The sequence below is a fragment of the Phascolarctos cinereus genome, unplaced genomic scaffold, assembly GCF_003287225.1.
Source record: "Phascolarctos cinereus isolate Bilbo 61053 unplaced genomic scaffold, phaCin_HiC Scaffold_4;HRSCAF=312, whole genome shotgun sequence".
NCBI classification, from domain to species: Eukaryota; Metazoa; Chordata; class Mammalia; order Diprotodontia; family Phascolarctidae; genus Phascolarctos; species Phascolarctos cinereus.
The window spans coordinates 587,253,827-587,325,915 of record NW_027555847.1 but is presented as its reverse complement, the minus strand read 5'-3'; positions in this window follow the sequence as shown (position 1 = coordinate 587,325,915).

Sequence of the window (72,089 nt, the reverse complement as noted above, 5' to 3'; positions counted from 1 at the left end):
GCTTGCTAGATAGAGGGGAAAGGAAGAATATATTCAAAAATTGGGTTGATATTTAAAATAAAGAACAGTATCTTTTTATTTTAAAAGATAGCAAAAAAAAAAGTAAGCAACCAAGCCTCCAAAAGAAAGCTCTTCCTCCTTGAAAAGAATCAAAGAATTTTGTGATTCAGATAAATCTTCATCTCAATATACCAAATGGGAATTCCCCAGCTCCCCTTGGATACCACTTAAATTTCTATTAATGAGAATGCTCTCAAAATAGCTTTTTTCCTTACTTCCTGGGATACCTATATTTATCGTAATTACCCTGGTCTAGAAAATACCTACCCCTAACGATCCATCCTCGTGGTTCTAGCAATGAGGCACCTGCATTTCAAGAGCAACCTTCGAACAAAACTGCAATGCTTAACCCAGGGGAGGAAAGGTACTCCCTTATTTCTCTTCTTCTATCAGCAAAACAATAAGCACCACATCAGTCAGCACTGCCCATGCACAAAGAACAGCCTGTCTGAAAGGAAGCCAGATGATGTGATTTCTGCTGGTAGTTTCCTATCCTCTGTCAATTCAGGGAGAGCACTTGTACGCTATGGAGAGAAGCAAATCACATCCAGGCACACACCTAGGAAAAGGTCCAATCTCCCCCACACACACACACCATTGGCAAGGTTACAACAGCTGGCTTTGCCCACTCTAACAGCCAGCACACTATGGACAGAACAGCTTGGCTGGGCTGTCCTTCTCAGGTTACAGCTATAGGACGTCCTACAGGGGCCCACCATTAGCACAAGGAGACCAGCCTCCTGCCATCCATCTTTCTCCAACCTCCTCGAGGGTTTTTAACTGGGGGTGTTAGATTCCTTTCCTTTCAGGTTAAAAATGTGACCTAATTTCCAAAAGGACGAAGCGTAGAAAACTCTCCACACAACCATGCACGCTGGGGTTTCATGGAACTGGTAATATCATATCCCTGCCAGTGGGTGATGCTGGAGTCTGACATCAGAGAATGCTACAGGCATGAGATAGTGAGTGGGACACATTCCAAGAAAACGTCCCTTTTTTCCATGTTAGACCCCCAGAGCAGTTTCGCGGAGAGCTCTGTATCCTTTGTGAAAGGCTTTCAAGCAAAGCCAAAAGAGGTCTCATTTGCTTGCCTCAGAAGACAGAATAGAGAGAATAGAAGCTTTTTCTGTTCCCCTCTTAATGTTACTCAGAGCCTTCTTTCTGAAATTATCTCTAATTTATCACGTGTGTATCTTATTACATTATATAGTTGTTTTTATGTTGTCTCTCCCATTAGACTGGGAGCTCCTTGAGGGCAGAGACTGTTTTTTCCCTTTCTTTGTATCCCCAGGACTTCAAAGGGAGGGACAGTGCCTGGCATACAGTAGACACTTTTTTGTTGTTCAGTCATTTCAGCCACTCTCCATGACCTCATTTGGGGGTTTCTTGGCAGCTTCTAGAGCAGTTTGCCATTTCCTTCTCCAGCTCATTTTACAGATAAGGAAACTGAGGCAAACAGGGTGAAGCGACTTGCGCAGGGTCACACAGCTAGTAACTGTCTGAGGCCAGATTTGAACTCATGAACACAAGTCTTCCGGATTTCAGGCCCAGCACTCTATTCACCACACCACCTAGCTGCCTGGCATATAGTAGATACTTAATAAATGTTTGCTGATTTGACTTGACAATATAGTAGTGCCGAATGTCAGGATTCAGAGGAGAAGGGATCCTTGTACCTTTAGTGTGGCCAGTGGGGATATTTAGTGTTTGTTTTCCAGTTTTACAGGGTACCACCTCCCCTGTGGATATTTGTGTGGTGAAACTGGACAAAACACAATACAAGCCCGATATTGGTCTTTTTTTTTTTTTGCTACTAACAGATAATATGTAATAATAAAAGCAGGAATATAGGTCAGGAGAGTGAAAGACAATGACCTTGCTTCCATCACTTAGGATCACAGCAGGGGCGTGCTAACTTGGACTGGGGGAAAATTATATATTTGTGTTCACTAATATCTAACTAAAATTTAGTATTTCCTTTAATTATAAATGTAAGCAACAACTCATAATAATGTTACCATTACCTCTGACTTTGTCCCCAGTAGAAATCACAGATATTTTCATATCACATTATAGTCATTGCAGATAACTAAAAATATTATTTTTACTTTAAAATAAAAACAGTTATAATATTCAGTGACATATACAGTTACATATAGTTAACTGATCACTAGAGATATTACAATATCACAAATTGTTTTTTTATATTTTGGAAACTGTTTCAATATAATTAGTTTCCTTTGCAATCCTATGAATTTTATTTTAGCCATTTAAAAACATTTTAAGAAAGGGTCCATCATGCTAAATAGTCCATAATACAGAAAAAAAGTTAGGAACCCCTAATTTAGAGCTTGAAGGGATGCCTCCAAACCCACCCCTCTTCTGAACTTCACTGCTAATGTTGGAGGCACCACCATCCTTCCAGGCACGCATGTTCACAACCTCAAGGTCATCGTTCACTCCTCACTCTCACTCAGCCCACATATCCAATCTGTGCTTTCTTTCTCTACAATGATTCTCAGATATATCCCTTTTCTCCCCTCATATCACCCTATTTAAGTCCTAATGACCTCTCACCTGGACACCTTGTAATAGCTTTCTACTTGGTCTCTTTGCCTCAAGACTCTCTCCCTTTGATTCTACTCTCCAGTGATTTTTCTCAAGTGATGGTCTGTACTTACTCAATAAACTTCAGTGGCTCCCTATTGTCTCTAGATCAAATAGAAATTCCTCTGATATTTAGAGCTCTTCACAACCTGGACCCTTCCTGGCTTTCCAGTCTTCTTATATATCAGCCTCTTCAGTGTACTCCACAATCCAGCCATACTCTCCTATTGGCTGTTCCTTACACATGACACACCATCTTCCAGGCTGAGTACTTGTAGGCTGGTTGTCCCCCTTACCTGGAATACTCTTAACCTTACCCTCCACCTCTCAAAATCCCTGCTTCCCTTCAAGACCCAGGGTTACCTTCTACAGATCTTTCTCAATTTCCACCGGCCACTTGTGCCTTCGCCTCAGAGACTGTCTTGTATCCATTTTGTATGTATCTTGTATATGCCAACTTACATAGGTAGCAACTGGGCTGCACCTATGTGTCATCTCCCCATTAGTATGTAAATTCCTTGAAGACAGAGACGACTTATTTTTTTCTCTGTATCCCCAGTGCTTAGCATAATGATTTTCAAGGTAAGCATTTCTTAGGATAAATACTTCTTGGTTGATTGACTAACACATAAATGTTTGTTGACTGATTGACTAATCAAACCACTTTATTTTATGGACGAAGAATCTAAGACTCAGAGAGGATAAATTATGTGCCCATGGGGCAACAGTGAGCAAATATTAAAAGCAGGGTTTGAATCTCCTGCCCTTCTCTCCATCTCCAAACCCAAAGAAGGTAGGCTTTGTAATCCCAGCCTTCATATAGCTCCTGCGGGATTTCTTTGGACAAAGCACACTGAAATGGGGGAGGGGAGGGGAGAGGAAGGTAAGCAAGGCACAGAATCATCATAAGCATTTTAAAAAGAGATATAAGGAATTTCTAAACTTAAGTCAGATAGTTGTACAGGACAATAGACTTTAATTCAGCCCCAGACACAGAAAGTCCAAGAGAATAATGAACTTTAGATTGAAGTCTTCTTTGGTTTTGCATTCCTGCCTCGGAGGGTTGTGGTACACAGACTTGGCATACTTTTATCAGGGTCCAGCCAGTGCATTTTAACAGACAGGAGCCAAGATGGCCAGCAGGTAGTTCTGAGGAGATGAAGCCCAAAAGCTGGTAGCAGGAGAAGCTCATTGGCATTGAAAAGAGTGGAGACACCCAAAAAACAATGTCCACCAATGCAGATCAGATCTCCTCTGTACCTTAGTAGACCGTCTTCATGAGTAGCTGTGCCTGAAAAATTGATCATTTGTGACTGGCACTCTGTTGGCAAGGTACTTGGTGACTTGCCAGTGGAGTTTCCAGGGTCACCTCTATGCCATGACAAGGCATCTGAGGAGGGCCTTATAATGGGGGGACTATATATCTCTTAAATACTCCTAGGAGTTGAGATTTTATCAGTGCAGGTACTTCCCCCCACTGATGACATTGCAACCTATTTACACTTAGTAAGTGGTCTACTTGAGTTTCTGTATCCGAAAAATTCATCCCCTCTATGGCCAGCTTGGTGATAAGCCTCTTGGCTGGGCGGGCCTCCAGACAACAGACATCCAATCCACTGAGGGGTCCATTTAAGAAGTATTTCCAGCACATTAGAACCTGCCAAAGCTTATCTTTTTTTTTGGTACAATCTTGAAGAACTCAGGTTCACTACCATGCCACAAGTAGGCATAGTAGAAGGGCTTCCAAGTATATGTATATGTAAAGAAAGAATGCATTCATCAGAACTGATGCTTTCATGAGAGAATCCTGTACATTCACTTCTCAATTCCAAAACAGGTTCTGTCCCCCAAAGGAGCCAGCTTCCATAACATCTAAGATATATGCCCTTGGAAGACACCATACTCCATTCCTGTGTGTGTCATCTCTTTGTGGAGACCATGGCCCTGAAATCCCTTGGGCCTCAGTGTCAACCACCATTATTTGTTTCTTTTTCCTCTACTGGACAGCCACTATCTTGCTGAAACCTATGGATCCTCATCATTCTTTGAAATACCAGCAACTTCATCTTCCTCAGAGGGTCCAGCAATTCTCTTTGCGGGAAGAGCCACTTTAATAACAACAAAAGTTCAAGAGCCCCTCCCACATCCCTTTTCTGAGTCAAATCAAAGCACCGTGTTGGTTTCGTTTTCTTCCTTGTTTTCCTTAGAATATTTGGGCTTTGTCTTGAAAAAATATATAGAATGAGAGAGTCTAAGCAACCAAAAGAATACGTGAAAAGCTCGGTGCACCTCATCATACTCGGTCCCTATCAGACCACATCTGGAGGATTGTTTTCAGGTCTTGGTGTCCCATTTTAGAAAGGAGACCAATGAAATCAACACAGAATAGACATTTAGATGGGGAAGGGACAAAGAACATATAAAGACAAGTGGGAGGATTTAAGGGTGCTTAACCAAAAGATGGAAAAACTTAGTAGGGGTAAGACAACTGTCTTCAAGTATTTGGAGGATGTCATGTGGAAAAGGGATTCAATGAGCAGAAGTTCCAGAGGCATATATATAGGTTTCATGCAAAGGAAAACTTCAGTGTTCTTTAGTTCTGTTTGGTTTGCCCCAGGAAACAATGAGTTCTCTGTCACTAGAGGCCTTCAAGTAAAGGTAACATGGCCACCTGTCTAATAGGCTGTAGAGGAAATTCTTGTTCGGATATAGGTCCAAGCAGATGATCTCTGGGCAGCTAGATGGCACAGTGGATGGAGGGCTGGGCCTGGAGTCAGGAAAGCTCATCTTCTTGAGTTCAGATCCGGCCTCAGACACTTATTAGCTATGTGACCTTGGGCAAGTCATTTAACTCATTTGCCTCAGTTCCTCATCTGTAAAATGAGCTGGAGAAGGAAATGGCAACCACCTCCAGAGTCTTTGTCAAGAAAACCCTAAATGGGGTCACAAAGAGTTGGACACAACTGAAAAACAACTGAACAACAACAGATGATCTCTGATGTCTCTTCCTACTCTGAGATGTTATGATTCTGTCATTTTAATTTTCAGGCCCATGCACAGACATGGCATAGTATGAGGGATATTAAAAGGCCCGCTGACCACTGAATACCACTGTGCTTGAAATTCTGACCATTCAGTTCTCTCCTCTTCCTTCTCCCTCTCCTTCCTCCTCTCCTTTCTTTTCTTCCTGTCTCTCCCAGACAAGAAGTACAGCAATCATTCACAGGGCCATCACAATAGCTGGAATAGAACGTTTGACTTTTTCCATTTTTCCTGTCTGGGTCAGTTTGCCCTTCCTTGGGCAGCCTGATGGCCCATCCCTTTCCAGGGACTTATTGGTGCCAGACTTAGCGCAGATCAGCTTCAGTCCTACTACATCTCAGAACACCCGAGCTTAAACAATCTACCAGCTGATTCAGCATCCTCAGCAGCTGGGGATGAAGAGCGTGTGCCACCATGCCCAGCCAACATTACTTCTTAATAATTCTTTTTTTTTTGGGGGGGGGGGAGTTGGGGTTAAGTGACTTGCCCAGGGTCACACAGCTAGTAAGTGTCAAGTGTTTGGTCTGAGGCCAGATTTGGGATTTGAACTCAGGTCCTCCTGACTTCAGGGCCGGTGCTCTTTCCACTGCGCCACCCAGCTGCCCACAACATTACTTCTTAAAATACTAATGACCAACCTGCCCAAAGTAAGAGCTAGGATTTATCAGTATCATTGACAAAGGGCCTTAGCACAAAAATTCATATAGTTTAATCCTTTCCAAAATCACAAATTGCATCAATAATATCCTAACAAGAAATCATCCAGCCTTTGACTGCACACTGCCCTCGATAAAAAAAAAAAAAAAGAAAAAACTCATTAGGGGCAGCTAGGTGGCGCAGTGGATCGAGCACCAGCCCTGGATTCAGGAGGACCTGAGTTCAAATCCGCACTCAGACACACAACACTTGCTAGCTGTGTGACCCTGGGCAAGTCACTTAACCCCATTGCCTAACCAAATACAAAAAAAAAAAACCTCATCACCTCCTGAGGCAGCCTATTCCACTTTGGGACAGCTGTAATTCTTAGGAAGTTTTTCCATATATTAAGCCAAGATATTTCTTTCTATAACTTTCACATATTATTGATATTCCTGCCTTTGAGGGGACCAGCAGAAAAAGTCTAATCTCTCTTCAATGTAATAGCCTTTTAAATACTTGAAGACAGCTATTATGTCTTCTCTAAGTCATCTCGCCTCCACGCTCAGCATTCTCAAATTTACTACATGCTGAGTAGGAAACTTTTATTTGCCCTAATTTAGCCCTCTGGAGTCTTGAGGGGTGCCCCCTAGTTCTAGAATTTTTGTTTGTTGGTTTGGTGAGTAATCTGTGTTAGCAGCCATCCATGCCTTGAGAAACACGGTGGTATACTGGGGAAAGGGTCAGATTTGGAGACAGGAGACCTGGATTTGAATCCTGCCCCAGACTCCTCCTAGTTATGTAGTTATGTATTGGCATCTCACTTAATCTCTAAGGGCCTCACTTTCCTCACCTAAAAGAGGAAAAACAGTACACTGAGAGGCAGTATGATTTAATGGATAAAAAGCTGGCCTGTAAGTCAGAAAACCTAGGTTCAAGTGCCTCTGATATGTTCAATGTGATGTTAGATAAATTACTTAGCATCCTGGTATTCCAAGAAACCCTTTAAGGCAATAAACTGCAGAATAGGCACCAACCTGGACTGACAGGGGGAATTTGTCTCCACAATGATGAAATCACTCGCCCAGTTAAAAAACAATTTACACTCCCTATCTCAGAGAGTTATTATGAGGAAAGTGGTTTGCAAGCATTAAAATGTTAAATAAATGTGTTAATACTATCTGGACAATAAGGTAATTGGACGCCAAGGTAAACGGCCTCTAAGTTCCCTTTCAGTCCTAAGTCCCATGAGCTCTTCAACATCAATAATATACAATAAACATACAATAACCTAACAATAAATATCAATCTCATTTGCACAGTCTTCATCTTAACCTTCATTTTTCTACACTGAAGATTTCTCTCCTCATACTACAGCCTTTCTGGTCCCTGGATTATCTTCATTTCTCTTCTTTGAATGGCTTTAACGAGAGCCCCAATCTCACCCAAAGTCATTCCCAATCCAGCACTCTTACCAAGGCACTAAGTGACATCTCGGGAAACATCATATCCATGCCCACAAAAAGCTAACTCCACTTTTCCCTTCCCTCCTCCCCCCCCACTCCAAAAATATTTAGCTTTTTTTTCTGGCTTTATTATACAGGGTTACCCAAAAGTCCTAATACAGCTTATTCTATTAAAGCTTACAACTGCAGCGAAGACTTTGGGGACACCTTACTCTCTTTCATGCACCCTTCCGAACAACCAAACCAGCCTGCTTACTGTTTCTTCTGCAAAACATTCTGTCTTCCGTTTTCACACCTTTTCAGCCTGCTCCTTTGCTTCCTTCAAAGGTCCGCTCAAATATCACCTGCTACATAAAACTTTTCCTGATCCCCTCCCTAGCTGCCAGTGCATACCCCCTCAAAAAAATGACCTTTTACTTTGTCTATATTTTGCCTAAACCTATCTTGCAGATATCTAGAGGTTTGCTTGCTTCCTCCACCTAAAGAATATAAGCTCCTAGAGGGTAGAGGCTTCCATTTTTGTGTCAGTATACCTAGTGCCTGGTACTTAGCAGGTGCTTAATAAATGCTCTTTGCTAGACCAATACCTGAGTGTGAGTTGTTTCAGCTCGATTTCTGAAAGCAGGTTTTGAAAGGGGAAAAAAGAATAGAGAACATGAAGGCACTGAGCCCCTTGGGAAGATTAATAATAATCATGACAATATCATTATAGCACTGATTAATAAGCACTTTCAGATTCAACAAAGCACTTTTCTCACAAAATTCTATCATACTAGCTAATAAAGGAAGAAGTGTTATTAGTCTTATTTTATAGATAAGAAAACAGGTTCAGGAAGGTTGTGATCTATCAGAAAAAAATAAAGATTAGAACCCACATCTGCCTTAACTCTAAGTCAAGCATTCTTTCTGCTAGAAGGTACTGCCTCTCAGCCTGGATTGGTGAGGGATGGGTGCCATCAAATGAAAGAAAGGGCAAAATACCCTTGAGGATGGAAGCACTCGAGGCAAAATTTGCCCTCATAACTGCCCTCTGAGAAGCAGCATGGCCCAATAGGTAAAGTTAGCCTTGGAGCTAGAAAGATCTGGGTTGTCAGTGAATAAACATTTATTAAGCACCTATCACAGTGTGCCAGGCACTATGCTAAGTACTTGAGGATACAAAAAAAAAAAAAAGCAAGACAATCCCTGCTGTCAAGGAGCTCACGATCTAATGGGGGAGACAAAAAGCAGGCAAATATGTACAAACAAGTTATATATAGGATAAAAGGAAATAATTAAAAGAAGGTTCAAATCCTGCCTCTCACACAAACTGACCTTCATAACCTAGCCCCCTCCTGCCTTTCTAGTCTTCTTATACCTTACTCCCTAACACATACTCTTTGATCCAGTGGTATTTGCTGCCTGGCTATTCCACAAACAAGACACTCCACCTCAGAGCTGAGCATTCTCTCTTGCTGTCCCCCATGCACTCCAACGACTGACCTCCCTGGCTTCCTTTAAGTCCTAACTAAAATCCCACCTCCTATAGGAAGCCTTCCTTAAACCTTCCTAATTCCAATGCCTTCCCTCTGTTGATTATTTCCTATTTATCCTGTATATAGCTTACTATATATACATATATATATATATATATGCATAGTCAATCATCAACATTTGCATCTTTAGCTTTTGCAACTTCGAACATTCCCATGATTTTATTAGTAACCTCATTTTCACTTTCACATTGTCAATCACGCACATTCCAAACTGTGAGCAGTAGGGGAAAAAAGTGAGATGTGCAATGCAGACAAGCTTGTGGAGCAGACAGTACCCTGCTAGGTGCTTCCCTGGTCTTGCTCACTCTACATTGTAAAGAACTCCCTGTGCATTCATTGCATATTTTCATCGCTGATCCCATCACACGTTCAGCCCCAAGGTTAAATGTCAACTTGCCTCTGCTATACTCCTAGACCCTTAAAAGTTCATGAAGCAGATGTCACTAATGAATTATTTCAAGTTGGTGCTTCCTTCACAATCTCCAACACCATCCACCAGCTGTGAAGGACAGAGTGTGGGAGGTGATGTAAACACCTCACCAGTGTCAGAGTCTTCCAGCAGCAACTAAAGTCCCAGCAACTACCCCCTTGATTTTCAAAGCGCAGCCAGGGTAGAGAGGTTTAATAGTATACAGTACAATGGCCTTACCACAGCATCTAACACAGTAGAAGAAGGTAAGATTCAGTTTTAAAATGTTTTTGTTTTAAGAATTTTTTTTTGCTGTACTATATTTGTGGTACTGTGAATTTCATGTGTTGTGAAAAGTGAACATTATCTGAAATCAATGTTTGTTTTTTATTGAGATGTCAGCATAAAAGATCACAGAATTCTATAGAACTACTAGCCAGAAAAAACCACTTGCATGTTAATTTTATTTTGTGTACTGCATTTTATTTCATGGTTACTGTGTTAAGAAAAATGCATATTATTAAATTAATATTTTGTAACAAAGAATTATATGCAGGGGGAAAACATATTTTCAGTAATCTTTAGCAAAAGATTATAGATTTTGGTGGTCACAGGAATCTAACCTTCTATTTACTACAGGTTCAAGGTATTAACATTTGTGTTTTTTACTTTCCAGCCATTTTGTAGGAATGTTACTCCGTCAAAAGCTGGAAATTGACTGCATTTGTTTGTATATTATCTCCCCCATTTGATTGTAAGCTCCTTGAGAGCAAGAACTGCCTTTTGCCTTTTTTGTGTGTATCCCCAGCATTTAGCACAGTTCCTGGCACATTGTAGGCACTTAAATAAAACTCATGTTTATTGAATTGAATCGAACACTGGCTGAATGACCTCCAGCAGCTCATTTAACCTCTTGACACCTCCAAGCAACTCTCTAAGATTAGAAGTTGCTGAGCTCTGGTGAAGGGACTTAGAAATGAAATCACAAGTCTGGTCTTTAAAACAAACAAACAAATAACACCCTCCCAGCCAGCTGTTACCCTGATGGTGGTATCCTAGAGAAAATAGCTATGGTCATCTTAAAGAGATTAGGACTATTCCCTCCTTTCAACAGCCTAGTAGAAATTGGAAGAGAGCGCAGAGCCAGCCCATCAATCCCCTTTCTACCTTTGCCAACAAGCTCTATGGGGTAATGGAAGGATGAAAGGCACGGATGAAGAGAGTGTTTTCCAGAGATTCCAATTCCTTTCCCCAACCACCTTCTCACAGTCACCACCAATTCTTGAATTTTCATTTCTACCCCAAACTGTCTATTGGCTTCTTATCAGAACACATTGTAAATATTGTTGAAAAGTAAAGTCCTAACATAAAGTTATTGGTGTTTTGGACCAAACGCCCCTTTGCTCATGTTGGAGAAGGCCTTTCACCTGGGAGAGATATGTGTTAGGCTAGCTCTATGAAAAGCTGAGGAGACCAATCATAGGTGTTGGCATTTGGCTTCAACTGTCCCCACGGTTGCCTGAAATGTGGAAGAGTGCCTGCCAATAGCTATAGGAGCCATTGTCAGCAAGATTTACAGCTCTGCTTGCCTTTTAAACAGCAAGAATGGAAAGGCTGAGAGAGCTCAGGGAACTATTGAAGTTTAGCACTAACAACCCATCAACCAGAAAACAGAAACCACCAAATTCCAAAAGGCAGCCACCAAGGAAAAGGCACATCTTCCTTGAACCTGCGAGCCATTCTTGGGAACAGAAAACTACATGCCAAGCCATCAGCATCAACTGATTTTCAAGATCCATCCAACAAGTAATCTCCTGTTGTGGAGCCAGACCAGGAAAGCAGGATTCCTTTACTAGGAAGGATTAACAGTATCTTTCAGAAAGTAAACCCATTGTTACCCCTTACACAAGGCCTCTCCTTGTTTCCCAGTTGTTAGTGCCTGCCCTACCACCAAAAATAATAATGATAATAATTTGTATTTATTTTGTGGAAGAGACAGTATAAGACAGTGGATAGAGTCAAACTCCAGGTTCTGCATCTGCTGCATAACTGGCTGCATGACCCTGAGCAAGTCACTCAGTCTCTCAGTGGCCATAGGCCATCGTCTGAGACCAAAAATTACTCATCTACCTTAGATGAGGGAGTCTTCTCAATCAAGAGTTCCCTATACCAATGAAAATATAAATCTGGGGACAGCTAGGTGGCATGGTGGATAGAGCTCCGGCCTTGGAGTCAGGAGGACCTGAGTTCAAATGTAGCCTCAGACACTTGACACTTACTAGCTGTGTGACCCTAGACAAGTCACTTAACCCCAGCTGCCTCACCAAAATGCAAAAAAAAAAAAAAATGATATAGATATATATAGCCCCATCCCACCAAAAAATTTACTTTATATACATTTTTAATTTACTTGTCCACATAACATGTCCTCTCCCTCAGTAAAATATAAGTTCTTTTTCCTCTTTGCCTAGCACAGTATTCAGTATACAGTTGTCGTTCTTCCTTTGTTTTCAAAGAAGACCAATGACATCATGGGGCAATGTCTCGATTTGCACGTGAATTGGATTGAAGTGAGGCAGAGCTGCAAAGACATCAGACTCCCTCTCTCTTCCAGAGGCATCAAAGTCCAGTGGCAAGACAAAAAGTCACGATGGCTGGTGATGGCCTAAGATGCAGTGGATGACCTTGGCATCTTCAATGTCTGACCGAGCTCTAAGCGCTATACAGCGCCTGCTTCTGCCACTTTCATGATCATTGGAACGACTTGTTCTTATCTGCCCATTTCCCATGGGGATCTTCACATGCTTGGGGTAGACACTCCAAACTCACCAAGGGGTTTGAGGCCTGCTGGTTACTCTCAACCTGGTTTAAGCCCATCTGCTGAGATGGTTTTTACCACGGTGTGGCAGCTGAATTGTAAATCATCCTCATTTAAATATCCAGATTTCAGTGGAGTTTTACATAAAACATCCAAGGTAAAACCATATTCCCGCACTCCAGAAACATAATGATGTTTTACAATTTACACAGATCATGGTTGTCAAACTCAAATAGAAATAAGGACTACTAAATTGTATATAAGGATGCCTGCAGGCTGCATATTGACTTAGAAAACCACAAATTAACATTATCTGTGTTCTATTGTATTTTTTATTCTATTTTGTTAAATGTTTCACATTTACATTGTAATCTGTTTCTGGTCCACTTGGGAATTATCCTGGCCATTGTTTGACATCTCTGATGCAGATTCTTACGTGATTCTTACAAGTACTCTTTGAGTGTGTACAACAGGTATGATCTGTGCCCATATTAGTGACAGGAATACTGAGACTTATGAAGAATACATGGATTTGGGGCAGCTAGGTGGTGCAGTAGATATAGCTCCAGCCTTGGAGTCAGGAGGACCTGAGTTCAAATCTAGCCTCAGACACTTGACACTTACTAGCTGTGTGACCCTGGGCAAGTCACTTAACCCTGATTGCCTCCCCAAAAAACAAACCAAAAAAAAAAGGATACATGGATTTATGTAGGGTCAAATCACTTAGCAAGTGCAAAGACACAACTCAAACCCAGGTCTGCTAACTCCACAGAAAAGTTCTTTCTCCTATGCCCTGTCTAATCACATTGTTGTAGACAGACTCTCACACTAATACACTCTCCCCCTTCCACTAGCCCAGCTTTGAATACTCTGCACCCTTTGAGGCATTTGGTGAGTTCTCCTGCAGCTTGCTGGCATCTGTTTCAGCAACAAAAAAAAGAGAGAGAGAGAGAGAGAGAGAGAGAGAGAGAGAGAGAGAGAGAGAGAGAGAGAGAGAGAGAGAGAGAGAGAGAGAAAGAAGAAGAAAAGAAAAAGAAAACACATTGAGGAACCCTTCAAAACTGCAGTCTCTAGCAGTGGCCAAGAAACCAGCAAGAGCCTCCAATGCATCCTGGGGGTGCACAGCCTGGAAAAGAAGCTGCAGAAGGAAAAAAGGAGAAATGAGTCACATGAAGAAGAAATCCCAATGATTACCAACTCACCATATGCCTGTAAGCCTCCCTTCAGCAGAACTCAGAAGGCTTCTCAGACTGCCCCAGAGCTCAACTTTCTCATTGGTGCTGCTCTCCTAGAGAGTCTGGCTGGATTGCCCTAAATAGTAGAAAAAAAAAAAAAAGGAAGTCCATGTTTTCCCTCACCCTCACTCTCCTTCCAGGTTAGACTACCCTTTTATACACAATATTGGTAGGTGTTCTGCTATATGTTATAAGTTAAAGGGCTTGGTTTTCCTTTTTTTTCAATTTTTTTCCAATAACATGTAAAAACAATTTTTAACATTCATCTTTTTTTTTAATTTTGGAGTTCCAAATTCTCTTCTTTCCTCCCTCACATTCCCTTCCTTGAGAAGGCAAGCAATTTGACATAGATTATACGTGTGCAGTCATGCAGAATATACTTCCATATTAGCCATGTTGTGAAAGAAAACACAGACCAAAAAAAACCCAATAAAAATAAAGTAAAAGAAAGTATGCTTCAATCTGCATTTAGACTCCATTGGTTTTTTTCTCTAGAAGTAGACAATATTTTTCATTATAAGTCCTTTGAAATTGTCTTAGATCATTGTATTGCTGAGAATAATTAAATTATTCACAGTTGAACATCATACAATGTTCCTGTTACTAGTTCTGCTCACTTCACTTGGCATCAGTTCATATAAGTCTTCCCATGTTTTTCTGAAAGCATCCTGCTCATCATTTCTTATAGCATAAGTATATACCACTACTTTTTAGCCATTCCCCAATTAATAGGCATCCCTTCAATTTCCAATTCTTTACTACCACAAAAAGAGTTGCTATAAATATTTTCATACATGTAGGTCCTTTTCTTTTTTTAAAATCTCTTTGGAATACAAACCTAATACTGGTATTGCTTGATCAAAGGATATATACAGTTTTGTAGCCTAAAAGGCTTGATTTTCAAGTCCCCTCCATATACCTAAATCTATCCCAATCACAGTGACTATAATTCCACAATTAGAGATTCTTCCCTCTGACTCAAGGAACTGCTGGTATCCATCTTTTCTTGAAGAAAAATGTCCCATGAAAGGTTTCATAGACGCAGAGTTTAAAATGTCAGAGGTAGCTTTTGAACACAGAATTTCCAGTTCAGAATGCAATCCAATATGCCACATTGCTTTCTTACATTTAACACAGTGCTTGACACACACTAGGTACCTAATGAATATTTACTGATTGACTGACACTATTATTGGTAATCAAGACCTTCTTGCAAACTTATTGACCAGAGAAGTGCATTCTCTATGCCCCCCCCAAAAAAGTTACTTGCTCTGATATCACATCATGGCAGGGGCGACTTTAGATTCTCAAAGAAGTAGAATCTCAGAGTTGAAACAAAGTCTCACAGGCCACCAGGTCTAACCCATACCAGAAAAAAAAAATTCATCCTACAATATTTTGACAAGTAGCCATCTGGCCTAAGCTTGAAAAGCTATATAGAGTGGTAAGGAGAAATTCACTACTTTCTGAGGAAGCTCATTCTCCTTCTAGATGGACTTATTATTAGGAAGTTTTTCTTTACATAAGCCCAAAATCTGTCTCTCTGAAACTTCTACCAATTGTTCCTAATTCTATCTGCTGAGTCAGACAGAATAAGCCTAATCTTTCCTATACATGATGATCTTTCAAATATTTAAAAACAGCCACTCTGGCCCACCCTACACCAAGGCTTCTACAGTCAACAGGGGGAGCTAGGCAGACTGATCTTTCCATTTTCTAACTTAAAAGTAATGCTTTGGCCTTTATCCCTGTCTTCTTACTTGATTTGGCTCAACAGCCTATGAAGAGCTTTTTTTTTTTGAACATGACTCTGTTGTAAAATGTATTAGCCATCCCTCCTGGTTTTGAATCATCTAAAAAATGAATCATTATGATACCTATACCTTTATGCAAGTCATTGATTTTTAAAAAGTTAGATAACATGGGACCAAAAAACAGATATCTGGGGCACTTCACTATACACATCCATATTACTGAAAAAATATTCTCACTGAATTCATGCAATAGGTAATGGTGGCCGAATAACACCATCACAATGCAGAGATTCCAGAGAATAAAACCTAGATTTTATTATGTTTAAGCACAGGTTCACTCATAAACAAAACTGAGCCCTAATTAGGGTTAGCCCACACATCTCCCTATTTTCCACTAGAATAGCATGAAACTTTGTCAAATGCTTTGTCAAAAATAGTTAAAATCTACCTACAGACTTCTGATAATTTACCAGTCTAGTAAAACAGTCCAAAATAAATCCCAGGAAATTTGATTAGTTTGAAATTACTTGTTCTTGATAAAGTTATGATAGATCTTTGTGATTATTTCTCCCTTTTCTAGATACCTACTACCATTCCCTTTATATTACAGAATTTTGCCAAGAATTCAAAAAGTTTGTAGGCACCATTCTTAATCCCCCTCCCTTTGAAAAAAAAATAGGACATTAGCATTTCTGTAGTCCTTTGGCACCTCTTCTATCACAAAGGTAACTAATAGTGGCTCAGAAATCACATCAACCACCTCTCAGGAAGGCTTTGTAGTAATAGTTTGTCTAGATCTGGTGACTTTGTCATCCTTAGCATTCCTCATAATTCTCAACTTATTCTGAGTTTTAGCAGCCCAAACACTATTCTTACAGGACTACTATTTTTATATTCATGTTTTTGTAGTCATCTCTTGTTGTCCAACCTTGTTTCCATCTTTGGTACCGATCTTTGAAATTTAAGTTGCTTAGGAGGCAGCTAGGAGATGCAATGGATAGAGCACCAACCCTGAAATCAGAAGGACCTGAGTTAAAATCTGGCCTTAGGCACTTACTAGCTATGTGACCCTGGGTAAATCACTTAACTTCAGTTGCTCAAAAAAAAAATAAAATTTAAGTTGTTTGATGAGTTTCCCACGCATTTACAGAGATCTCTTTAGGCAACCCCTTTTTCTCCTCATTGGAATTGTTTTTCTTTGTGATTCCTGAATTTTATTCTTGATAGTTTCCCATTCCTCCTAGGCTTATCTTCCCTGTAAATATTGGAATCCTACCCAATAAGTGTCATCTTCCTACTATCCTTTCTTTGAACGCTTTGAAATCTGCTTACCAAAAATCTAGGATGCATGTCACACTAATCCTGACCTTTTTTTTTCTTCTCTAGCACAAATTCTAAGAGGAAGTGGTTGCATTCTCCTCCCTACCAGGTTTCCTTCATTTCTAAGTCAGCAAGTAACTAACTTCTAGCTGTTGAGAATCAAGTACATAATGTTATTTCCCTTCATTACTCCTTCTGCCTTTTAAAAAACTACATTATCATTAAGGAAAAGTCAAGGAATTATGAGTTGTTTTGCTTCTAACAGAGAGATAGAGAGACAGACAGAGAGTGTTTCAGCACATGTCCATATAGTTGAAAGTCTCCCATCATTACTATATCACGCCTCTGTGGCATGTGACAGGTTTGTGATCTGTTTCCAGAGCTCCTCACCTACTTCTTTTTCTCTACATGGCCTATAATGTATTCCAAAAATAATAGCAGCTTTTGTTTCTCCCTCCACTGATCTTCTCCCAAATGTTCTCCACCATGTAGCATTATTCCTCCGGGTCCTGAATTTCCCCACATTCATATTCCCTAATATAATACTCTTATATTAGTATATAATACTATTCTCCCCTTCCTTTTCCCAATTTCTATTCCTTTTGAATAGGTGTCACCTTCCAAACCCACATTCCAATCGTGGATCCCACTCACCAAATTTCAGCAATACCTATGAGATCAAATTTATGTCCCTGAATTAGAATCTCAAAAGTCTTTATTATCTGTCCCTTTTAATTTCTTGTATTTATGTACAGATTTTGGAGACCATGAGTGTTGTTGATGGTTCCTTTATTTGATTTTATCTTCTACGAATTTCTAGTTTTCTCTGCTATCATTCTTCCTCCTATACTGTAGCTATTCTCTATGGTAGAAGTATTAAACTTACTGCCCTCAAAACTCCTGAGTGCTGAACCAGATTACAATGTAACTAGGAAACGTGTAACAAAATAAATAAAAATGAAAATAAAACATAGATAATGTTTATTTATAGTTTTCTAAGTCAATATGCAGTCCACAGATCTTTTTCTATTTGAGTTTGACACACTATTTTATGGTATTGAGATTCAAAGAGAAAGGGATAGTTCAGCCCTTCCCTTCTTTTTTGGTTAAAGGCCTTTCAATTATATCTTCCAGACTCTAGACAAACACATACTTGCCAGCATTTGCTAGGTACAGGCTATTCTTGCCCAAGAATCCATCAATCCAAATACCATTCTCAAATACTATCTTCTTAACTAGCTGTTCGTTGTCCAAATCTGTTTTTCACCTCTGAAATCCTTGCCTTAGATTGGCAGGAGTGATGAAAACACTACCTATGCCCCTAAAGACCAGTTAGGTGACACAGTGGATAGAGTGCTGGGTGGGCCTGGAGTCAGGAAGACTCATCTTCTTAGATTCAAATCTGACTTTAATCACTTACTAGTGAGTCACTTAACCCTGTTTGCCTCAGTTTTCCCATCTGTAAAATGAGCTGGAGAAGGAAATGACAAACCACTCCAGTATCTTTGCCAAGAAGCGGGGGTGACCCAGATGAGATCACAAAGAGTCAGACACAACTGAAACAACTGAACAACGATATGTTCCTAAAGTGTTCAGTTTCTTGCCCAACATTTCATAATTTTTTTTATTAGTGACTTCTAGTTTTCTTCTGGTAATTATTCTCACATGAATGTGAACAGGTTGACAAGTCATAGAAGTTTCCCCAAAATATCCTGGATATACATGCCCTGGCATTGAGTCTTTTGTTAATAGAAAGGTCTCAAAGTCTCAAAACTTTTCCAATTTCCAAAATTACTAATACTGTATTGGCAATTGACTATGTCTTCTCTCCAAGAGTCAGACCGGTGAATTATAAAAGGGCTCATCATCAATAGCCTGGTCACTGGGTATTGAATTGTTTGGCTATAGCAACCTATAAAACAAAGAGAAATACAAAATGGTCCTCAATCCTATGCGACTCACTTCCATTTCTGCAGTGTCAGTGGAAAAGTAGTAGCAATGATGCCAGGAGTGTTAAGATGTATACAATTTTAAATTGATTATACACATTGAGTGAATTCTATTATCTTTTATGCCTTAAGGTGTAGGCTTCATGATTCCCACACACAGTCAACATTTATCCCAGTGAATCTTTTTGAGGCTTCAGAAAAATTCTTAACCTCACTCCCATTATCTTTCCAACTTCAAGGACCCACCAACTAGCACCAGGCCATGCAAATTACCCGCCAAGGCTCTGAGAAACTTCAAGGTAATTCTAGAAACATGGGAATGGGAGAGACAGAGGTGACATCCAGTAATCCTACTATAGCAGCATTTGTTACATTTGTTTAGCAAAACGTACGGCCAAGAGGTAAGCAACATAGTGATGAACTCTTGGGCCATTGCTTGGTCTAGTCATATGGCTATACAGAAGATACACCCAGAAAAGGTAAAATAGCTAAGTATTTCAAGATTTGCAAAGTAAGACATAGGTATGTAGACAGAAAGAGGAGAGAGAGAGAGAGAGAGAGAGAGAGAGAAAGTCCATTTGATCCTCATATGAATAATGTTGTCGGAGCAGTACATGAATGTTTTCTAGTCTGGACCTGTGATTTCATCTCTGGTATGAAAATTCCTTCCACCAATACGGAGTGTCAACTCATCTCTAACTTACAGTGTTAACTAGTGAAGTGAAAGATTAAATGATGTTTCCAAGGTTATACAAGAAGAATTTGTCAAGGGCAGGACTTGAACCCAGGTTTTCCTCACTCCATAGGTATCTGGCCCTTTATCCACTATGCCATGCTATTTGTATTATAGCATGCATTTTACACATGAGGAAACTGAGCTCAGAAAAGTTAACACAGCTAATGATGGCTAATAATACAGTTAACAGTCATACAGCTAATGAATATAGGAGGTGGTATCATTCAAAATCAGATTTTTCCTGACTCCATGTTCAACAGCTTTTCACTATTCCCCATTGCCTCCAAAGCCAAACACAATAACTCAAACATGGCTCCTAGTGAGCTGGTTATTTTGGCCATGTTAACCAAATCAGATCACTGCAATCCAGTCCATTTCCATAAAATCAATCATGGAGACAGCCCAAATAACAGGTGCCAGGACTGATTTTTTTCTCCATATTGTAGATGGGGCCTGACATTTTCTGCAACGGGTAATGATCTGGAGACATTAGGCTTATAAATGAGTTATTAAGTTTGTACTTTTTTAATAAAACATGGGTTTCATTTTTGAGTACTCCATATTTCATAATGCATGGATTTTTTTCTAAGAGTAAATGGATTAAAGTTTAAGAATGAATGACAGTTTGTCAAGGTCAATGAGATGGTGGGGTGTTTTTTTAAGTGAAAACTTGAATATTGGAACCTAAAAGAAATCAATTAAGCAACAAGCATTTATTAAGTGCCTACTATGTGCTAGCCATTGTACTGAAAGAAGATGTTTTTAATAGAAAAAGTGTAATTTAAGCTTACATACTGCCTAATAGGACCCACAGGAAAGATTCTGATGTTGCAATTTTTTGTGACCTGTCTACATACCCCTATTAATGGTCAGGAACTTAGAATTTCTGGAGCCAGCATTTATGAGGACATCTTTCCAGCTGAAAGCTCCCAATGACTTGCTTATATCTGACTGGATTTTATATGGCTAAATCCACCTATAGTTCCTCCAGCTATCTAGGGACAATAAATAAAAAGATTGTCTTGAAAATGTTTCTGATATGTGCTGATTGCCTAAGTTAAATAAGATTAGCCATATCCCTGGTAGTCTTTTCAACTAGAAATGTGGTTTGTTTGTTTGTTTTTCCTTTTTCTCCCACCTAGAACTCATGATATTTTTGAAGACCTACAGAACAAACTGCCCACAAGAAGTATCTTTGCCTCAGCTCCAAGTTCATACCACAATATGTGCGATAAAGTAGATGGATAAGTACATGGGAAAGTGCTGTGAGGAAGGGAAAGATCATTTTAAGCCAAGGAAACCAAGGAAGGCTTCATGGAGTAAACAGCACTTGAGATGGGCCCGAAAGTATGAGTAGGATTCAATGGAATAAAATAGTGGCAAAGACATGAATGTAGGCATAAAGTTAGAAATGTATGCAGTAGTCAGGAAGCACTGAGGAGACCAATTTGGCTAGAGTTAATGAATGGTCCATGTGGGAAAAGAATAAGAAATAAAACTAGAAAGATAGATTAGAATCAAATTGTAGAGGACTAGGCTGAAGTTTGGACCCTTTTTGTCTAGTTACCTGGAAGTACTGACCAGTGCTTAACACTATTCAATAATAAAGGCCAAGTGGTATGAGTTGAAGGCTCATTCCCCAGATGCTAGGTACGCCCACACTCTAAGTCACTGTCCAATTCTCTTGCCTCTTAGAGAGCTGGCTATCCCTCTCCCTCTTAGATCTACCCTTTTGTGGGTTAGTGTAGATTTATGCAATCTGACTCTCCATGCTAACACCCATCACAATGAGGAAGAATCTATCCATTGCCATATCATCTGCATTTCATTTGAATTAATCACTTTAAGTTTTAAAATTTATTAAATGTTTACTATATACCAAGCAGTGTGCTAGGTACCAAGAATACAAAGATGAAAGTAAGGCAATCTTTGTCCTCAAGGAATTTACATTCTAATGTAAAACCACAGGTTTTGGAGTGGTGGCCAGGGAAGTGTTTAGTTGGGTTCTTTTTTGTTTTGTTTTGTTTTCCTGAGTCAAAGGAATGATAAGGAAAGCCATAAAGCAGACAATTGTCATGACTTTTCCAGAAGCTCTGTTGGTATTGGTTGCATTACTGTTCCCAGAGCAAGAGAGGTAAAAGCAGGGTAGGGATTCAGGAAAGGGGAAGTTAGGAGAAGAGGATACTCATGATAGTAGAATGGGTGGCAAGACATCCTAAGATATGTGAGATGAATGTATATGAAGCATTATGTGGTTCCAGCAAGATATAGGCTTTTTGATGTGTTTTCACTCTCTCATCAGCCAATCCAGCTCAGCCCCAGGGTGGACATCCGAGCTAAGTAGACTAATTCACACAGGGAGGGAGGTTCTTAAAGGTTATTTGTAATTAAAGTTAATCACAAAAGCATAGTATAGTACAGCTGGATACAATTCTTTAAAATCAGAGTTGTAATGATATTAGGAAGGAATAAAATCCAATACATTAAAGCAACCAGTCTGAACAGGCAACCCACAAATCCTTCCCAGAGCAGGCGACCAGAAATCCCATTGTCTGAAGCCAAGCCACAACACAGAATCTCAAAGAAACACAGTTCAGTAGCTCAGGTTCAAATGCCCCTTCCCATTGCTCATTAGTCCCATGGATAGGCTGAACATCAGAGGTCCTGGTCACTGCTGTTCTTCCTCAACTCAGCCTCTACCATGGTCTCCCCTCTGCCTGCCTCCACAGTTGTCATGGTTTTTTTTGTGGCCACACTTGCCCCCTTTATAGCAGACAAACTATAACCCAGAATACTAAAGAAACTGGTGAATGTAAGTGCTGAGTCAGAGATCCTTCTAAAAGATCATTGAGAATGGAGCTGGTACCACAGGACTGAAGAAGTCTTTCTCCTCATGAGCTTTCATTCAATCAGTGTAGAAAGCATGGAAACATATGACAAACACAAAATAAATTTGAGGATACATTAAAGAGGTAGCCAGCTCTGTAAGAGGAAGAGCAGCAATGGAGGGGATGAGGAAGAGCCTCGTATAAGATTTGAGACCTTAGTTAAGTTTCAACTCTGACATTACCTATGCAGCTGCAAGCAAATCTCTTCAGTTAACGGAACCTCTGAAAAATCTGTAAAATAGGAATAATGTTACTTTCCCTACTTACCTCAAAAGAAGGTTGTAAGGAAAGGCTTTGGAAAAATCCAGAGCCATAACTAGCAATTCTCATGCTGGGGGCTAACACCAGTCAGAGAACCCTTAAATCAACTTTTTAATACAAATGCAGTTAGTAGAGTTGGGGTTGAGGCTTCAAGGAGAGACTTCAGAATACAAGGTCCCATACGCACAGATACCAGGGAAATTAGGTCATTAGTGAGATCATCAAGGGCAGGGGGAGATTAGAGAAGAACTCACCTGGGGAGTCACTTGGGTAGGGGGAGAGAGAGGTAGCAGGCTCTCTAGAAGCTTTCTCTTTAACTACTGCTTAAACAAATTTTGGGGGATAGCTTGGTGGCACCATGGATAGAGCCCTAGACCTAGAATAAAGAAGATGCTAATTCAAATTCTTCCCCAGATTTACTTGCTGTGTGATCCTACAAAAGTCATATAATCTCTATAGGCCTCAATTTCCTCATCTATAAAATGAGAGACCCTTCCAGCTCAGAATCTATGGTCTTATGATTTATGTTCTTGCTAAGTGCTAAGCTCAGTTTACTTCTGCTCTCAAGGCCTTCTAGATTTTGGCACCTAGACAAATCCTCAGTTATCCTACCCTAGTTATGACCTGGAAATCTTAAAACAATATGTGAATGTGAATTATAATCACTATCATCTTCATGGTCATGATTATTCCATAATAGTAGATGGCATGGCATAAAAGCACATAGAGAGGAGAAGGAAAGGGAGAAAAGTTACTGGAGGGAGGCAAAGTCCTCTTTCCCTGCTCCCATGAAACGACTGAGCTTGGAATTCAATGTTTCTTTTTCTTCCCTTTGTGCCCAGGGCATGATTCTGGTGACACGTTGCTGACCTCATCCTTCTCACCCATCATTTTCAGCTTGATTTTTGTTAGATAGACCTCACAAAGGGGGAAAAGGGAAAGCTGATAGGGGAAACCAGGCATCTGTTTGTTCCAGTGGCCTGACAATTTTTCTCAGCCCCACTTGTGAAAAAAACAGCTTTTCCAGAAAAGCTAGCATTGCCTGCTTCCCCTGAGCATCGGCCTGAGTGAGAGAGGCCTTCTGAGCAGAACCCAGAAGGCAGTTAGTGATCTGACAGCTTGTCTGTGCAGATATCACTCAGCCTGTATTTTCTAAATGCGGGCTGCCTTCAATGTCATTTGATCACGTCAGAGATTGGATTTGGTGCATACGTACATGTTCAGCATGACACAAGCTTCCTTGGAAAACATATCTTGACTGTAATTGCAGAGTGCCATCTATAGAGCTATAATTTTCCACCCATGTACCAAAATAAATTCCTTTAAAGTTTTCTTTTAAAATGGTGTGGGAATGCATTGAACAAGAGTCATGAGCTGAAATGGAAATAGTCCTCTCTCTCTCTCATCCTTTCTCCTATTCTTCCCATCCCTTCATTGAGATTAGCCAGGGATTAATATACAACTAAGACATGACACATGGCACCTTAGACTGTGTACCAAAAATTCTAAGGAGGAGACAACTCCTACTTTGTCTGCCTACATTGGGACTCCATTGATTCTTTAAAAAAAATTATTTTTATTAACGTCTTTGTTATAGTCAGAATCCATTCACTGCATACCTTTTCCCACCTGCATCTTCAACCTTCTTGTGTGATACAGTCAAGCCAAACTAACCAAAGTAGTAATTGTCTATTCATGTCTGCCACATCCATAGTCATCTGATCTTCAGACACATTGCATTTATTTTGAGTTCAGTTTAATCAATCAGTAAACATTTAAGTGCCTACCACTTGCCAGGTACTGTGATAAGTGATAGGTATACAAAGAAAAGTAAAACAAAGGCCCTGCCTCAAGAAGCTTATGATCTAATGGGGGAGACAACAAGTATAAACAAAACAAGCCGCTGTACAGAATAAACAGCAAATAATTGAGAAAGGGAAGGCACCTGAATTAAGTGGGGTTGTGGAAGGCTTCTAGTAAAAGACGGGATTTTAGTTGAGACATAAAGCAAGCCAGGGAGGTCAGCAGTCTGAGCAGAGGTGGGAGAACATTCCAGACATAGGAGATAGCCAGAGAAAAATACCTCAAGCCAAGAGATAGAGTGTCTTATTTATTGAAACAAAGGGAGTGTCACTGGATCAAAAAATACATGCTGGGGAATAAGGTGTAAGAAGACTGGAAAGATAGGAGGTGGCTAGGTTGTGAAAGGCTTTGAATGCAAAATAGAGCATTTTGCATTTGATCCTGGAGCAGTATTATGTCACTGGAGTTGACTGAGTAAAGGACAGAAGTGACATAATCGGATGTGAACTTTAGGAAAAATCACTTTAGTGGCTCAATGAAGGATGGATTGGAGTGAGGAGAGACTTGTGGCAGGCAGACCCACCAGCAGGCTATTGCAATAATCCAGGTGTGAGGTGATGAGGACCTGCACTAGAGTGGTGGCAGGGTCAGAGGTAAGAAGTAGCTCTCTTATGCAGATATGCAGCATCTTGCTCAGCATTCTCCTAGCCAATCAGGAATCATCACTTTCACCACCAAGTACACAGCACATAGCATGAAGCATAAGGCTGTTTTTCAGGGAACCTCCCAAGGGGATGTTATACCTCATCCTCACTGTTTCTTATAGCACAGTAATATTCCATAACATTCATACATCCGTTTGTTCAACCATTCTCCAATTAATACACACCTACTTCATTTACAATTTTTGATACTACAAAAAGTGCTGCTATGATGAAAAATGATTGAGTGAAGTAAGCAGAACCAGAACAATTGAACAATAGTAACAACTTTGTAAAAGAAAACAAATAAGAAAAACTTGAGAGCTCTTGCTAATGCAATAACCAACCAGAATTCCCAAGGACCAGTGATGAAACATGCTAGCCTCCTCCTGACAGAGAGGTGATGGACTCAAGATGCAAGAATAAACATATATTTTCAAACATGGTCAGTATGGGGGGTTTCTTGTTTGACTATCCATATTTGAGAGAATGATTTTGTTTTTCTTTTGATCGGGAGGAGGGGAAGGGGACTAATAATAGGGTTACCAAATGAAGGGGGGGAGGGAAAGAGAAAGAAGAGAAAGAAAAGTTAGAAAATTGGGTCATTAAAGCATCTTTTTAAATGCACAGAATGAAGGTCAGTAGGAAATATAAACAAGCTTTGAAAACAACTTCTTGAATTCATAATATTTTAAAAAGAAAAGCAAGCTGTGAATAATACAGATTCACAATTTCACATATAATCGTCCTTTTCTATTCTACTCTGACACCTAGTAGGCACTTAATAAATGTGTGTTCCCTTCCTCTTCTCTTATTCCCACCTTAGAGGAATACAAAACAAAGCACTATGTAAAGGTGGAAGGGGAGGGTGATTACCAACAGGAATCACATAGAAGAGGTAACATTTGACTTATCATTGTTGTTTGGAGGGGAGTTGTTGGGGGGGGCGGGGTTGAGAGGGATGGGTAAGAATTCCACAAGCAAAGAAGAGGAAGGCCATTTAAGCACAAGACTCGGCATGAGCAGAATCACAAAGACAAGAAGGTGTAAAGCATGTACAAGGGACAGAAAGTATGGGTGAAGTGTAGAGGTTCTATACAAGATTAGAATGAGACAGGATTAGAAAGGTAGAGTAACAAAGTGATCAAAGAAAGGAAAGATATACAAAAATATTTATAGCAGCCCTTTTTGTAGTGATAAGGAACTAGAAACTAAGGTGGTTCCATCAATTAGGGAATGGCTAGATAAATATGGCATATTATTGTAGCATGTGGCTATCTCAATTTGATTCACAGGGAGGAAAGAATAGACACTTCTAGCATCTTCTGTCCCCCTCTTCCTCCAAGGGAGATTTTGATTCTTGCCAGGAAAGGAAGAAGTAGGTTGGGGCCAGAGGCTGACCATTCTGCTCTTCTCAGAGAGAGGGGGTACTGGACTAGAATTATAGTTACCTGGTCCCTTAAATATTGTTAATCTAGGGGAAGTAACTCTAAGGTTCAAGCTAAAATCCTAATTGCTATTCATGGCACAGTGGACAGAGTGCCATGCCTAGAATCAAGAAGACAGATCTTCCTGAGTTCAAATCTGGCCTCAAACACTTACTAGCTGTGTGACCCTAGACAAGTCACTTAACCCTGTTTGCCTCAGTTTCTTCATCTGTAAAAGAAGGAAATGGCAAACCACTCCAGTGTCTTTGCCAAGAAAACCCCAAATGGGGCCACCAAGAGTTGTACATGCCTGAAAAAATGACTGAACAATGGGGAAAGGAGGCTCCCAAGTTTTATATCTGAGGTTTGTCTCTCTTCCCATCAAATTCTCATACCATTTCCTGTGCCTGAAATGCCCCCCTTTTCCTCACTTATAGAATTCTTACTAACCCCCCTCAAAAACCCAAAAAACAACACCCCCAAATAACAACTCAAATGTTTACTCTTCCATATGATTCCTTCCCTGATCCTCCTTGTTGGCATTCAGTTCCACATAGAATATACATACACATACAGGAAATAGTAAAGAAACCCATCAATCCATGTTAATAGCAAAATAGAAAGCAGAGAAAGTATATGAGAATATACAGCAGACAATATAGATGATGGGGTGCTTGGGTGCTTGTGTTTGGGTGCTTGTGCTTGTACCTGGACCCCAATTTCTCCCTAGTCTCAGACACACTCTCTCTGACAACCACTCCCCAGCCCAAGGACACTGTGCCTAGCAGTTATTCATGCATGGGCCTCAGCACAAACCTTATCTCTCTTCCTAGTCCAGCTACACAAAGCTGGGTCAGAGAGTGCTGGGCTGCTCAGGCCACAGCCCTCAGATCATGTCTCTGAAAGCCTCCCAATTCCTTAGTAAGTTCCTGTCTTGTGAGAAAGCTTTCCCTTGTTGCAGAGCATTCTCTCATCAAGGCAGAGGAAGAGGGGTGCCTTGCCCAGCCCAAGGAGTTTTGTCCTTGGCCAGCCCAAGGACTCCAAAGATCTGTACTTCTCCTGCCAGACTCCATCTCCCTCCCTGTCTGGTATACTCCATGTACTTTCCCATCCACAGCTCCCAAAGACACCTGGACCTTTGGATTGCCTAATCAGTATCCCTGGCACTCCTTTCCCATGCCCTTTTCTATATAAACCCTAGCTCCATCCTCAGTCTCTCACAGGTTCCTTAAGAATCCTTGCCCGCTGAAAAGTGTAACAATAAATCTTAAAGAATGCTTGAGTCTGTGAATTCATTCCAGTCCTGTACTCCGGTCTTTGAGGGGTCTCAATCTCTCAAACCGCAACATAGAGAGTAAATAAGCTCCCCTTCTGGGAGCACAAAAACCTAGCTTAACCAAGATTCAATCCCAATCTCACCTAAAGGGGAAATTCCTCCAAGCCTCTAGTGCAGTAAACTGTGGATAGATAGGATCATGATAGAGTTTACCCGCTTCTCACATGTTTCATCCCAAAGTCTTTCTGTCCCTTCATCGACTTGAAGAGATGGCATTAGAGAACTTCTCTCAAAAAGCTGGAAGCCAGAAGAGGGAAGAAGAGGAAAATAAGCATTTATATAGCACCTACTATGTACAAAGCACTGTTAGGTACCTTTTTTTAACTAAAGAACCAGAAGAGACTGAGAAGAAGAGATCTCTCATCTCCCACTCTCACCAACTCCACCCTGCCCCTCAGGCCCTCACACAGATGTGAGGCATTGATCTCCATCAATGAGGAGAAAATCCAATATCAAAATGGGCTTTGGGGCTCAGGTTACAATAACATAATGGAATACTAGAGGAAGGAAGGAAACAAGTACTTATTAAGTGCCTACTATGTGCCAGGAACTGTGCTAAACACTTTACAAATATTTCATTTGATCCCCACAACAACCCTGAGAGATAGGTACTATTATTATCCATAATTTACAGTTGAGGAAACTGAGGCCAATAGAGGTTAAGTGACTTTCCCAGAGTCACACAGATATTAAGTGTCTGAGCCTAGATTTGAACTCAGGTTTTCCTGATTCTAGGCTCAGCCCCCTATCCACTATATACCACTTATGGCCACTGGTGACATAAGAAATGAAAAAGATGGTTTCAGAGAAATCTGGAAAGACAGATACAAACAAGTGAAGAGTAAAATGAAAACAATGTATACAAAAACAACAACATTGTCAAGGTAAAACATTCTGAAAGATCTAAGAATTCTGAGCGTTGCAATGATCAACCACAGTTTCAAGGATTGTTGATGAAGCAGTCTACACACCTTCTGACACAGTACACTAAGATGCAAAATACAATGTTGATTTTTGGATATGTCAAATTCTGGAATTTGTTTTACTTAAGCATTAATATTTCACAAGGATTTGGGTTTTTTCCCAATAAGGGCAAAGGTGGAAAGAAGAGAAAATAGTATTTTAATTTAAAAATAAATAAAAAGAAAGATATAGAAGAACCAGTTTCTAGAGAGCTTTGAATGCCAGATTAAAGAGTTTGAACTTTACTCAGTACACAATAGGGAGTTGGTGAGGATTTTTGATCAGAGTAATGCAACAGTATCTCTGAATAAAAAAGATAAATCTAAATGTTATATTAAAGATGAACTGGAGAGGGAGAGAGTAAAAGGGAGCAGAGACACTAGAAGAGTTTTCTGAGTAGAAAAGACGGCTAAACAGGACAGGCCTTTTTTTGTTATGGAAATGGGGAACCATGGAATCTTGCATATAATCTCAGCATTTTTTGACACACTAGTTTGTGGGATTATAGGAAACACACTAATATATTGTTGGTGGACCTGTGAATTGGGACTGGCACATTCTGGAAAACAATTTGGAATTATGAAAATAAAGTGACTAAAATATCTATACCCTTTGACCCAGAGATTTTACTATCAGGCATATATATCCTAAGGAAGTGCATTGGCAAAACAAAGGCCACCAGAGTTTGGTACACCAAACTGTATATAGCAAGCAATCCCTTTTTGTGGCAGCAGAGAATTGGAAACAAAGTAAATGACCATTAGTTTTGGCAACAGCTAAACAAATTTGGTCCATGGATGGGATGGAATATTGCTATGCCATAAGAAATAACGAATACGATAAATACAGAGATGCGTGGACAGACTTACATGAACTGGTAAAAAGAGAACCAAGTAGACCAAGAAAACCACATTCATTATGACATAACAATGCAAATAGAAATAACAAAACAACTGACACTGCATGCTGAATCAGAAAGGCTCTGAGATGCAAATCCATCCTCGGAAGCTTGGAGGTAAATCAGTCAATGATCTACAAACAATAAAAGGACTTCTCTGATTTTTCTGCCGCCCCACATTTTGGGTACCTGCCTTCCCACCCCTCCCTCTTTCAGCTGTTTTGCATGTTGTCTTTCCCCCACTAGATTATAAATTCCTTGAGGGCAAGGATTGTCTTTCCTTTTTTGTATTTATATCCCCACTGTTTAGCACAGTGCCTGGCACATAGTAGGCATTTAATAAATGTTTGTGGACTGACAAAACACCCAGAGGGTGCTGCCTCCTGAAGTTAGCTAGCCAGCCACTGGCCTTAGGGAAGGTTTGTGCTTAGCTGGTTTGGGGGCCTGTGGAGTTTAGGGGATAGAGCACCTGCCCTGAAACCAGGAGGACCTGAGTTCAAATCCAACTCAGACCAAACACTTGACACTTACTAGCTGTGTGACCCTGGGCAAGTCACTTAACCCCAACTGCCTTAAAAAAAAAATTTAGGCAAGGAGTCTGAAGTTTCAGAGGCAGCTGCCTTCTGCTCTTGGCTCTCCATTTTCCAGGATCTCTTCAGATTCTGGGGGTCCTTCTGTGCATTCCTGGCTTGGGGAAGAGAGTCTACAGGTGATTCTCTTTGTCACCTAATAAAGTAACACTAGTTGACTAACTGACTCGCTGAGAATGGTACCAATGAGAAGACTAAGAATCTGTACAGGTGGGAAGAAATACCTCAATGAATCACAGATACGTCTCAAATTTCTGCTGAAGCAATTGAAGTTCTATTATTATCTGGAAATTAATTGACTTAATTCCAAGTTTCTCAGAGTGGGTTTGCATTTACTTTACTTGCCTATTATTAAGAAATATTAATTATATATTATAAATATTCAGACAAGAATCATATGAACAATTTTTTAAAGTTTTTATTCAAATCTAATGTAGTAAAAATTATAAAGGAAATGGCACTAGGGAAAAAAATCTTTACAAGTTTCTCTAATAAAGGTCTCATTTTCAAGATATATAAAGAATTGTTTCAAATTTATAAGACTAAGAACCATTCCCCAATAGATTAATGGTCAAAGGACACAAACAGGCAATTTTCAAAGAAAGAAATTTATTCTATCAATAACAATATGAAAAAAGGCCTCTAAATCACTAATAATTAGAGAAACGAGAATTAAAGCAATTTTGAGGTTCTATATCACACCTATCAGACTAGTAAAAAAATGATAAAAGAGGAAAATGAAAAATGTTGAAGAAGCTATGGGAAAACAGGTATACACATGCACATCTGGTGTAGCTGTGAATTAATCTAGCTCTAGCCATTCTGGAAAGCAATTTGGAACTATGCCCAGAAAGTTATAAAACTGTGAATACCTTTTGACCAACCTGTACCGTTACTAAGTCAATACTCCCCAAGAAATTTTTAAAAGAGGAAAAGGATCTATATGTACAAAAATATTTATAGCAACACCTTTGGTGATAACCAAAAATTGGAAACTAAGGCTCTATTCTATTAGTAAATGTCTAAGCAAATTGTGGTGTATAAATGTAATACAATATTATTTTGTACCATAAGAAATGATGAAATGGGCAATTTCAGAAGAAAGTGGGAAGACCTTTATAAACTAAGGAAGAGAAAAGTGGGCAGAACCAGAAGAGTTTGTAAAATGATGACATTATAGAGAAAAATAACTTTGGAAGACTTTAGAACTCTGATCAACAGAATTATAAACCCTGAGTCCAAAAAAGAATGAAGATGAAAATGCCACTCACCTCCTGAAAAAAAGGTGATGAACTTAAAATCCAGAAATACATTTTTGGACATGTCTAATGTAGCAATTTGTTTTGCCAATCTATACAGATATATAAGGAATGATTTCTTTCTTGGTTTTATTTTATTTGTTTTTTCATTTGTTCAGTAGGGGAAAAGAATACTGGGAAAGAGATTATTTTTTTAAACTGGAAGTTTTGGGGTTTTTTAAAACTTTTAAACAGGAAAAACTGTTGCATATTACTCATGTCCACCACAAGCCTTCTATTCTCCAGACTGACAAATGAGGTGAATGTTGTAGACATATCCCAAATGTTGTTCAAAGGAACCTTATCTGAACTCCCACTCTCCTAGGATCAGGTCCCTAAGCAAGGTTATATCTCCCACCTCAAGGTGCTAAAAGTATCCTTACTGACTTGAAGGTGATAGCTATGGCTATCAACTCATATCCACTTCTAATGCATTCCGCCCAATGATAACTGCTGATGTTTAGCTTCCCAGTAACATTTAACAAATTAACATCAGTTAGCTTTTACAACAGGAAACACAGACAACACCCACAGGTTCTCTGAAGTCTACATGAGGACTGCATCAACAGAACCTACTCATCAAGACTGCAATAGGGCAGCTAGGTGGTACAGGAGATAGAGCACCGGCCCTGAAGTCAGGAGTGCCTGAGTTCAAATCTGGCCTCAGACCAAACACTTGACACTTACTAGCTGTGTGACCCTGGGCGAGTCACTTAACCCCAATTGCCTAAAAAAAAAAAAAAAGACTGCAATCATTGGCCAATCCCAGCCTTCTATTTCAATCGTACACTTAGATTTTAGCACATTTGACCAAATGTTTCCAGCTATAATAATAATAATCGCTAGCATTTATATAGCACTTTAAGGCTTGCAAAACATTTTACAAATATTCTCTTCTTTGATCCTTACACCAATCCTGGGAGGTAGATGGTATTATTATCTCCATTTTTATAAATGAAGAAACTGAAGTTAAAGGACTTGCCCACAGTCACAGAGTTACTGAGTGTCTGAGGCAATATTTGAAGAATTCAGGTCTTCCTAAATCCAGGTCCAGTATTCCATCCACCATACCACCTAGTCACCTAGCTGTCCATGTGGACAATAGTCTGATGTTGCTGTTGTTCAGTAATTTCAGTCATATCCAACTCTTCATGACCCCATTAGAAGTTTTCTTGGCAAAGATACTGGAGTGGTTTACCAAGCTCATTTTACAGATGAGGAGACTGAGGCAAACAAGGTTAAGTGACTTTGCCTAGGGTCACATAGCTAGTAAGTATTTGAAGTCAGATTTGAACTCAGGAAAACAAGTCTTCCTGTCTCCAGGCCCAGTACTCTATCCACTGTGCCACCTAGCTGCCCCAGACAATAGTTAGGGATGTTCAAAACTAGTTGAATGAGCAAAACTAAAGAGTTAGTAGTGTAGTGCCTCTAATGGCATGGCCCAGGAATATGCACTTCTTAATATTTTTAGCAGTTACTTGAATGAAGGCACTGGTAGAATGCTTATCCAATTTGGTGATTATAAAACTTAGAAGGAAAAGGAGAAAGAGAAGGAGAAGGAAGAAGGGGAGGAAGAAGAAGAGGAGGAGGAAGAAGAGGAAGACTAATAGTAGCAGCAAAAGTAGAGATATCTACAAGTTAAATGCCCTGCCTCAGGAAGTTTAAGTCAAGCAGAAGTGGAAGGCAGGAGTGGATAACTTGTCAGAGATATGATAGAGAAGACTGCTTTTCAGTTTAGACTAGATGATTTCTGAAGTCTCTACCAACTCGAAGATATTGTGATTTTTAATAATATAGACCGTGCTATAATTTACAGATCCCTAGACTACTGTTACATGCCATTTTTGTAAGATTTTATTTTGGTGAAGCAAGAGTAAGGTTCTCAACAGTCAGAAAAAAAAAATCTAAACTCCAACAGACCTCTGCTGATATTTCACCCAAAATACATTTATTAAATTCAGACCATGTGCACCATACTGAGTTTTTTAGGTACTAGAGGTACAAAGACAAAAATAAAACATTCCTTGCCCTCAGGGAGCTTATAACCTACCACAAGGAGAGGACGTGAACGTAGATAAGTAGAAGACACAAAATATATACAAAGTAATTTCAAGGGCAGGGGTAGCACTAACACCTGGAGAAAGTGATCAGGGAGACCTCATAATCATCTAAGAGGTGGTACAGAGGCTGAGTCTGGAGGGGAGCCAAGGATTCCAAGATGTGCAGATGAAGAGGCAGATCACTCCAGGCTTGCAGAATGCCAAAAGGGATGGAGGCAGAAGATGGAATTGCATGTATAGGGAACAGTACATTCACCAGTTTGGCTATAACAAACACTGTTCGAGGGAAGTGATATGAAATTAGTCAGACAATTGGAACCAGACTGTGAAAAGCTTTTAAATCCTAACAAAGAAGTTTGTGCTTTATCCTAGAAGCAATCAGGATCGACTGAAGCTTCTTGAGGAGAGGAGAGACATGGTAAGGCCTGGGCTTCAAGAATATCACTTTGGAAAGAACTGTGGAGACGGGTTAGCGAGGGGAGAGGCGGAAGGCAAGGAGGCCAACTAGAATGTCATTACAGTAATGCAGGCAAGAAGTGATGAGGGCCTGAACGGGGGTGATGGCTATGTGAATAGAAATGTGGTAGAGGTGGAATCAACTTGACTTGGCAACTGATTGTATATTCATTCCCACTGCGAGGGAATTATTTTTGCCTTTGAAGAAAGGAAAGAACTGACCAGGAGAAAAGTTAGTCCTATGAACTGCTTCAAACATTAGGACTCAATCATGTTACAGCAAGCTTTTGTGTGCATGTGCACTAAAATTTTAAGGGTCCCCAGGTGCCCTTCACCTGATCAAAAATATAAATACTGCCTCACATGCACAGGTATTCATGACCTGCTATTTAGCCTTTTAATCCCAGGAAAAAATACATTTATTCACCCTGAACTATAATATATTTTGCCCCATGAGCACTTGATAGCCCAACATCTGGTATTCATCATTTGATTTGTGCTTTTTGAAGAACCAGAAGAAGAAAGATAGGACAAAGTTGGCCATTTCACAAATACAGTAGTATAGTGCAGGCCTACCAGATTACAAGCACATCTTCATGTTCATTTCATTTGGGTCCAATTAGTTTACAGGCTGGATGGCATTTACCAATAGGGCTAAGAATCCGGAAGTTTGACAAAATCATTAAAAACACATTGGTTTAGAAAGGAAAAATCTGGGGTAGGCTCAGAATCTTCAAGGAAATTGAAAGCTCTCGGCTCATTACCATTTTTAGCTTCATAGGGACAGAAACTAACACAGTGGCTCTTAACTTAAAACCAAAGTTTGTGTTGTGTTCAAGCTGCATGACAAAAAAATTACATTTTTACATTTCCACAATGTCCCGCCAAGCCGCCTTCTTGGCTGATTCTATGGACTGTGTATTGGATCTCCTCCATGACAATGGTAAGCACCTTTACCAAGTATGTCTCCCATTTTCATGCCTCACTCATTTAACAATCACAGGATTATCAAATCAGGTTCTCTCTATTGTTATATTTTTCAAGGAATCTTGTATGATTTTGATATATTCATGAAAGATAGCTTGTTTGAGAGAGCCTTAAAAGAGTGTTTTGCTCTACTGAATCAAATACTTTCTTATAGTCAACAATCAGTAAAATGGGGTCTTGTATCATCTATCTTTCAGTCAGGTTGTATCTTTCGTAACAGTAAAGATGAGGTCAACTAGCATACCTCTTGGAAATGATTGGTTATTCCTACCTAAAACCCCTCATCAAGGATGCTTTTGATGCTCATGGAAATTAGTCTCGTAAAAGTTTTATATAGATGAGAAAGTGGGCATAAGCATCATGGGTTATTGATGTCTTAGTTTACTCAGATGGGGGAGGAGAGGATAGTGATAAAGTCCAAGTTTTTCTCCCACACTTTCATCCTACCCTCCTTCAAATTCCTTGAAAATCAGTTCTTCAAATCCCTCAAAAATGTGTCTCCATATAAACTTTGCCTGATCCACTTGTTTTTCTCATCGCTGTCCTCATTGATGCTATTTCCATTTTTTCTCTAAGCACAACCAGGTTGTGTTGTTAGGATCCAGATGCAGTGGCTCCACTGCGAAGACTCTGGCCTGAGAATTTGTGTAGATCTTCATCTCAGGTTTGTTTGTCATTTGCTCTCCAGTTTCATCCTTGGGATGACTTTCTTTGGTGAGGGATTTATATCAGCTAAATTTCAGTACAAAAATGTTATAGTTAGTATTAATATTCTTTCCTTCATCCATTTCCTATTTCTTGGCATCAGTAACACCTAAACATCTCTAGATGGAGTTCTTTTAAATGCATACTTTTTTTTCTCATTCATATTCTTCTAGCTTTAGGTTCATTTTAATGTAACAAATCAATTGAGTCTGACTATACAGAAAGAGCTAATTCAGGGAAATTCCCAAATCAGTAATTTCCTATGAAAATAGAATCAATTTCATTTTTATGACATTATTTGGTACTCACCATGTCCAGTGCCTCTTGATTCTTTTCTGAAGAAAAGTATTCATATATAGGGAAAGAAAATAAACATTTATATAGCACTTATCTTCCATGCCTTGTGCTAAAGACTTTACAACATCCATGTGAAGTAAGTACTATTACCCCCATTTTACAGTTGGAGAAACTGAGGCAGAGGTTGTTGTTTTCCCAAGGTCACAGCAGCTGTTAAGTATCTGAGGTCATATTTGAACTCAAGTCCTCCTGACTCCACGCCTAGCATTCTACCTACTGCACCACCAGATGCCTCAAAAATAGCTAGGTATTTATAGAGAGTTTTAAAGTTTACAAAGTACTTTACCTGGGTTATCTCATAGACTTCTGGGGTCTGAAAGACTTGGTTTCAATTCTTGCAAAGTGTTTTGAATGACTTTGAAGCTGTGAACTATAATCTTCTGAGAGTTTAGGACCTACGATTTCATTGATGTAGGGAATTCTCCATCAGCTTAGAGAGGCAACTATTCTACAACCTATAAGCTAAAAAAATTGCCTGATGCCTCTTTTTGTTGTGGCAGAGAACTGGAAATTGAGAGGATGCCCATCAATTGGGGAATGGCTGAACAAGTTGTGGTATATGAACATAACAGAATACTATTGTGCTATAAGAAATGATGACCAAGCGGACTTCAGAAAAAGCTGGAAAGACTTGTATGGTCTGATGCTGAGTGAAGTGAGCAGAACCAGGAGAACATTGTACACAGTAACAGCCACATTGTGTGATGACTAATATTGATAAACTTAACCCTTCTCAGAAATATAAGGACTAAGACATCTCCAAAGGCTTCATGATGAAAAATGCTATCCACATCCAAAGAAAGAACTATGGAGTTGGATGCAGATCGAAGCATACTATTCGCTATTTTTTTTTCTTCTGTTGTTTTGTTTCCTGGTTCTGTGGTTCCTCCTATTGGTTCTAATTCTTACTTACAACATCACTAATATGTATAGCCTATATCAGGTTGCACACCATCTTGGGGAGGGAGGTGGGAAGGGAGAGGGAGAAAAATTTGAAGATCAGAAGCTTATGGAAGTGATTGTTGATAATTCAAAATAAATTAATTTTTTAAAAAGTTGTCTGATACACGGAGACTTGCCAATTGACTTGTCCAGAATCACACAATCAGAATGTGTCCAGTCATCCTGACTGCAAGTTTGGCCCTCTACCCACTACACCACATTGTTTCTTAAGTTGTCTTGGAAGAGAGGGAAAGGGCAGGGAAGGTGTTATTAAGCACCTACCTTGTGCCAGGCACTTTACAAATATTTCATTTGACCCTCACAACAACCCTGGGAGGTAGGTGCTATTATGATTTCCATTTTACAGTGGAGGAAACTGAGGCAGAGGATGGTAAGTGGCTTGCCCAGGGTCACAAAGCTAGTAAGGTCACAGATTAAGTCAGATTTGAAGTTGGGTCTTCCTATCACTGGGATAAAGCCCAGTGCTCCATCCACTGAGCCACTTAGTTGCCTCCACAACTATATATTGTAATCTGACTCCTTATAAATAAAATCATGCCTAAACTCATTATTTCAGGTGTGAGGAGAAAGTAAGGCAACCGGGAATCTGAGAGGTAATGCTAGGGTTGAGTTGAAGTAAATAAGATAATAGACACAATAAACAGGACAAATCATTTTACCTAGGAAAGGGCAATGTGGTGGGGACAGGAAATTTTAGGCTAGTATGGGCTGTAAGCCTAAAGAGAGAAGCTTTCTGTAACAGTTTCCACCTATGGGACAGGTCTGGATGGAATCTATACAAGGACCACTGCCTCCTCCATCAGGAGGTTGTAGATTCAGCAGGATTCCAGAGCATGGGAGTGAATCTCGCAATGTGAGTATTGATCCCTGACCCTCCCTCTAACATATCTAGAAAGGTCTAGATAATAGAGAATATCCATGACCCAGAACCCTAAGTTCTGGGCTTTTTTAGACAGGACTCCTTTTCTTTTTTTGGCTAGGCAATGGGGTTAAGTGATTTGGCCAGGGTTACACAGCTAGTAAGTGTTACGTGTCTGAGGCCGGACTTGAACTCAGGTTCTCCTGAATCCAGGGCTGGTTCTCTATCCACTGCACCACCTAGCTGCCCCTTGATAGGGCTCATTCTTAAGGGCTTTTTAAATCATGTATTTTGGCTCTTGTTACCCCCATCTACTCTTGACACTTCAGAATATAGTTCATATCTAGGTTTCCAGAGGTATGAGTAAAAGAGTCACCAGTTCTCATGCAAGCACTCAGGGTAACAATGCATATCAGGGATTGTACAGCTTTTATTTCACCTCACAAATAGAATGTAGAAAACAGAAAGAATTAATAATAGCCTGTAAGACTCATCTTCCTGAAAAAAACTTATCAATTCCATTAGATCCCCCTGTTCAACCCTCATAGGAAGATGCACTTTTCTGTAACCTCATCAAATTAATCAACCCTCTACATATCTAAGTGTCTTAATAGCCCATATAACTCTGGCTAGAAAGTATGACAAACAAGTATGCAGCACAAAATACAGTTTCTTCCAGAAATATAGGACTTTGTGTTCACTAAGATACATCCTTCCTTCCTCCTATCTCTGTGATGCTCACTCTCACCTGAGGCCCCACAAAGCTATAGCATGCATAGCAGCCATAGCCAGTAAAACCTTCTTGGCAAATGGGCTAACCCAGATTAAAGACAGCCAACATGTGCTATCTACCCCAAGCATGTGAAGACTCTCTCCAGCAGAATGGGCAGATAAGAACAATTTGTTCCAATGGCCATGAAGGCAACTGAAGCAGGTGCTATGGTACACTTAGAGCTTGGACAGGCATCAAAGACACCAAGTACTGTATCCCAGACCATCACCAGTCATCTTGACTTTTGTCTTGCCACTAGACTTCGATGATAAAATGAAGGAAGATAAAGTGAGGCTGAGAACTTTGTGCAACTCTGCCTCACTTACATCGCAAGTCAAAACATCACCCTGTGATGAATGAGAAAAAGGAACAAACAATAATAATGCTCACTATCATTAATCCTTTCTCACTCTTTCCCAAATGTCAATTGTTGAGAATGCCCCCCACCTCTATTTCTCATTTACCCTTCCTAAAATATCATTGTTACAGATTAGTATGGTACTGCACATGCTCAAAGTTTTAAAGAACAGACTATTATCCCAGTAATAGTCTTAACTATGCTTGTACTTCATATGTCTAAGTTTGCCTCCAAGCTACCCTACCCTGACCCAGATAATCTGTCATTCTCCCCATACCCACACCCACCACGACCAGCACCCCATCCTCCCCACACTCCCAGTATTCTTCAAGACAAAAATGCTCAGCAAAAATACTAAGGCTATACATTAATAAATGATGTTGAAACAGCATGGAGGTCCCATGGTGGGGGAGAAAGAATGTTGAATTGGGAGTCAGGAAACCTGACATCCAGCTCTTCAATTTACTATCTTAATATTTGACCTTTAGCAAGTTACTTACCTTCTCTGGGCCTCAGTTTCCTTATTTTTAAAATAAGACAGTTTCTCTTCTTCTAGATTATCCTTTATTTACTGTATTTATATTGTGTATTTATATTCCCAATCTCTTATTCATTTTCTCTCTCTCTCTCTCTCTCTCTCTCTCTCTCTCTCTCTCACTCTCTCTCTCTCTCAATTTACCATTGCCAAAGTGGTCCTCAGGGGGAAAAATCACATCCCTACAAATATTAACACTTAACAAAATAGAAAAATAGAGGATTAATGAACTGAAAATGCATTTTTAAAAATTAGAAAGATAACAAATAAACCTAAAACAAGAACATAAAAGCATATAAAATAAGCATAAATAAGGAGATACTAAAAATCATAGGAAAAATAAACTGGAAACAAAAAAAGAACAAAAAAATAAATAAAACTAAAATGTGGTTCTTTGAAAAGACTTATAAAATTGATAACCCCTTTAGCTAATCTAATTAAAAAGAAAAGGGCAAAAAATCAAATCAATAAAACAGGAAATGAATGAGGTAAAATCACAACAAAACCAGAATGAAAAAAAAATCAGAATATATCATGTGCAGTTATTTGCTAAGAAAGCTGAGAATACAAAAGAAATAGAATACCTTCAAAAATTGGAAATGCTCAAAGTATCAGAAGACCATATGGAGATGTTAAATAACATAATCCCAGAAAAGGAAACAGATCTAGCTATAAAGAAACTACCAAAGGAGGAAAGTTTATGGTCCTGATGTATTCACACAAGAATTTAATCAAATTTCTAAAGAATAATTAGTACCCATACTTCATAAATTATTCTCAAAAATTGAGAAAGCACCTACCAGGATGTTTGTATGAGGCAAATACATCTTTTTAAATTTTATTTTAATTCTTTTTTACTTTCAGTACCAAATTCTCTCCCTTCCTTCATCCTCTCAGCCACCTGTTGAGAAGGCAAGAAATACAATATCCACTCTACATATGAAGTCATGCAAAACATTTCCATGTTAGCCACATTGCTTGCTGTTGGCTGGGATAGGGAAACAACCAAAACAATAATAAAGAACAAAAAATATGCTTCAATCTGCATTCAGAGTCCATCAGATCTCTCTCTGGAGATGGACTGTATTTTTCATCACTGGTCTTTTGGAGCTGTCATGGATCACTGTATTGATCAGAGTAGCTAAGTCTTTCACAATTGATTATAAATTGCTGTTGCTGTGTACAATGTTCTCCTAGGTTTCTTTCTTCACTTTGTACCAGTTCATATAAGTAATCCCAGCTTTTCTGAAACCATCCCCTTCATCATTTGTTACAACACAATAGTATTCTATCACAATTATACACAACTTGTTCAGCCATTCCCCAACTGATAGGCATCCTCTCTCGGTTTCCAATTCTTTGCTACCGCAAAAAGCATTGTTATAAATATTTTTGTACATATGGCTCCTTTTCCTTTTCTTTGAATTCTTTAGGGGTACAGGCCTAACAGCAGTATTGCTGGGTAAAAGGGTACATACCATTTTATAGCTCTCTGGGCATAGTTCCAAATTGTTCTTCTTAGACCAGTTCACAACTCCACCAACAGTGCATTAGTGTACCAATTTTTCTATATCCACTTCAGCATTTTAAATTTTCTTTTTCTGTTATGTTAGCCAACCTGATGGGTATGAGATGATATCTCAGAGTTGTTTTAATTTGTGTTTCTCTAATTATTAGTTATTTAGAGCATTTTTCATATAACTTTATAATTTTTATTTATTCTGAAAACTGTTCATACCAATTGGGAAATGGCTCATTTTTATAAATTTAGCTCAGTTCCGTATATATTTGAGAAATGAGACCTTTATCAGAGAAACTTGCCATAAATTTTTTTCCCAGTTTCCTGCTTTTCTTCTAATTTTGGCTGCATTGGTTTTGTTTGTGCAAAAACTTTTAAATTCCATATATCACAATTATCTATTTTACTTCCCATGATCCTCTCTGTCTCTTGTCTGGTCATGAACCCTTCCCTTATCCATAGACCTGAGAGCTGATTTTTCTCCATGTTCTCCTAATTTGCTTATGATATCCCCTATTATGTCTAAGCCATGGACCCAGTTTGAGCTTATCTTGGTATATGGGGTGAGATGCTGGTCTATGCCTAGTTTCTCTCAGACTGCTTTTCAGTTTTCCCAGCAGTTTTTGTCAAATAGTAAGTTCTCACTCCAATAGCTGAGATCTTTGGGTTTATCAAACACTACATTACTGCAGTCATTTACTTCTGTATATTGTGTACCAAATCTATCCCATTAATCAACCACTCTATTTCTTATCCATTACCAGACTGTTTTCATGATTACTGCTTTATAATATAGTTTGAGATCTGCTACTACAAGGCTACCTTCACTCTTATTTTTTTTTCCATTGATTCCCTTGATATTCTTGACCTTTTGGTTTCCCAGATGAATGTTTATTTTTCCTAGCTCTATAAATCAGTTTGATTGGCATGGCACTGAATTAAAAAAATAATTTAGGTAGTACTGTCATTTTTATTATATTAGCTTGGCCTACCCATGAGCAATTAATATTTCTCCAAACTATTTAGATCTGTCATTATTTGTGTCAAGAGTGTTTTGTAATTGTGTTCATATAGTTTCAATGTATGTCTTGGCAGATAAACTCCTCTAAGTATTTTATACTGGCTGCAGTTATTTTAATTTCTCTTTCTATCTCTTCCTGCTGGGTATCATTGGAGAAATATAAAAATACTGATGATTTACATGCGTTTATTTTAGATCCCACAACTTTGCTAAAGTTGCCAATTGTTTCAACTAGTTTTTGAGTTGATTCTCAAGGGTTCCCTAATTGTGCCATTATACCACCTGTAAAAAGTGATAGTTTTGTTTGCTTATGGCCTATTCTTATTCCTTCAAATTCTTTTTCTTCTTATAGCTATATTTCTAGTACAATATTGTGGTGATAATGGATATACTTGCTTCACCCCCATCCAACTAGAAAAGCTTCTAGTTTATCCCTACTACAGATAACACTTGTTCTTGTTTTAGATAGATACTATTTATCATTCTAAGAAAAGCTCCATTTATCCCTATGCTTTCTAGTGTTCTTAATAGGAATGAGTGTTGTATTTTGTTAAAAGCTTTTTCTGTATCTATTGATACAATCATATGATTTTTGTTGATTTTGCTATTGATATAGTCAATTATGCTTATAGTTTTCCTAATATTGAACCATCCCTACATTCCTGGTATAAATCCAACCTGATCATAGTATATGATATTTGTGATATATTGCTGTAATCTCCTTGCTAGTAAATTTTTGCATCAATATTCATTGGGAAACTGATCTATTATTTTTTCTCTCTGTTTTTGCTCTCCCTGATTTAGATATCAAAACCATATTTGTCTCATAGAAGGAATTTGGCAAGATTCCTTTACCTATTTTTTTTTCAAATAGTTTACACAGTTACATAGAATTGATTGTTCTTTAAATGTTTAGTAGAATTCTCTTGTAAACCCATCTGGTCCTGCTGGGTTCTTCTTAGGGTGCTCATTTATGGCTTGTTCAATTCTTTTTTCTAAGACAGAGTTATTTAAGTGTTCCCTATTTACTCTTCTGTTAATCTGGGAAATTTATATTTTTGTAAATATTCAACTATTTCATTTAGATTGTCAGTTTAACTGGCATATATTTAGGCAAAATAACTCCTAACAATTGCTTTAATTTCATCTTTATTGATTGTCTATTTACCCTTTTCATCTTTGACACTGGTAATTAGGTTTTCTTCTTTTTTTAATTAAATTAACCAATGGTTTGTCTATTTTATTGTTTTATCATAAAAACCAGCATCTAGTTTTGTTAGTTCAATGATGTTTTTTACCTTCAATTTTATTAAACTCCTTTTTGATTTTCAGGATTTCTATTTTAGAACTAGGGATTTTAAATTTTTAATTACATGCTCTATTTCTCTTTTATTAATATAAGTGTTCAGAAATATAAATTTCCCCTAAGAACTGCTTTGGCTGCATCTCACAAATTCTGTTATGTGATCTTGTTGTCATTATCTTTAATGAAATTATTGATTATTTCTACAATTTATTCTTTGACCCGCTCATTTGTTGGTGTTAGATTATTTAGTTTCCAATTAATTTTTGGCCTATGTTTCAAAGACCCTTTATTGGATGTTATTTTTATTGCATTATGGTCCCAAAAGGGTGTATTTAATATTCCTGCTTTTCTACATTTGTTTGTGAAGTTTTTAATGCCTTAGTATATAGTCAGTTTTTGTGAATGTGCCATGTATAACTGAGGAAAAAGGTATAATGTACTTCTTTCTATTCCCATTCAATATTCTCCAAATATCTATCATATCTAACTTTTCTAAAATTGTATTCATCTCAACTTTTCTTATTTAAGAGTATATTTGTCTAGATCTGAAAGGAGTAAAGCAAGGTCCCCCACTAGTCTAGTTTTACTGTCTATTTCCTCCTATAATTCATTTAAGTTCTCCTTCAAGAATTTGTATGCTATGCCATTTCAGTATTGATATTAATGTATTGTCTGTGGTACCTTTTAGTAAAATGAAGTTTCCCTGATTATATCTTTTGATTAGGTCTGGTTTTTTTTTTGTCTGAGATCATGATTGCTACCCCAGTCTTTTGTAATTAAATTGAAGCATAATAGATTCTGCTGTAGCCTCTTATTTCAACTTTGTGTGTATCTTTCTTCATTTTAGGAGTTACATGTATCATCTTCCCATACAAGAATATAAACAGTTTAACCTTATTAAGTCCCTTATGATTTCTCATTCATGTTTATCTTTTTCTGTTTCTCTTGAGTCTTGTGTCTGAATATCAAATTTGCTATTCAGCTCTGATCTTTTCATCAGGAATGTGGAAAGTCATCTATATCATTGAAAATCTATTTTTTCCCCTCAAGGATTATACTCAGTTTTGCCGGATAGGTTACTGCTGGTTGTAAAGCTAGCTCTTTTGCCTTCTAGAACATAATATTTAAAGTCTTTTGATCCTTACAGCAGTAGCTGATAAGTCTTACATGATCCTGACTGTGGCTGTATGTAATCTGAATTATTTCTTTCTGGCTGCTTGCAGTATTTTCTCATTGACCTAGAAGCTCTGGAATTTGACAATAATATTTCTGGAAGTTTTCATATGGGTATCTCTTTCAGGAAGCAGTGAGTGGGTTCTTTCAACTCCAACTTTTCCCTCTGGCTATACGATATCCGAGCAGTTTTCCTTTATAATTTTTTGAAATATGATGTCTGTGCTCTTTTTTAAATCATATTCAGGCAGTCCAATAAATATTAAATTATCTCTCCTTCACCTATATTCTAGATCAGTTGCTTTTCCAATAAGCTATTTCACATTTTCTTCTATTTTCTTCTAAAGCCTTTTGACTTTTTTGTTTGTTTCTTAATGTCTCATGGAGTCCTTAGTTTCTGTTTGCCCATTTTTAATTTTAAGGAGGTTTTTTTAGTGAGATTTTATACCTCTTTTACCAAGCTGCTAATTCTCTTTTCATAATTTTCTTGCATTGCTCTCATTCCTTTTCCTAATTTTTCCTCTACCACTACTATTTTATTTTTAAATTTTTTTTGTTTTTTTTTTAATCTATTTAGCTCCTCTAAGAATTTTTGTTAGGGGGCAGCTAGGTGGTACAGTGGATAGAGCTCTGGCCTTGGAGTCAGGAGGACCTGAGTTCAAATCCAGCCTCAGGCACTTGACTGGTACTAACTGTGTGACCCTGGGCAAGTCATTTAACCTCAATTGCCTCACCAAAAAAAAAAAACCAAGAATTTTTGTTAGGTTTGTGTCAAATCTGTATTTTTCTTTAAGGCTTTTCTTGCAGATATTTTCATCTTTTTTTTATTTTTTTAACTTTTAATTTATGAAATAACACAAATATTTCCATGACATACCAGAATTTTTAAAAATATGATTGCACATGAAACTGCAGCTCTATTATATACAACTATTCCTTTTAAATATATAATAAATTTATCAGGTCTCTTTTTTTCCTTTTTTTTTTCCTTCCCTCCTCCCCTCCCCTGCCCTAGAGATGGCTTGTTTTTCTAGCCTATTTCCTGACTTTGAACTTTATGTCAGAGTTCTGCTCACCTCTGTGGGAGATGGCTGGTGTGTAGCTCAGACTGCAGGTTTTTGGTGCTTCCAAGGTAGCATGATCCAGGGAGAGGTTGCCCTCCCACTCTGTGCTCTGATTCTTACCCAGGTAGGTCCCCTGCTCTCTTGTAATTGTGACAGCTATGCTATGGAGCTGCCAAATGGTCCCAGATCCTTATGCCCAATGCTAGCTCAGGGCTCCCCTAGAATCTTTCTGACCAGGTATTCAATCACCTTGCCTTCCCTGTGTGTTGGAGGTGTCTAGTTCTCCAGTTGCTGCTGTTGCAGCTGCCACTTCCAAGGCCCAAGTCAGTGCTGCTTATACCACAACTCACGCTGTGTTCTGGATCAGTACCCATTCAGTGTCAAAGACCTCTATAATCTGTCCCTGGGCTGAGACAATGACTCACTCTGACTTTTTGTTTGTTTTTCCACTCAGAATTCAATTTGGTGTTTTCTGTGGTCATTTTGTAGGAGAGTTTTGGGGGAAAGTTGGGTGGTTGTGACCCTTCAATCCACCATCTTAACTCCGCCCCTCTCCAATGCAAATATAGCCTTAATACCTAGGCCAGGGAAATATAAAACACAGAAGGAAAACTATAAGCAGGTATCATTAATAAATTTTGACTCAAACTTTTTTAACAAAATCCTGTCACACAGACCATAGCAATTTATCCAAGAAATCATTCATCCTTACCAAGTGGTATTTATACCAGGGATGCAAGAATGGTTCAACACTAGAAAAACAAACATAATTAATCATATTAAAAACCAAAGCATCCAAAACCACATGATCATCTCATATAGATGCAGAAAAGGCTTTTGACAAAGTAAAGTACTCTTTTATGCTAAAAATAAATGCTACAAAGTATAGGCATAAAAGGACCTTTTTTAATATCCTTTTTAAAGAAAGCATTTATCTAAAACCAAAAGCAAACACCATTTGGCATGGGGAGAGACTAGAATCTTTCCTATTTAATAGGTGAGTGAAGCAAGGATATCCACTTTTCCCACTATCATTTGATAAAGTTCTGGAAATGCTAACAACAGCAGTAAGATGAGAGAAAGAAATTAAAGCCAAAAATATAGATATAAACATTTGTTGATGATATTATGGTAGACTTGAAAAATCTTAGGGAAATCGACAAAGGTTATAACTGACAACTAATAGCTTCAGCAAAGTTTCAGGCAATAAATAAACCTTCAAAAATAAATAGCATTTCTATATAACAAAACCTAAGAAGCAAAAGTAGAAAGAGAAATCCCATTCCAAATCACTACAAAATGCATAAAATATCCAAGAATCAACCCACCAAAGCAAACAAAGGATTTGTATAAATTAAATTGCAAAGCATTCATTAAAAAAATAAAGAACTTAAATAGCTGGAGGGATATTCAATGTTCGTGGCTAGGTCATGTCAATATAATAAAAATGTCAATACTACCAAAATCAATCTATACATATGATAAGATGAACATTTACTAAGCACCTACCATGTGCCAAGTATTGTGATAAATGAGACAAATAAGAAATCAAATAAGAAAAAACAAGATAGTCTCTGCCCTCAAGGAGCTCACAATCTAATGAAGAAAGACAATACACAAAAGGAAGCTGAAAAGCAGGAAGTGAGTGCTAGACAGTATCTGGTAGAGATGAATTATGATGATGGCGGAGTACAAATGAAATAGAACAGCTGGTGGCAAATAAAGAGATTGTTGGGATTTTGAGGCCTCTGTAAAAGGAAGCTAGGGGAAAAGTTTTTTGCTCCACCCTCCAGCCCTCCAATGCATCTTTTATCAAATTAGCAAGAGGATACTTTTTAGAATTTGATAATAAAAAAATAACAAAATTCATTTTGAAAAACAAAAGTTCTGAGACATCAAGGAAAATTATGAAAAGAACTAGGGATGAAGGGGGAATAACACATCCAGACCTCAAACTATATTACAAAGCAGCAGTCATCAAAACCATCTGGTATTGTTTAAAAATAGAAAGATAGAGCAATGGAACCGACTAGACAAGAGAGAATCAAAAACAATGGACCTCAATAACCCAGTGTTATATAAAATGTAAAACATAAATTATCAAGGAAAAGTCCTTATTTAGTTTTTAAAAAAAAAACTGCTGAGAAAACTGGAAAGCAGACTTGCAGAAATTAGGCTAACACTAACACCTTGTACTATAATATAATAATATTATTCTATAATACATTCTATATGGATATAATACATTCTACATGGATATAATACATTCTACATGGATATACAACCTTAATAATATGTTCTATATATATATAATACATTCTATATGGATATACAACCTTAATATTAAAGCTCATACTTTCAAAAATAAGATAAATCATATACCCCTTACAGCTTTGAGTAGGAGACATATTCTTAACCAAACAAGAGATAGCGTCAATTATAGAAAATAAAAATAGGTAACTTTGATTACTGAAACTGACAAGCTTCTGCAGAGATAAAATTAATGTACCTAGGATAAGAAGGGAATTGATTGAATGGGAGGAAAAAAATCTGTATATCAAATTTCTCTAATAAGGTTTCAGTATCCAAGATATATCAACAATTAATATATATGTATATGTGTATATGTATATAGATATAGATATGACTAATAGCCATTCCTCAATAAAGAAGTGGTTAAAGAATATGAACAAATAGTACTCAAAAGAAAAATTGCAAAGTATTCACAACCACATGAAAGACTGTTCTAAATTACTAATAATAAGAGAATGCAAATCAAAACAACCCTCAGATTTCACTTCACACTCTGCAAATTGGCAAACATGACCCAAAAAAGGCAGTAGTCAATGTTGGAAGGGTTGTGGAATAATAGGTACATTACTGCATTGTTGGTAGAGCTATAAAATGGTAAAACATGTTGGAAAGCAATTTGGAATTATATCAATAAAGTGACTAAAAGGCCCATACCCTTTGAATTCCATTGCTGTGCTTTCATTCCCAAGTAAGCTATCAGTAAGAAGAAGGGTGCCATGTACACCAAAATATTTATAGCAGCACACTTTTTGTCATAGCAAAGAACTGGAAACAAAGTAGATGTCCATAATTTGGGGAATGGCAAAACAAATTATGGAACTTGGATATAATGGAATATTATTGTGCTGTTAGAAATGATAGGTGTGATGAATACAGAGAAGCAGGAAAGAGCTACATGAACTGATGCAGAGTGAAGGAAGCAGAACAAAGAAAACAATATATACGATAACTACAACAATATAAATGGAAACAACAAAATCAAAGTTAATCTAATCAAAAAATCGAAAGTGAATCTAATAAAATTATGAAGCTCAAACAGAAATCGAATGAAGAGATATGAGTAGACACCCCCAATCCATCTATTTGTAGAGGTAGGAAGTCCACAGGTATTACACATTGCACGTGTTTTCTGACTTTTTCAATGAATCAATCAATTGTGATTTTTTTTTCCCTCTAAAAAATAGTATTTGTGAAGTGGAATGGCTCTCTGGGAGGGGGAGGAGGAAGGATACTTGGGATAATTATGATGATGCAAGAAACAGAAGGCTTATTAAAAACTTCCATTTATCTGATTTTATTATTTTTTTTTCTTCATGGGCTTCCTCTCTGGGAAGGACAGCTATCCTGCATATGTATACAATACCTAAGCAAATATCCTGGAACAAATGCAAGGAAAGCATGATTATCCCTGGCCTCTGTTGAACTATATCTCAGGACAGTCTCTTCTGACAGGCTTTCAGGTATGCTGCTAGATAATCACTGCTGGTTAAAGAAGTCCACACTTGGAGCACACACTGGATGTGAGCTCAGTGTGCACATGAGCAGAGAAGAATGTAACTTACCCCAGTTCCCTAGTTCATCCTTTCCTGCGTATTTAGTTCTTGCATAGATGAAAGAACAAGATATCCTCAGGCTTGCTGGCCACCCAGAGGGATTTGAGCAAATACAATTAATATCTTAGGAAAGCATTCAAAAAGGGCCTGTGCCAAGGTATATGGAACTCACAAACATATCTGAAGGAAGAGCAGTCAGATATCTAGTGGTCACCAACCACTGAAAATTACTCTAAACTACCCAGAGGTTGAGAATATTACCATTTATTACCTGGGAACTTGTCAAAGTATTATTTTCATTACACTAATAAATACTGTAAATGTCAAAATAAAAAATACTCTAAGTTCTGGAACTTGTCTTATCTAAATCTATATGATCTGGAAATATTTAGCAAGGGAGCTCTGTAATACAAAACAGATACAGAAAGGGTCCAAGAAAAAGCCTTTGGGAAATGCCAAACTATTAATTATATGTTAAGCTGAAAGTCTCTTTAACAGCAATGGTCTATGCCACAAAGAACAAAGCAAGTGTTTTCCAGGAAAATATCTCTATGTCCAAGTCATTTGGATCTCTCAAGAAAGGCCACTTTAAAGATGAAATAAAATTGTGATGGGTGTTTGGGTTCTGTTTGGGCTAGGGAGGTTTTTTGGTAAAATTATTTTCTTGCTGATTTTCCTTGTTTTTACTTGTTAGAGTTTGTTTCTGCTTTTACTTTTGCTTTCTGTTTTTTGGACGAAAGAATGTAGAATAATTCTCATCATGTAGTATACCAGCAGAGTAGAACTAATGGTAAATCAATTAATTACTGGGTAAAAATCCTAAACTAGCATTTTAACCAAAAGAATTCAAACTTCTTCCAAGCTTCTTTAGAAATTCTCCTTTCCCCTGAGATCTGTAGCAAGTCTATCGAATTTTGTAAGAATAAAAGAAAAACAAAATATGAATTAAACCTTGAAAAATGATCAGCCTATAGTATCATAGACTGAGCCCCAAGGCCCTTGTTGACAAATAAGGAAACTGAGGCCAAGGAAGGACCCTTACTCAGGGTCACATATATGCATTTGTATGCATGACATATTTTTGTGCTCCCTTAGAGTTTAAGCTTCTAGAAAACAAGGACTTCTCCCCAAAATTTGGAGGAAGAAGGCATAGGTTTGGGCAGCTAGGTGGGTCAGTGAATAGAGCTCAGGCTCTGAAGTCAGGAGGACCTGAGTTCAAATCCAGTCTCAGACACTTGATACTTACTAGCTGGGCAAGTCACTTAACTCCATTGCCTAGCTCCCCCCCAAAAAAAAAAACAATTTTGGGGGCAGCTAGGTGGCACAGTGGATAGAGCATCAGCCCTGGAGGCAGGAGGACCTGAGTTCAAATCTGGTCTCAGACCAGACACTTGACACTTACCAGTTGTGTGACCCTGAGCAAGTCACTTAGCCCCATTGCCTAGCCAAAAAGAAAAAGAAGAAGAAAAAGAAAAAGAAGACATAGGTTCAAATCCTGAGCATGTTTCCACCCATTATGTTGGGCATTATTGGGCAAGTTAGTTTATCTTCCTAGATTGAACTAAATGTTCTCTAAAGTCCCTTTCCATTCTAAGTCTAAATGATTCTAAGGATTTATACTTCAGCTCATGGGGGACAGTGAATATTAAATTAAGACAATGATTCAAGATAATTCAACAATATGTAAGGTGACAGTAAATGTATTATCAGTACACGCAGAACACATTTGAATTCAGTTTGCTAAATGATCACAAAAAAGAAGTTTGACCTACCACATAAAAAGTCAACTTAACCAGGTCAAACCAACACAACTCTACCTTTTCCCAAAAGCTATAATCAACCCCAATGACACATCCGTGGGCATCTGCAGAAGCCCCGGAACAGCCAGCACCCTGCACCGGGTCTATAAAATCCTCTCCCCCTCCCTGCTTGTTTGAATTCCCCCATGGCTTGCTTGGTGAGGCCACTAAGTGCCGATTTCTAAGGTTGGTGCAATCTTTGTTTTTCCGTTGGCTTTCACCCTTCAAATCTGGGTCTACTCCCACAAGGTCCTCTCACTGCCAGTTGGCTCTGGGTCCCCACTTGGCAAAAACCACTTACCCTTTGATTCCTTGTTACCTGGCTTCATCCTGCCTTGAGGAGGTTTACCCAAAGCGGATGGCGAACGGGCATCTGACACAGGATGCACAATTATTTTTGTAGTGTTTCATCACCCAGTTTCTCTTTACGGCTCCTCTAAGCAGACCTGATAGGGAGTTACTCCTCACAGCCGGAAAAGGATGTCAACCTTTGGCGGCTCTCAGCCAATTGCTTCATTGGCTACAATTATATCATTTATGAATTTATTTTTGTGGCTCATTAAAAAGACGCCACTTATTGCTCCAAAAGGTGCTTCCTTCAGTTATTTATTTTGTGCCACAGTAAAATGTTAATGCTAAACCAAACTTCTTATGCATATGTGTGATGTTATTGAAAATATCGCCTGCACTCTTCCAACCTTTCAGTAGGTTTTTCTATATCTAATTCCATGTAGGTAATAAAGAACTGCTAAAAGTATGATCTGGATGAGATTTCTTCACATCTGCCCTGAGGCGAAGTCTATACAACTGCTATCAACTGCTATCAAGTTAGACCTCAACCAACCGAAGTCCAGGAGCCTGAAATGCTATTTCTGCTCTATATAAATGAGACAGACAGTAGAGATCTAGGAAGACCTGTCCTGCAGTAAAAACCTTCAAAGTATAGTCCCAAAGTTTAATTATTTTTTTCAGTACTTGAAAACAAGACACACAAATACTCACTAACTGTGTGACCCTGGACAAGTCACTTAACCCCATTGCCTAGCCAAAAAAAAAATAGTGTCTGAAAACAAGTCATCTTCAATTCAACCCAGCTCAACAAGCATCTTTTTTTTCCAATTCAATTCAACAAAAAACATTTACCAAGCACCTAATGCATATATGCCTCTATGTTAGACTATAATAGTTGATACAACATTTAGATAGACCTATCTCTGTATCTCTTGGAGTTTATAAGAGAACATTAAGATTTCTAACTCACATTTTTTAAAGAGTCTAAAATTAACTTATGCCCCAAATTTTTACTGAAAGCTTTCTGTGTAGATAACAATTCAACAAACATTAAGCCATTTGTTCTAGAAATGAGATTTAAGGCAAGGTCCAAATTTTAGTTCTGTTGTTGTCTGCTATATACATACAATTGTTGAATTGTATATATACGTGTGTGTATGTGTCACCCACTTGAAAACCTTAGCATACTTCAAGACATTCGCCAGGTGCCACCTCCTGTAGGAAGCCTTTCCTGATACAATCTTTAACACTCTATCTTAAAATACTTTATGCATACTTCTCTATGTACATATTGTGTGTGCCCAGTAGAATGTAAGCTCCATGAGAACACATCACGAAGCACAATCAGCTTTCATTAAATGCCTGCTCTATACCAAGCACTGGGCACACAAAGACAAAAGCAAAAAACTGCCCTCAAGGAGTGTATATTCTACCAGAAGAGCATGCATCCCATTGAGAGTTTACATTTTACTTGGAAACAATCCCAAGGGTTTTCTCCTGGAGAATCATAATGGAAATTTTTCCATCCTATATCCAACTCACTGCCTTTATTTCATAACTATGGCTCTCTGACATCACTGAATCAACTGTTTTTAGATAAGTTGGGTTTCTTGGTCATCATAATTATCCAATAATGAGCAATCAACTGACAGTTCAATGGTCAAACCAGCCAACTTCTTAACAAGTATATTACATCAACCGTTTGCTAGCAAATCTGTATGTAACCATTATGTTGGCAGAAAACAAGCAACCAGACCCCTAACTGGTTGACTTTATTAGGAACAATGAAGAATGTTGACACAACCGATGTTCATAGAAAGGAAGAACCTAGTTCAAACCCCTTTGTAGACATTAACTAGCTAACCTGGGCAAGTTACTTAACCTCATTAGCCTCAATTTCTTCCTCTATAAAATGAGGGTGATAATAGCACCTCCCTCACAGATCTGTTATGAGGATCAAATGAGAAAACAGTATTATAAAATTGTGAGCTATGATGAAACTTGGGCCCTCATCTAGGTAAAGAATCAATTCAAATAATGTAGATTCACTAAAAGTATTTTTCTTCAACGTCTGGGTTTTTGTTTTACCTGAAATCTCTGATAATTCTCTTATTCCTTAAGAAGAAAAAGGTTATATACAATTAAGGGCTTTTTTTTTAAATCTATCAACTATGTACTTTGCTTTGTTTGTGCAGACATAGCCTGTGTAGACAGTCATTCAGAATGGCCAGAATGCATGCATCATCAGTATACTTTATAAATGACCCTCTTTATTTGTGCAGTATTTTTTCCTTATCACCTTAATGCTACTAAGCGACTTAACATGAAATGAAATCTCTGCTTACAATGTGGTTTTGCAGTTAACTAAATTTTTATTCAGAAAAAAATTAAGAAATGTGTCAAAAAGCAAGTGATATGTTTTAAATCGCTATAAAATTTTCCATTTGGTTGTAACATTTCAGGTTATTTGCTGTTTTCAGAAGAATAGATAATGCTTTACTAAAATTCACATGTTTCCCTCCAACAGACTATAGACAAAGTAGATGAGGAAGTCCAATGCACCATGCTTGGGGCACTCCCCTTGTTCAGGGCTTCTGAGTTTCAAACCAAACTTGAACCTTTTGGGGTTCAAGTTTGTTTGCTCTCAGTGATACATGGTTTCCTGTTTATAAGAAAAAGGTCCTTAAAAAGCTTATAAAAAAATAAAAACTCAAAAGGCTTCTTGGACCTTGAATCACTCTTGCAAAACAACATTTTGATGAGTTAAGTGTAAATAAATCAGAAACATACGATTAAATTTCCATTAAAATACACATGAGCTTAAGAATTATAAGGAAAAAGTGCTGGGCAAAACATGCTTTATGCTTTTCTGACCCATAACACTTGAAGTACAGTTAGAGAAATCCAAATCATGGCCAGGCTTGCCATCCAGCTCTTGAATAAATTATTCTGCAATTTTTTTTTACACAGGAGTTTATCATTTCAGGACCCTATCAACCATCCTCACATTCTCCCTACCCAGGAGCATACACCAACAGGAACCTCATGAAACCAGCCCCACCCCCATCTCAGTCTAGTCCATGTCTGGACTATTTTGGAGGTCTCAGAAGCCTCGTAGGGTAATGAATTGAAAGCAGGATGGGCCTAAAAGGCCTACTGAAGTAGAAAGTATGGTCTCATTGGTTTTGCCCCATCAGGAGTGGGGAGGTGACACTTGTAGAACCCCCCCTACCATTAAAAGGGTGATTTGGACTCAATGAATTGGTTGGAAAATCCACTATATTTTTGTAATTTGTCATTCTTTACTGTACTGTAGCCTGAACTCTCTCTTCAATTTGCTCCAGTAAATACTGGCAGTAAATCAAAGAAGTACTGTAAGACTACGGAGCTCATTTTCAAACCAAACACAGAAAGCAAGCCAAGGAGAGCTAGGGTGTGAGGATATGAAGCATTATAGACTCACCAGTTTTCCTAAGGGGCATGTTCTTTATGAACCATCTACACAGGGTAAGAAGTAAAAAGAACCCCTCAAAAAATTTCCTAATACAAATGATTGGTGCCTTCATCCTCTACTTAGAACTTAAGAGGGTGGAAGACTTCTTTAGATACCACCTCTGATTTTACAGATGATAAAAAATAAGAATAAGGTTAAGAGACTCAATCAAAGTTAATTAGTGCCAGATTTAGACTACCCTATGCTACCTCTCTAGTATCTAACAATTAATTCTTTTCGGCCTGCTGATCCACTAAGGATTACAGAACCAAAGACCTAGATATAAAAGAGAGACCATCTGGTCTAACCCTTCATTGTACAGATGATGAACAAACTGAAGAACACAGAAGTGAAGGGACTTGCCCAAGGTCACATAGGTGGTAAATGACAGGTAGGAACTGAACTCAGTTACTCTGACTGCAAAACACACTGCTTTTTTTCCCCGTTGTACCACAGTCCTTCTTAATGATGACTGCTACAGAAACCTTCAGGAAATGGCAAAACAGAAAGTTGCAGTGTGACAACTGGAGCTGACAACATGCTTGACTTGGAGTCTGGAGGAACTCAGTTCAAATCCCACCTCTGACACTTACTGTGTGACCTTGAGCAAATATCTTCACTTCTCTGAACCTCAGCTTCCTCATCTGTATAAAGGGGGAAATAATGCCTCTGGTATATCTATTTCCCAGAGTTATTGAGGAGTTCAAAGGAGATAACATCCATGGAGCACTCTGTGAATATTCAAGTTCCATGTAAATGGTGGGTATTATCACTGAATATGAGAATTTTGAAAAGTAAAACCTCATACAAAGTTCAATTATCTGTACCAATATAGAGGAAATACGCAAAATTCACAATATAGTGTAGTGGATAATTCAAAAATAATTTCCATTGCCTTTTGGAAGGCATTCCATCATTTCTTTGCTGCCACACAAAATCTACTTCTTAATGGTATTTTACTAATATATGTATTCCATACCACATAACTATGGACAAATTAAAAACAGACCACTACAAAGGTAGTTAAAGTTAGAAAGGTCCTAAATATATCTCTGTGTGTGTATATGTATAGATATTACAAATATATATTACATGTAACAAATATATTTTATATATGTATTCAGATTATCATCATCAGCATTCCTTGTGGTAGCAAAAGACAAACAATAAAGTAGACAACCAAAAATTAGAGAATGGCTGAAGAAACTATGATACATTAATGTAATGGAATATCACTGTGTTGTAAGAAGCAATAAATATAGCTAGGCATGATGGCACTTACCTGTAATCTCACCTACTGGGAAGAAGTAGGTCTAAGCTCAGGAAGTCTGAGCCACAGAAAAGCTAGGACAATTGGGTATCTGAACTAGGTTTGATATTAGTATGGCAGAGAGGGGCAGGGAGAGAAAAGAAGAGAGGAAGAGGGGGAAGGGAAGGGAAGAATATAAAGAGTCATGGGAAGACTTGTATGAATGGATACAGAGCAAAATAAGCAGAACCAGAACCAAGAGAATAATATTCAGAATGATTACAATAATATAAATGAAAACAACATTAAAGGGCAGCTAAAGTCAAATTCACTGCAATTATCAATCTTGGTCCCAGAAAACAAACAATAAACCTCAATTTCTTCTAGGTAGAGAGGTACAAAACTACAGAAATTGAACATTAGTACACTCTCAAAATACAAGCATTTGGTTGTTACTTGGTCTTAACTGTTTTGCTTTAATAAAGGGGAGAGGACTTTGGATGAAGCTAGGGGAAAAAAATCAAGAAATGACTCTAATGTTAAAAAAAAAAGACAATAAAAATTTAAAGTAGTCATAGAGCATGCTGACTGAAATTTTTAAAAGAAAAGCAAACCAGTGGTGGGAAAACTGGCGTTAACACTAGCTACCTTTAAGGCCTTAAGGCCAGGTATGTTACATCTCCCCTAGGGTTGTCTGTTACCCTTAAAGGAATCAGGGGCGTCTGGACTCTCTGTCAGTGGCTCCAACTCCAACTGATGGTATTCCTTCAATGGTAGGAGAGTCCCTTGCACCCCAACTCCATTTAGCCGCCAACAGTCAGATTAGCTTTTACAAAGAAATATTTACTACAGAAGGTATAATCACAAATATACAAAATTATTCCCCAACAAGAAGTGAAAGGCTTAATCCCCTCCCTCCCAACTGCCTCCCCGCCATACCACCTCAGCTTCTGGGGAGGGTTCTATAAGTTCTAAATAGATAGATTGGTTTTATAGGTCCTAAACTATAGGTTCATAATTTAGCTCAGTTCCTACAGAGCACACGGTTCTAGTTCCAAATCCGAAATCTCCTTCATGCCTTCTGGCTACTGTTTTTTCTTACACTCTCTTTTCTGTTGTGTCCAGAGGGTTAAAAAACACACTTTACCCACAGTATGGTTGCCATGAACTGAGCCAGTGAGAGGGAAAGCACTTTCTCTGGCTGCCCCCTCCCCCTTTCATGCTCCATGTGGTAGGCAACAATAGTACTGCCATTTTAGGAAAACTGGGCACACCCAAACAAGCCCAGGTCACACATGGGCAAGTACAAAGTATACAGCTCTACAAGTCCCAGTAAACCACCAGCTGATCACAAGTCAGTAATGAGAGTGACGTTGTTAATACATGTGTTTGTGTAACAAGCTTAATAGGAGGTAGTTTCACGGGTCGATGGAACATAGTTACCAAGAGATAATCGTCAGACTTTGTAGAATCCCACTCCCCTTTTACAACTTAAGAGAACTGTATAAAACTTGAACGGGCTTCAGAGAACAGCCACAACTATTCATGCAAGCCATCTCAAGAAAGTGGTCTCCTCTATGGCTTGGAAACATTCATTGTCATGCCTGCCAAAGCCAGGAGTGATAGAATCTATTCCAACATATTTCTCTAAAACAACAATCCACATAAGGTGTCAAATTTTCCCAAAACTTCAGTTATTCCTTTGTTTTAAAGTAGCTTTTTCCAGTAACCTTTTATGGGGTTGGGCCTGTCTTTCATCTAAATGAAGCAGTAAACCACCCTATGTGATTTCCTAGGCACTAGACCAACCCAGTAACAAAAAAAGAAAAAAGAAAAAAAAAGAAAAGAAAAAGAAAAACCCTGTAACACCTCCATTGACTGATATTCAATTTTACACTTAGAATTCCATTCTTTGAATCAAAACCTTGCTGTTGTCCAGATATCCCCGGAAGAGGTGACATTTTTAAATTTAGAGCTATGAAGAACCTTATAGATCATCTATTTTCCAGCCCAACCCCAGGTTCAGAAACCAGAGTCTGGAAACTTTGTGACCTGCCCAAGATCACACAGGTGGCAAAAGCAGCAAAGTCCAGCTTCAGATTCAGGTCCTCTGGCTTCCCAGTCTAGCCTTCTTTTTACTACACCACCCTACTTTAAGCCTAATGAATCATGTATGCCTCAGTGTAAATGACCTGATGAGCTCCTTTACTGAAGATATCAGAGAAGAGTTCCAGTGTGTTCAGAATAGGAAGTCTGGAGATAGAAGATAAGTTTTACCTGCTTCCAAGATTTTTCCCAAATTTTGTAAACCAGTTTTCTTTTTCGTACGAACCAGTGATTTCATCAGTGAAAGGAAACTATTAGCAGCTGTTCTGCAAACTTCAAGTCTTCAGGTTATGTAGGGGCATCGCGAGTTTAAGTGACTTGCCCAGGGGTCTCCCAGCCAGTATATGTCAAAAGCTGGACTTCCTGACTCCAAGGCTGGCCCACTGTCCACAGCTGCCCTTGCAGAAACATTTACTGAAAATCAAAAAGACTGAACTACAAGTATTTAATAAATGATACCCTGGTGGCCTGCAAGCTAATACAGCTTCCAAAGGTGCTTAATTTACAACAGGGAGTAGCTTAGACACAGGGAGGATCGAGGTTATAAATGGTTTGTAATGATAATAGGAAAGGGCAGAGAGAGGGCCCCATTTTGTTTCACACAACTCCAGTGACATCAAAGGAAGCTCCAGGTTTGGGGCAGTTCAGCAGGGCCCAGAGGACAATGAAAAATGGGCCCACTGTGTATGTGCACAGGAGGGGGAAGCTTGGCCTTTGACTACAGCTCATGAACCAAATTGAGGTTTCCCCTTAAAAACTGGGGCCACAGTTTTTGATAGTCCTACCAGGACCTTAGTCTTGGGTTTAACCTGCAGATGTAAAAGTTCCCTTTGTCTGACTTCTAGTGTTTTGCATGGCTTTAAACATCGAGGTTATTTATTTTCTTTTCCATAAATTACATGCAGAATGTGTGCGTATATATAACATATGTGTGTATGTGTATCTCTATATACACATCTGGGTGCACGGGAACATATATCTATCTCAAACCATGTGAGTACACTTACTCAAACCTCGACTAAGTCCTCTAGGAATTGTAATAAATAATGGAAAGTGCATGTTGTGCTCAAAAAAAAATCTGTAATAATCCATGATTCACATTTTCTGTCGTAGCCACACAGAAATTATGGCTGGACTGCAGGTGCAGCTCTACAGATCTCGCTATCTCTTCTTTCCAACAAACAAAGCCGTTATCATGCTGGTTGTAAATTGTCTCATTATGTAGCACGCTGCTGTGCGCTTATGCAATCTGATTTTAACAAGAAGTTCTCAGCGGCCGATGACTTTTTTTTTCCATTGCTGACATAGCACTAAAACTTGTAGCCACAATAACATATAAGCAAAACTACAGTTTTCCACAAATGGAGGGATCATAAAACAAATTGGATTCTCATGCTCACATTAGGTTAGAGTATCTAAGCACTCCTCCTTTCAATTTAAATCTGTTGATTAAATAAAATATGTATGTAGTCACACAATTGAACAAACGGTAAATCAACAAGTAACCCAAGAGTCCCGTGCATCTTCCCAGACGGGACAGATGTGTTTTATTTGATGCTTGGTATTGTTTAATAGCCTGAGAATTTAATAGTGAACTTAAAGGAACTTAAATAAATAAATGTGAATATGAAAGGGAATATGAAGAACTATCCAATATCCCAAAATACTGACAAAACATATGCATTGGTTTTTAATTTTTCTTAATTTAGCATTTACATCAAAAAAATCCACAGTACATACCCAACCACAGGAAGGCTGTGCCTACACAGTGCTGCGAATGAAACATCTTGGTCCAGATTTCTTTTGTACATCTTCACTGTTTTAGCAACAGAAATATCTTTGAGGAACAAAAAAAAAGTATTGTTTTCCCTTTTTTTGGGAGGGAACCTTTCAAAAAACTAAAAAAATTGAGATAAAAATAAGTTTTGAAGCTGGAGAAATAGACTAGTTGCTTGGAATTAAACACGGTTTTCATCTAGCCACAAATTCTCTTTATAGAGTTGCCCATCATTTACAGTCACTACTTCATTATGTAAGAAATAAGAGCACCTAAAATTGGGTAGGGGAGGGTTGGGGAAAGAAACTTGGCAAGTATGAGATGGGGAAGCCATGGTTAGAGAATTGTTTGAAAAAGATGTGGAAATTTTTGTGGGCTCTAAGCTCAAGATGAGTCAGCATTGCAATATGGCAGCCCAAAGAGCTAGTGCAATTTTGGGCTGTACTAACAAAGACATTGCTTCCAGAAGGAAGGAGTCGGTCCCTCTCTATTCAGATTTGGTTAGACTATAACTGGTGTATTGTGTTTAGTTCTGGGTACCATAGTTTAGGAAGTCCCTTGATGATTATGGAGTGTCTGGAGCTGGGTAATCAGGAGATCGAATGACTTTTAGTCCGTGCCAAATAAGGACTGTTTGAAGGGAAATGGGAATATTGAGCCTGAAGAAGAGAAGATCAGGATAAGAAAATTGTCTTCAAGTATTTGATGGAAAAGAGATTAGACTCATTCCATCTGACCCCAAAAGGCATAAATAGGAGCAATGAATGGAAGCTGCAAGGAAACAAATTTAGGCTTGATGTAAAAGGAAAACTGGCTAATAATCAGCACAATCCATGAATGAAATGAGATGTTTTGGGAGGTAGAGAGTTATTCCTCACTGGAGAGCTTCAAGAAAATGTTGAATAATCACTTGGCAGGTATGTTTTAGTGGCTTCCTTTGGGAGATTAATTGTATTAGATGGTCACAGAGATTCCTTCAAACTCTCAAAATCCATGATTCTGTCAATAAGAAATCAATCAAAATAATGACTCACTTAACACGACTGATTACTCCAATTCTAGGCACCAAACCACCAAACCACTAAAATCACTTATTTTGGGACTGGGGGTTGGGGCCTTTTCCTTTCAAAATAGACTTGCAGAGTCATGAAATTTTGGAGCTTGAAGAGATCTTAAAAGATCACAGACTCTATTTAGTCCTCATTTAACAAATATGAAAACTGAGCCCCCAGAGATGATGAGTGTGGCCCTTGTGGAGAGTCAGAGGGAGGTAGTATAAGAGGACCAGCATTTGGAAGCCAAAAGGACTTGGGGTCCAAATCCCACATGCTCTGTTATTTATTCTCCTTTGTGGTCTTGGAGAGGTCACTTCCTTCCCTAGACATCAGCTTCTTCACCCATTAAATAATGGGATTAGAAGAGATGCTTTCCATGGTCCCTTTCAACCCTAAAATCTATGATTTCCTATGATTATCTGAAAGCCTAGTCATTTTCATTCACTCATTCCTAAATAAAACACAAATGCAAGCACTTTAAATAACTAATTAAGAAAGAATTTTTGTTGTTCTTCAGGCATTCCAGTCATGTCTCTTTATGATTCCATTTGGGATTTTCTTGGCAAAGATACTAAAGTGGTTTGCCATTTCTTTCTCCATCTCATTTTACAGATGAGGAAACTGAGGCAAACAGGATTAAGTGACTTTTTCAGGGTCACACAGCTAATAAGTGTCTGAGGCTAGATTTGAATTCAGGTCTTCCTGACTCCAGGCCTGGCATTCTGTCCACTTTTTCACCCAGCTGACCCATAAGAGAGAATTAAAGAGGCAGTATGGTGCAGGTGAAAATAACCTGTGGCCTCAAGGCTACATGTGGCCTTCTAGGTCCTTGGGTGCAGCCTTTTGACTAAGTCCAAGTTTTACAGAACAAATCCTTTTATTAAGGGATTTGTTCTGTAAAGTTTGAATTCAGTCAAAGGGCCACACTTGAGGACCTAGAGGGCCACATGTGGCCTGAAGGCTGCAGGTTCTCCACCCCTGAGGGATAGAGATCTGGTTTCAAGTCAGAAAGACATAGGTTCAAAGCCTACTTCTGACAGACACTGGCTATGTGACCCTAAGCAAGTCTCTTAACCTAGAAGCTGCTAAGTGGTGCCATACTGGGCTTACAGTCAGAAAGATTAGAGTTCAAATTCAGCCTCAAATGCTTTCTAGCTGTGTGACCCTGGGCAAGTTGCTTAACTTCTGTATGCCTCAGTTTCCTTAACTATAAAATGGAGATAATAAGAGCACCTACCTCTCAGCGTTGTCATGAGAATCAAATGAGATAATATTTGTAAACCCTTTAGCACAATGCCTGACACGTAGTTAGTGATGAATGAATGCTTGATTCTTTCTCTCCCTCCCTGCTAACGTCTCTGTGTCCTACTCAACTCTCTAAGCCTGTAAATCTTAGAAAAGGTGCTGATCTGCTTTGGCAGAGAGAGTTCCTCATTGCGAGCTACCACACTGATGCTATATCAGGTCCACCTGAGAGAGAGAGACAGAAAGAAACAAAAGAAAGAGAAAAGAGAGAGACAGAAAAAGCCAATTCACTAAATACTTGGAAATAAATGCAATGAAAAGACAAAAGATATCAATAATTTTTGTGAAGAGTTAATTAACATGCTAGGGGTGATAGTGTATACCTGTAATCCCAGCTACTGCGGAGGCCGACACTGTTAGATTTCTCGAGCTCAAGAGTTCTGTACTTCAGTGGGCTTTCCCAATAAGGTGTATCCACTGTTTGGCATTAATATCAATCAACAAATAAACATTTACTAAATGTCTACTATATACCAGGCACTGTGCTAAGTCCTAGGGATACAAAAAGGGACAGTCCCCTGCCCTCAAGGAGTTTATAATCTAATGGGGAGAACAATATGCAAACAAATATATACAAAGCAAGTTATATACAGGATAAATTTTAAAAAAAAAACAGAGGTAAGGCACTAGAATTAAAAGGGACTTGGGAAAACGTCCTTTAGAAGGTGGGATTTTAGTTGGGACTTAAAGGAAGCCACAGAGGTCAGTGGTTAGAGCAGAGGAGGAAGAGCATTCCAGGCATGGGGGAAAGCTGGGTAGCAGCACCCTTTGTCCCAGCATGACAGCAAAGAAACCCTTTCTGCTTTCCCTTCTGCTCTATATTCTGTTCTGAAGTGATGTCTTCAACTACAGGCCAAGTTTCTTCAGCCAATCAATCAATAAACATCCTACTGCATACAAGGCACTGTGTTAGGCACTAAGGACTCAAGGACAGAAATGAAACAGTTCCTGCTCTCAAGGAATTATTTAGATTCTACCAAGGAAGAGAAGGTACATATAGAAGTAGAAACAGAATAAATAAATACAAGACAGTTTGGGAAAGGAGGGTACTAACTGTGCCTTCCTCCATCCCTTCCTCTTTAGCCACCTTCTTCAGCCCCACTTTTTCCTCCCAAAGGTTAACATCTGGTTGGCAGTTAGCTCTTAGACTAACATGCCCAACTGGCAAAAAATTGTTGAAACAGATGTCTGGATCACAGAATCGCAAAATGTAAAACTGGAAGGGGCCTTAAAGATCTTCTAGGCCAGGGATTTTCAAGTTTTTTTGTGTCATGGCCCCCTTGGGCAGCCTGGTGAAGCTTATAGATAATCTTAGAATAATTTTAAATGCATAAAATGAAATATATAAGATTACAAGAGAAACCAATTATATTGAAATGTAGTTATCTTACTATTTTTTAAAGTATGGACCTCGGGTTAAGAAACTCTATCCTAGTCCAATTCTTTCACTTCATTGATAAAGATACTAAACCCAAAAGGATAAAGTCATAATGGGCAGAACTAGATCCCAGCTCTTCTGACCAATAGTCCATAATTTTTTAACGTCTGTTCATAGAATATTCAAGAGTGTGTATGGACCCTAATAAAAAAAGACACTTCTCATAGAGCCTGCTGGCCCCTTGAAATGGCCAAAAAACAAAAATGTTCTCTGTACTGTCCTCCTTTTCTGTTTCCCATATCCCGTCTTGTACCCTATGCCACTCCCACCATCTTGCTTCATGAAAACCTGCCAGGGACCACCTTCTTTTTCCAGTTGGACATGAGGCTACTCTACACCCTACTGGAGGACATGTAGGCTCTATGGTTTCTTGTGATACCTAAAGCTGCCTGCCACACATAGGGTCAGACTAATCCTGCTCTTGTCAAATGGTTTCCAACCATTTCTCAAGAATTTAGGGTTTGGTTTGGACAAACCTAAAAGATATTTTGCCCAGCACTTTTTCCCATAATTTTTAAACTTAAATGTATTTTAAGAGAAATTTAATCCGTATGTTTCTGATTAATTTGTAAGAGCCATTTGATGTCCAAGGGCCTTTTAAGTTTTTATAAGCCTTTTAAAGCCTTTTCCTTAGAGATGCTTTGCCAAGAGTAAATGAACTTAGATCCCTAATAGTTCAAGTTCAGTTTGAAATTCAACAACTGCAGGGCTCAAACACTACAGAATTTTGGTTGCATGCAGATTTTAGGCAGATTGCCCACAGTTGCCCAGTATGTTACCAACTCAACACTTAGACCTTTGTCTAGGGTTGACCCTGAGATGCTGCCTATCACATCACTAGGAGAGTTCATTTCCATCACCAGATACAATTCAGCCTGTGCCTAAGCAAAGGTACAAGATCAACAGTTTTGACTGAATGGAACAGCTAAATCAGTGACTCTATTGGCCTACACTTAACAGAAATACTTGGCTTCCTTCAGAACAAACATTGATCATGGCAGAATCTGATGGGATAGTACTCCAAATGACTGAAAAACCAATGAAGGTTCCAGAGAACAGGTAATGACATATACCTCCATCCTCATGGCAGCAAGTTGGGAGACTGCTATGGCAGAATGTTGTATACCTTGTCAGATGAGGTCCCCATAGTGAGTATTTTTATTTTATTTTTTCCTTTATTAGAAGAGATATTTAAATTTTGATGAGGTAGTGATAAGTGAAAGGAAAGCCTTTTTAGAAATTACTGTGATATCAGAACAAAAGCCATCAATTTAGCTTTTTTTAAAGAAAGTAACAAAATATGCTCGGAATATATTTGAATGATATTCTGCCTTTCCTGTTGGCAAATAAAAGGAATTGTTTTTTAGAAAAAGAATCAAATAGAATACAAACACCACACACAAAAATAAATGGCTTCTACAAGGAAAAAGCCTGTCTAATTTATTTTTTCTTTGAGGAAATAAATGGGAATGTAGAAAAAGGGAAGCTCAATGGATATAATTTACTTAGCCTTTTTAAAAGCCTTTAATAACCACCATGATGGCACATGGCCTGTAATTCTTGCTACCAGGGAGGATGAGACTGGTGGATTTCTTGAGTTCAAGAATTCTAAGATATATTCAGCTAAGCCAATCTGCACTAAATCTGGCCCAGGTCAGAAATAAAACAATGCAACGCTTCCATGCCAACCAGTGGTGGCATCAAGTCCATAGAAGCCACTACACTTCTAGTCTAGATGAAATAAAGATATCTAGTCTAAGGGGAAAAAAAAACCTTTTTAATACAGAAATAGGTTTTGCATGACTTCATTGCTTGCCTTCTCAAGGGGTGAGGTAAGAGTGGGAGGGTGGGAGAGAATTTGGAGCTCAAAATTTTTTTAAATGAATGTTTAAAAATTTACATGTAATTGGGAAATACTTAACAAAATAAATAAAAATACATTTAAAAAGAAAAAAAAGAAAAACTTTAACAAGATTTCACACACCAGAACTGGATCACTATTTTTTTCATAGACAATAAATTGGTGTACAGAGAGGATACAAAGGCTGGCAACACAAAGGCACTTGGCTAAATGGGAGAATTGTAGAGGTATTCAGGGATTCACACTAGGACCAGTATTAAACATCTGCAAAAAAAATGATTGCATAAGACCATAGGTCTGCAGCAGGAAAGGCCTTTAAAAGCTGTCTAATCTAATCCCCTCATTTGCCAAATGAGGAAACTGAGGCCCAGAGAGATGAAGAGATTTACTGGAGGTCACACATGAGGTAAGAGCACTGAAGTCTTACTTCAAGGCTTCACCATGGCATGGAAGGGAACCCTAGGTTCTTGCAGGCTAAGCCAGCAGAGCAGAAGCTCTGGAAGTCACTACAACAAGTGTGAACCCAAAAATGGATAGTATGTCTGTTGTCCCAGGACCAATCTACATTTTGAGAGACCAACACCAGGTTGACCACCAAGGGATGAATTTTTCAGCCACCACTACTCTTGAAGAGTATCCACAAGGCTGAAAGGATGTTTTGATCTGTATCAGTGGGAGGGTTCCCAATGCTAAGGGAATCACAGACATTCGAAATATTTAAGAATAAATTTTCTAGAAAAGGAGGTGTAGTGAAATCTCTAAAAGCGAATATGATACTAAACTCTTTCTAGGATAGAAAGGCCAAGTTGATAGGAACAGTTTACAGGAAGATCTTATAAATCTGTGTAAGTGAGCAAAAAAGTGGCAGAGGAGTATTAACTCATGCAAGTGCGAATAATTTATATCTTAAAGGTCGGGGAGGGGGGTCTGCAAACTATACCTGAGGGAAGCCCTAGAACTAAGAATGTTTCTTCCATTTTTAAATACAATAAAACTTTATTTTAAGATGCAAAAATAATTCTAACCTCACTGACCATATGAAAACAGATAATAGGCTGAATTTGGCCCACTAGGCCCTACCTTACTAACTTCTACTATACGCAATAGAGAGCTACTGAAAGTATTTGAGAAGGAGAGTAACCTGGTCAGGATTTGGTAAGATTTAAAAAAATTGTTTAAGGCTATATTCTGTGACCTACACTATACTTTCTGCGTTCTATACTCTCTGTGATAACTTTGGCTCTATACTTTCTGTGATGCAATAAATTTATATCACATCCCCTCTCAGTTTTTACTGAGTACTGTTCATAGTCTATCCTTATGAGTAGTGTATCCCTCTCCTTTCTCCCATCACCAAAATGGATCTACTCCTATTATTTTGGTTTTCATTCTCTGAATCTTCTCTAGTTACATTATATCTTTCTTAAGCTGTGGTTATTAGAATTTCACAAAGGAAAACTGTGGTTTAATATAAAGAATGGCATATATATACCCTAAGGAGGCCAAAGATCAAAGGGAAAAGTCTCATATATACCAAAATATTTGTCAGTACCTTGTGTAGGAGCAAAGAACTAGAAACAAAGCAGATAACCAATGACTGGGAATAGCTAAACAAATTGTGATACACAAATGTAATGGAATATTAGTGTGCCATAAGAAGAGTACAGAGAAACATGGGAAGATTTATATGAACAGATACAAAATTAAATAATCGAAACCAAGAAAATTACAAGCACAAACTACGAAGCCAAGTATTTAATGCCTTCCACAATGTGGTTCCAACCTACTTCTTATTTCCCATCCCTAAAGGTGAGTATTCATCAAGGTTCTGTCCATGGCCTCCACCTCTTTTGTCTCTATATTTTTTCCCCATGGAAATCACATGTACTCCCATAATTTCAACTTTCACCTCTAATCAGATAACTTCTAAATCCACATCCTCAGCCCTGACCTCTCTCCCAAGCTTAAAATCCATGTCTCTAATTGCCTGTACAGCATCTCTACCTGGATGTCCCACCATCACCTCAAAGTCAGCATGACTATAACCCACTTGTTATCGTACAAAGGTTCCCCTAGTTCTGCTCATTTCATTCTTCAGTTTATAATAGTCTTCAAAATTGTTCATACTTATAATATTGATTTTATCCTATAAATTGTTCTTCTGATCCTCCTTACTTTGTTCTGCATCAATTTATATAAGTCTATGTCTCTCTGAAATCATCTACTTCCTCATTTCTTACAGCATAATAATACTCCATCCTATTCATATACCCAAACTCATTCAGTCACTCTTAATTAACAGTCATCCCTTTAGTTTTCAGCATTTTTTGCCACTACAATGAAAGCTACTGTACTTTTTTTGTACATATAAAATCTCTTCCTATTTTTTTGATCTCTTTTGAGTATAGGCCTAGTATATATGGTATTATCTAGGTTAAAGGACATGCAAGGGAGAGAGAGTATGTGGTGAGAACAGGAATCAAGGTCTTAGGGGATACTTACTCATGATTGAAAGAAGATAGATAGCAAGTCAGCAAATAAAACTGAGGAGCATTCAGACAGATAAAAGAACCAGGAGAGAGTATTGTCATAGAAGCAAATGGAGGAAAAGAATCAAGGAGGTAAGGATAGCAAACAAGAGAAAAGCCAAGGAAGTTGAAGGCTGAGAAAAGAACAACTTTTTTCAAGTTAGCAGTTCCCTAGAAGCTTCTAAGACAGGAGTATCAAACTAGTGGAAGGGATAGAAGAGAGATTGCAAGGGATTGAGATACAAGTGGATGATAAAGAAGTAATCAAAGGGTTGTAGAATTTTGGATCTGGAAGAGACTTTCGAGATTTGAGTCTACTACCCCCATCCTAACAAATGAAGAACCTGAAGCCCAAAGACAGGAAAGGATGTGCCCAAGAAGGTACAGCTAGCCAGTAGCAGAGCTCCCCTGACCCTCACTCCAGTACGTGAAGTGGGGTGAAGCAAAGAGCTGCAATCATTCCTTGGACTCTACATCAGATGATCCAGGAAAACAGAATCACTGGAGAATCTTCAAATAAAAGGATCTCTGTTCACACATCAGACTATTATCTCAGATGTACTTTTTGGCTTTTTGACTTTTTCACCCATATAGAGGCAGCCATTTGATTCACCTTTGAATAATCTCCTGATGGGAAACAGTAGGGAAGGGGGTAAGATTTCAAATGGTACAGGGAAGGTTTTGAATCATGCATTACTTCCTCCCTAGGGACCTGAGTGATTGGGATTTTCTCATCAATCTCTTTTCTGAATTGAGAAGTCTGACTTACAATGCTTTTACCTTTCCCCACAGTTCTGACATGAACATCAATCTACAAATCACAAATCAATTGACAGTCAGTCAACAAACTTTTATTAAGCACTTACTATGTGCCAGGAAGAAATATTTACTGAAAGGCAAGATCCTGCACTTATCACAAGAGAAACAGGGAAGTAGAAACCATGGCTCTCCTCTCTGTGAAATTACAATCTAGCTGAGGAGACAAGATAGAAAACAAATAGAAACAACAAATAACAATGCAAATTCATTGTAAATGACAAGTAATGATTTCAGAGGGCAGTGAAACACAGTGGCCTAATTTGGCTCCAAAAAAGAAGTAGGTTTTCAATGTTGGGCAGAATTTTGACAAGTGTAAACTTATACACACACATACACACAATTATTATATCCAATATGTAATAAGATGGGACCTGAAGTTTCTTCCTACTCACCACTACCTTTCTGTCCATATTTTTGAAAATAATACTATGAGGTGCAGCTGGGTGGCACAGTGGATAGAGCTCCATCCTTAGAGTCAGGAGAACCCAAGTTCACATCTGGTCCCAGACACTTGACACTTACCAGCTGTGTGACCCTTGGGCAGGTCACTTAACCCTGATTGCCTCACCAAAAAGCAACAACAACAAAAAAGACTATGTTAAATATCTTGAATGAATGAATGAGTATTTATTAAGCTCTCTTACTATGTGCCAAGCACTCTGCTTAGAAATACAAATACAAAAGCAAAAAGCCCCTGCTCTCAGGGAACTTGTATTTTAATGAGGGAAACAATACACATAAAGGACTGAAGGTCAGGGAGGAACATTTTGGTTCAGAAACTTAGTCTATAGGGCTCTTAGGGGAAATAGATTGACAAATCCTATCCAGGAACAATGGCAGAATTGAGGTGGCTCACTGGATAGAGAGCCCAGCCTAGAGTTAAGAAGACCTGAGTTCAAATCTGATACTAGCTATGTGACCCTGGGCAGTCACTTAACCTCTGTTTGCCTTAATCCATTAGAATGAAATGGCAAACCACTCTAGTATTTTTTCCAAGAAAGCCCAATGGACAGCATTGTCCATGGAGTCATAAAGGGTCAAACATGACTTAATAACCAAACAATAATGGTTCCAGAACTGGAAAGAAGGGGGAGGGGAATCTGGACAATGAGATCCCAGGGCAGAAGTTCCCCCAGGGCATGTTCTCTGGTATATATGGAAAGGTGGTTAATGAGATGATTGTGGATGGCATGACAAGCTATCCTGAAGCTGTGTCCCTGAACTGTCATCACTGAAGGATTTAAATTTCACAAACAGACTCACCAGTACGGTATATTCAACTGGGTGTGGATGGAATGGAAAACAGAGAAACTGCCTGAGGAATTCAATCTGTTCATGAGCTATCTGAGTTTAACATGAGGTACCTCTTCTAAAAGATGGAAAATCATTCTCATTTCAAAAAGAAAGTAACCACATTACCTTGGCTATACCATACTCAGCAATTCAAGAATTATTGACATGAAATCATTGGCTATAATTCATTCCTGGTAGCTTAGATTTCTCATATCAAAGACCATGAAGGATTATAGTACATGCCAAGCTAGATGGTGTAAGCCAGTGGCATCCACTAGATATCACTGTTGTCAAATTTTGTTTGCCTTATCTACACTAGAAACCATTTCTTTGACTGGAGTCAGGCTTCTGGTATTAGGCAGAGTCTGGGATGATCAAATCTTTCTGAGATAGACAAAAGCTGCCTCTCTGATGTGGCATTGTTCTGAGACATCACTGTACTAACTTCCTTAGAAGTGTTTGAGAGGAAGCCTGGAAATAGAAAAGAGACTTAGGACTTCACTCTGGAGAGGCAGTAGAGCCCTTCCCTATACCATGACTCCCCTCTCCCTCCTCCCAAAGTTCCCTGACCATATAACATAAGAGAGGGCCAATCTACTTCTTCTTTTCCCAGGTCTGTCTTAGCCCCAGATAAGTAGTAATCAGCTGGGACACAAAAGAAAACATAAGTGCCTAGGAAATGCATGAAATGCCATTCAAGATCTGAAGGAAAGAACTTCAGCTAAAGGGGATCAAGAAAAGCTTCACACGAGAGAGGACATCTGAGTCACTCTATGAAGGACAGAAAGAATTCCATTAGAGAGATGGGCTAGATCTCCTGGGTCCTTTTAGGTTTCGACATTCTCCAAGTCTCTGTTTGCAGTAGTACTTGGTGTGATGCACAGTGGGAGTTGCAGGTTCTTCTGGGGTAAGGTCAGGAAGAAATCACTCTCCTTTGTTCTAGTCAGTCCAGAAAGGCTTCAGAGAGGAGGTGTGACTTTAAGAGCTGTGTCCAAAAGAAACACCTTCTCAGTAGGAGATAATGACAGACGAACCCCTCCAGCCTTGCTAAATTTGGACCATTTTATCATCTTCACCCAAACAGGCTCTCTTAAAGATGGTCGTGGTGTTTTTGTAACCCCAGAGCAATTACTCGACATAGAGGGAAAGCGTTGGAGGTGGGCCAAATCAACCTTGTATTTTCCCACTGCTTAAGAACCATATATCTAAATGTGCATAAGGGGCCTCATTTTTAAGTAAATTGAAGACTGCTGTACTAATCCAAATTAAGGGATACCACAAAGGCCTGGACTAGATATCAAACACCTGGTTTTAATAAGGAAGAGGAGATTTTGGCCCAGCA